Below are 72,089 nucleotides of genomic sequence, written 5' to 3'. Positions count from 1 at the left end.
AATCCACCACCATGACCCTTTCTTCAAACCTCTCTGTGTGCTTCACTGTTGTAAAAGGGGATGAAAGAATGTACAAAATGCTGAAAAGGTTTTCACAAGGTGAAACTGACAGCATTGCAAACATTTTGAAAGTTTGCGAAGGGGAAAACCTATGCATTTTGTCGAAAATCTGATTGCAGGTTATCACAACCAGCACTCATTTTCACGGACCAAGATTTATTTCTCAACATGAGATTTTGCATAGAGCAAGAGAGAGAAAGGCAAAACCGAGAAAGGAGGAAAAGGAGTGAGTTTTGATTTTTGTTTTTAATTTGATTTGATTTTAAAATGTATATAGCGCACAAATGCCAGAGGGCAGCTAGGCAGTGTGCGGAAAGGTTTGCGGGAAATAACAGAAACGAGTGACTTTAGTTGGAAAACAGCCAGGTTTTTAGTGATTTTCTAAAGGAGAGTAACGTAGGGCTGTTTTTGATGTGAGAAGGTAGGCATGAAAAAGAACCTGCAAGAGAAAGATAGGGAGTCAGGAAGTGTAGGGTGGTGAAAGAAGTGACATGGTGGTTGAATAAAGATGAGGCGGTCTTGACTTTTGGGGGCATATGTATGAAAAATCCTTTTTGCGAGTCCTTAATAGCGAATTTTAGCGATTCGCTATTAAGGACTCGCAAAAGGAAATGAATGTAGGAATCGCAATAATAATTACGATTCCTACATATTCCTTAATTGCGACTCGCAAATTGTGAATCACAATTGAGGAATACCTTCCCATTTATTCCTATGGGCCTAGAGGCCCATAGGAATGAATGGGAAGAGATTTGCAATTTGCGAGTATCCATTAGGTATTTGCAAATTGCGAACGCAATTTCAAGGATGCAAGGTTGTCAAAAGGACACCCTGTTGCACCCCTGAAATATGTATGTATGCACAAGGGCATGTATGTGCGTCACATGGCACTTTGAAAAATGCAACAAAGTGCATTTTTCAAAAAAATTGCAAATTACCACCAACTTGAAGTTGGTGGTAATTTGCGATTTCTTAGGGCAAATTCGCACAACTTGGGTACTTCCTGCATTGCATTTAAGGAATTGCAATTTGCGATTCCTTAAATGCATTCACAAAATAGGGAATGGCAAATTTTGCGATTCCCTATATTGCGAGGGCACTTTGAGATGATACATCCCAAAAGGCTTTTTCCCGTTCAAAAACGGGCCGATTCTGAGAATCGGCCCGTTTGCGAAAAGGAAATGGGCTTGATACATATGCCCCTAGGCAACTCTAGCATTCGGCTTTGCAATCAGCGGGCTTCGAGGAAAAACTTTGAGCCTCTTCATTTTTACAAATTAAGCTCTACTGAATACACCACTTGTTGCACCAGCGTAAAGCGCTGACTGCAATATGAGGCTACACTTTAGTTCACACATCGCCGCGATCACAATATAGTCATCTCATTTGCACTCAAAGGAAGGGGACTTTCTCCTTGTGGTCCCTGTGATTCAGGGATAACTTGAACACATTTGTTGAGCAAGCGGATTAAAAAACATTTTTTCCTTGGGATACGTCTGATAGATTGCATCTTTCAGTAACATTCTGGATCATTTATCCTCTTGCAGTAATAATATAATTTTTTATAGCTGTTCCCTGCTCTGCTCTTTCAGATGAACCTTTTGATCTCTGTGTGGTTTAATCTTTCTCTCTGTGACAGCTGGAAAATGTTTGCTTGGGAGGAGACTGCCCATGCATGCAAAGCAGCCAAAAACCAAAGATCGCCTTTCCACTGACGCAAATGTTGAACTGCACCAAGACCTACTGTAGGAGAGCGGTCACACAACAGAGAGACCCAGCTACGACACTACACTACCAAAGACCAGAGACTGGTCAAAGGCCCAGGGACGAAACACTCCTCTACTAAAAGAAACCAGTCACCCTCTGAGAGTCGTAGAAGAAACACTAGTCTATTACCACAGACCTGAGACCGCTTTAAGGCCAATGAAAGAAACGCTAGTCTACTAAAAGAAACCAGAGACCCTCTTAGAGTCATAGAAGAAACCCTAGTCTATTACCACAGACCTGAGACGGCTTTAAGGCTGTAGAAAGAAACGCTAGTCTGCTAAAAGGAACCAGAGGCCCTCTGAGAGTCACAGAAGAAACACTAGTCTATTACCACGAACCTGAGACCGCTCAAAGGCCCAGGGACAAAACGCTACTCTACTAAAAGAAACCAGAGAACCTCATAGAGTCGTAGAAGAAACCCTAGTCTATTACCACAGACCTGAGACGGCTTTAAGGCTGTAGAAAGAAACGCTAGTCTGCTAAAAGGAACCAGAGGCCCTCTGAGAGTCACAGAAGAAACACTAGTCTATTACCACAGACCTGAGACCGCTTTAAGGCCAATGAAAGAAACGCTAGTCTACTAAAAGAAACCAGAGGCCCTCTGAGAGTCACAGAAGTAACTCTAGTCTATTACCACAGACCTGAGACTGCTTTAAATCTAAAGAAAGAAACGCTAGTCTACTAAAAGAAACCAGAGGCCCTCTGAGAGTCACAGAAGTAACACTAGTCTATTACCACGGACCTGAGACCGCTCAAAGGCCCAGGGACAAAACGCTACTCTACTAAAAGAAACCAGAGAACCTCTTAGAGTCATAGAAGAAACCCTAGTCTATTACCACAGACCTGAGACGACTTTAAGGCTGTAGAAAGAAACGCTAGTCTGCTAAAAGGAACCAGAGGCCCTCTGAGAGTCACAGAAGAAACACTAGTCTATTACCACGAACCTGAGACCGCTCAAAGGCCCAGGGACAAAACGCTACTCTACTAAAAGAAACCAGAGACCCTCTTAGAGTCGTAGAAGAAACCCTAGGCTATTACCACAGACCTGAGACGGCTTTAAGGCTGTAGAAAGAAACGCTAGTCTGCTAAAAGGAACCAGAGGCCCTCTGAGAGTCACAGAAGAAACACTAGTCTATTACCACGAACCTGAGACCGCTCAAAGGCCCAGGGACAAAACGCTACTCTACTAAAAGAAACCGGAGACCCTCTTGGAGTCGTAGAAGAAACACTAGTCTATTACCACAGACCTGAGACCGCTTTAAGGCAGAAGAAAGAACTGCTAGTCTACATAAAGAAACTGCAGGCCCTCTGAGAGTCACAGAAGAAACACTAGTCTATTACCACAGACCTGAGACCACTTTAAGGCTGTAGAAAGAAAAGCTAGTCTACTAAAAGAAACCAGAGGCCCTCTGAGAGTCACAGAAGAAACACTAGTCTATTACCACAGACCTGAGACCGCTTTAAGGCCAAAGAAAGAACTGCTAGTCTACCAAAAGAAACCAGAGACCCTTTGAGAGTCACAGAAGAAACACTAGTCTATTACCACAGACCTGAGATCGCTTTACGGCTGTAGAAAGAAAAGCTAGTCTACTAAAAGAAACCAGAGACCCTCTGAGAGTCGTAGAAGAAACACTAGTCTAATACCACGGACCTGAGACCGCTTTGAGGCCCAAGGAAAGAAACGCTAGTCAACTAAAAGAAACCAGAGACTCATGGAAGAAACACTAGTCTATTACCACACACCTGAGACCGCTTTAAGGCAGAAGAAAGAAAGGCTAGTCTACTAAAAGAAACCAGAGATGCTCTGAGAGCCGTAGAAGAAATGCTATTATATTACCACAGACCTGTACCCGCTTTAAGGCCGAAGAAAGAACTGCTAGTCTACATAAAGAAACCGGAGACCCTCTGAAAGTCGTAGAAGTAACTCTAGTCTATTACCACAGACCTGAGACTGCTTTAAATCTAAAGAAAGAAACGCTAGTCTACTAAAAGATACCAGAGACCCTCTGAGAGTCACAGAAGTAACACTAGTCTATTACCACGGACCTGAGACCGCTCAAAGGCCCAGGGACAAAACGCTACTCTACTAAAAGAAACCAGAGAACCTCTTAGAGTCATAGAAGAAACCCTAGTCTATTACCACAGACCTGAGACGACTTTAAGGCTGTAGAAAGAAACGCTAGTCTGCTAAAAGGAACCAGAGGCCCTCTGAGAGTCACAGAAGAAACACTAGTCTATTACCACGAACCTGAGACCGCTCAAAGGCCCAGGGACAAAACGCTACTCTACTAAAAGAAACCAGAGACCCTCTTAGAGTCGTAGAAGAAACCCTAGGCTATTACCACAGACCTGAGACGGCTTTAAGGCTGTAGAAAGAAACGCTAGTCTGCTAAAAGGAACCAGAGGCCCTCTGAGAGTCACAGAAGAAACACTAGTCTATTACCACGAACCTGAGACCGCTCAAAGGCCCAGGGACAAAACGCTACTCTACTAAAAGAAACCGGAGACCCTCTTGGAGTCGTAGAAGAAACACTAGTCTATTACCACAGACCTGAGACCGCTTTAAGGCAGAAGAAAGAACTGCTAGTCTACATAAAGAAACTGCAGGCCCTCTGAGAGTCACAGAAGAAACACTAGTCTATTACCACAGACCTGAGACCACTTTAAGGCTGTAGAAAGAAAAGCTAGTCTACTAAAAGAAACCAGAGGCCCTCTGAGAGTCACAGAAGAAACACTAGTCTATTACCACAGACCTGAGACCGCTTTAAGGCCAAAGAAAGAACTGCTAGTCTACCAAAAGAAACCAGAGACCCTTTGAGAGTCACAGAAGAAACACTAGTCTATTACCACAGACCTGAGATCGCTTTACGGCTGTAGAAAGAAAAGCTAGTCTACTAAAAGAAACCAGAGACCCTCTGAGAGTCGTAGAAGAAACACTAGTCTAATACCACGGACCTGAGACCGCTTTGAGGCCCAAGGAAAGAAACGCTAGTCAACTAAAAGAAACCAGAGACTCATGGAAGAAACACTAGTCTATTACCACACACCTGAGACCGCTTTAAGGCAGAAGAAAGAAAGGCTAGTCTACTAAAAGAAACCAGAGATGCTCTGAGAGCCGTAGAAGAAATGCTATTATATTACCACAGACCTGTACCCGCTTTAAGGCCGAAGAAAGAACTGCTAGTCTACATAAAGAAACCGGAGACCCTCTGAAAGTCGTAGAAGTAACTCTAGTCTATTACCACAGACCTGAGACTGCTTTAAATCTAAAGAAAGAAACGCTAGTCTACTAAAAGATACCAGAGACCCTCTGAGAGTCGTAGAAGAAAAACTTGCATATTACCACAGACCTGAGACCACTTTATGGCCCAAAAAAGAAACACTAGTCTACTAAAAGAAACCAGAGACCCTCTGAGAGTCATAGAAGAAACACTAGTCTATTACCACAGACCTGAGACCACTCTAAGGTTCAAGTAAGATTCGCTAGTCTACTCCCACAGATCAGAAACCACTCTACGTAAGAAGCAGTACTCCACTGCTACAGGCCAGATACCCAGAAGAAGCCCAAGACCAAATGGGCCCAGTAACCCCTATGTGTCCTGTGGCTCTCTGAAATAGGTTCTAATAGCATTCAATGGTAACTCATGTACATGTGTGTGCCCTGTTGTATCTATGTTGGGGTAATGTAGTTGGACGCCTGATGGGTGTGAGGAGATGGGGATAGAGATAGCACACCTGGTATCACTAGCAGTTTTTTTTTAACGTGCTACGATTCCAATTGTACTTCATAATGTACAAACACATGCACTGAATGCAAAAAAGGCATGTATATCTATTATGTTGTAGGGAGTAATGAGTGAGTATGTTTGATAGTCCATACCACAAATGAACATACAGTCCCAGTGAGAGGTGTTGTGACTTACCAATGAGCCACATGTCACTGAAATCCTCACCTACCAAGAGACGTGCAAGAAGTGACTGATGGAAGATGTAGCTGGTTGTGCATGCTTCCATCAGCGAAGCAACCCTTAGCATATCAGACAGCTTGCATGTCGGTGGAGTACCAGCTGTCTCCTTTAAAGAAACGTGTTCTCTGTGATGAGGTGACCGCAGCACCACATGGGTGCAATCAATGACACGGGAAGTGGAAAAAGTCATAGAATTCCTTTGGCACCTGCTGTCTTTCCAACAGTGACTGTAGTATGGTGATAAACTGGTGCATTAATCTTTTTCTGCAAATAGGAACCGGATGCAAGCATCAAGATAGGCTTGCCGGTGATATGGCTACTTTCTCTCAACTGACCCTCTGGAAAGTCCTGTGGTCAAGAACTGGAGTGCAACCAGTACTTCAACAAGGGCAGGGATCGCCTGTAAGCAGTCGGTAGGTAAATCAAGCTCCTGCTCCCAGTCTGAAATCATGTCAAGGATCACTTCAGGCGAAAAGTGGTAGCCGGCAATTAATGCTTCCCTGGACATGCCAAACATGTTGAACGTTTGCTTATAAACTCTCTCCCCTCTTCAAATAATTGCTCTTCAAAGTAAGATTCAAAACTACAAAGATATCCACTGACATAGTGAAGGCAAAAATAAATATTTGGTGCGTGACTTCATTTCTTATGACGTCAGCCTGTAAGTGATTGGTTGGTGTTATAATGTGAGTCACCGGTAAGTGAGAGGTGCCCTCTCTCCATCGTTCATTACCAGAAGTTTTGTAACTCTTATAATCTCTTGTGATAATTTCTTTAAACTACATTTTAAAAACCTAAATAATTCTATAAATGAGAAAATTAAATGAAAATTTGTAAAATGTAAACTAAACATTTTCTAGTTTTTAACCTATTTTTGTTTTGTGCCTACATTGTTTTCTATGAGAGTGTGTTACAATACCTAGAAGCATTGTGTTCTATGGGAGTGTGTTACAATACCTAGAAGCATTGTTTTCTATGGGAGTGTGTTACAATACCTAGAAGCATTGTTTTCTATGGGAGTGTGTTACAATACCTAGAAATGGCCATGCGTGGTGTTTGCCAGTCTGAAGCTTGAACAAAGTGCATTTGAGCCTGTTTTGTTACTGTTCTGCCTGTAGCAACTTTAGAAGTATAAGTTGTAAACAGCACTGGTCTTACTCTTTTGTAGATGTGTAGTTGAATTAGCATGTCCCTCCATAAACCCATCGCATTCACTAGTAAGTATTCCCCACTTTCAAGCCACTCCCCCTGAGACCCCCAAATTTAGTTTAAATTTTTTTTATTTACGTGCATGACAAAGATCTTTGCACAGAAAAAATATGAGTGGAGGAGTCAGAGGTCTCCGCATGTAGGTTTGTGAATGGTATTTTGGTACAATTTTAGCAGAACTACTGGAGTACTACTTCAGGTACAACTAATTAACATTTTGTGATTAGGCCCCAAACTGTTCATTTTCATTTTTTGGCTAAATTATCTGTGCCAGCTTTAATAATTCAAAGGGAAAGGTGAAGACAGGGCTTAGGTACAATCAGGACTGATTTTGATGTGGTAATGCTGGCACACATTAAAAAATAATACAACAAGGTGTTTACCAGCTGTAGTATTACCTCTTCTTGCTGGTTTCTGCATCTTTAAATTGGAGGATAAGGGAGTATTGGTTCCCCCTTTCCGAACATGGAATGCACGTTGTTTCCACAGCACAAATTGTGCCATATTTTACCCTAGCAAACCCTTTGCAAGGAAAACAATGTGTTATGATTGCACACGCAATCTCATCAGGAAAGAAGGCTCTTGTAGCTGCAGGTTAGGATTGGTGGGTGAACTGGGAGGGCCAGGTGGATTTTTGGGTAATTTACTGGCAAATAAAATGTATATGGATTCCGCAGACAGATGAAGACATGGCTGTTTACAAAAATAGAATAATGAACAGCTCATCAGCCACGTAGGTGCAGCAGTATACTCATTTTATGTGTTCACAGCGCGGGGACACACCGTAGGTGTAACCAGGCGCTCTGTAAATGAATAAATAAATAAACAAACATTTTAGCAGCTGTAAGACTTCAGCTTCATCAAAATAATGTACAAACGTCTGATTCACTAAATGGATTGGTACATTGTTTGGGTGTCCACTGCCCAGTATGTATTTATAGGATCTGCCACATATTGAGTATGCAGGATACATATGCAAGCCACTCCTACGCATTCAGTGGCACAATTGCTTTATGTGATGAAGGGTTTGTGCTGACACACACTATGTACGTCTTGGTGGTCCGAGTGCACACGAAAAAAGAGAGACCTGAAAAAAGTGATAGGACAAGTCAAAGAGAGCGCTTTGCTGTTAGGACGAGAACGCTCACTCACCCGAAGGTGACATGCTTCATCAAAGGGTTCCCTTCTCACACTGGGACCATAAGGTACCCAGTGTGGGCTATAACCTCCCAAAGAGCAAAGGGGAGGAGGTGAGGTGTTATGTTGTTAAGATGAGCAATGTAGATGTATGAAAGTGAGGGGTAGAGTGCAAAGATATTGTGAAAAGTGTGACTCAAACTATCTTGTGGTGGGCAAAAATGCTGCGCGAAGTACTCACTTGTCTAGTCCAATCACTTTTTTCAGATCTTTTTTTTTTTACATACACTCGGACCACCAGAACGTGCATAGTGTCTGTTAGTATCGATATCGGAGCAGAACGTTATTAGGTCGGTTAATAATCCAGTAAGACCACATTGTGTGTTATATATGATGGGCTTGTGGCCTGTTGAAGCCAGATTCCCTTAGTCCATGTAGAACAGATAATGAAATCCAGAGCAGTGGACTTTACGAAATTTGCCTGAAAATGACTTGGAAAAACTATATTTTGTGCTATCTCTCGAAAAGGCCAAAACTAAGGGCTTAGTTAGATTTTGGCTCACTGGATCCTCCGTCACAAACGTGGAAGATGTCCAGCCGGGCGTCTTTGCAGTGCATTATAGCCTGCACAATACAGCACTTGTAATACAGCGGATGGAATATCCGTCACATTTTGGTGGCATACCTCGTCCGCCTACCTCTACATAATGACCTAAATATGGAAGAGATGTGATCATAGTCATCACATCAGCACAAGATTCACACAGTGTCTGTCGATTCACATGCAGCAGCCTAAATTTCCTTGAATTAATCTAGCTTGCAGGGGCATACACCATATACAAAATCCCTTTGTCAATAATATAAACACTGGGGGTGTATTTGGGATTTTTTCATGCAATACACATCTTTGTCACAAAATGACCTGGATTACATGAAATACATTCCACCAACATCTTGAGTAACTTTTCTCCTTGGGGTATACCTCATATAAAAAAATATTGCGTCAGGAGACTTGTTCAAACAGAAGATATCTTGCTCAATAATACAAGGGCCTGTATAACAAAGGTAACATACACTTTTGAGTAATTTACGCTTCTGAGTATGTTTACTGCTTTCGGCTAATCACAAAATCTGAGTGTAAATTACTATTAAAAAGAAAAATATCAAAGTAAGTTCAGAAACAACAATAGCTAACCACTGGTAGTGTAACACCCTACCATACAAAAGAATGGAGGTAGGAATTAAAATAAAACCCTATTGGAAATAATGTTAAATTAAATCAAATTATTTAAAACAGTTTCAAATATAAATAAATATAATGTAATGTTAAAAATATACAAAATAGAACGTCTTTATTATTTAAATATAACAAATCTTAATATTCTATTTTACATTTAAAAAGTAACTTAACAATCGTTGTATTAAAATATAACTAAAGTAGTTTTTATTAATTATATACATCAATTTTAATTAATTATTAATGCATAATATTTTTTCTTTAGATTAGAATTTCTTTTTAATTAAAACTTCAGAAAAATTATTTTAATTTAAGTCATTATATTTCCATTAATTAAATATTCATTTCAAAATTAAGTTAATCTTGCTTTATTATATAGAGACATGCAGAGCTGTTCAAACCTAACAGCATACTGAGAACTATAAAACTACCAGTCTGTCTCTTACACTGCATCATCGATCGCGCTGCATCCCATAACGCGATAACCGCACCTTGGGGGTCATTACGCATGACATGGAAACACTTCCCACATAGGATCAAAACGAACATCCTTCTAACCTCACACCGTACATGGTGGAGCACGCTACTCATGTAGGCAGGTGCTTCAGCAACGTACACAGGAGTAGTTAAATGGTGCAATACAATGCAATACATTTAAAATACATATATTAAACACAATTAAATAATATTTAACATAAAAATATTTTTAATATTTATTTTTGGGAGATGTTTTTATTTGTTTGCCATACAATTTACCATCAGGAGACTGTGCCGTAAGGGTGAAGGCAACCACACGGTAAATTAAAGGGGAAAAAAATAAAAAAAGGTTATTTAACTAATAATAATTTACTGTTTTCTGTATATAGATAAAAGTAATAAACTTACTTAGAAGAGTAAATTACTCCAAAGTGTAATAAGTTACCTTTGTGAATCAGGCCCAAAGTGAGACATTTTCTACCCAACCCCCTTTCTCATAGTCCAAAATCATGTAAAAACTTTGCACTTAGCAAAATGCAATCAAAGTTTCACATTGTGATGTAATATTTTGAAAAGATACAGAATTATACAATATTCACGCAGGCCAAACATATACACATGTTTACACACGCGTGTCTGCACTCCTGCTTTCAAGCTGTGTGCCAGCCTGGCATTTGATCGCGGGCCTGTAATTAAGGTGCACTTTGGCAATTGCATTTTGGACAGGTCCATTTGTGTTTTTTGTAGTTTTATACAGCGCAAACTCGACCCGAAGGTAGTGGAGCGCTTTATGTGTGCACCAGTTACGTTACACAAAGGCACAATCATTTTCGGTAGGCACAGGGAGATTCAGTGATTTGCCCAGAATCACAGGATGTTGGGCTGACGCCGAGATTCGAACCTGGTTTCCCAGCTTCAAAGGCTGCAGCTTCCGAATCAGTCCGGTTGCTTCCCCTTTCCTTAGTTTCCCTACCCATGCCTCTCTGCCGATCTAATTTGAACATAGACATGTCCACCCCCTCCCCCTCAGTATAAAGATACTTGGAAAACAAACTCCCTACTTGAAACAGCTGAAATAACAAGAGGCTAAAATTGCGCAGGTCGATTTAGAAAAACAATAGTCTCTGACTGCAATCAGAAATCGGCAGCACTGTAACTGAGACCCCTCCGGCACCGATACCGAGAAAAAGCAATAATCCGCCCCAATCAATCACGGGCCGTGACTCGGAGTGTCCTGCGGGACAGGCGGTGCTGCCGACGCCCCTGGGGGAAGGAGGACCCCGGGCGGGAAGAAACGACAGAGTGATGGAGGATAACCCCAGACTTCTCCACGCGTGTCAAGATTACATCACCGCGTGACGTTGAGTCAGATGGATGTCCTTTCAGCGCGAGGTCGACACGGATTGGAATATTTTCACACGGGACTTGGGTGTGGGCATTTACATGGGCGAGTCCAACTGTGTTGCAGACTCAGGGACCGAGAAACTTGAAATAGCTTTTGCGAGTTAGTAAAACGGAGCTAAACATTTACTTCCAAAAACCTGTACCCACAGCCAGCAAGCACCATGAACGGTTGGTCCTTTGGCTTGGCTCCAGCCAGGGCTTTAAGTGGGCCGGGTCTTGCCGGTGCTGAGCACCTGCAGTTCTAGAAAGCAGGTGCCGAAACGGGTCTCTATCGGGCTCTCCATTGTTGCCCTCACCCTCGGGGTGAAAAAAAATTCTTAACTGTGTAGCAGTGCCACCCTTCACTGCCTTTGAGGTAACTTCAAAGAGACTCGTTTTAGTACTTTTAGTCTCGTCATTTCAGAACGGAAGTATTTTCAATATTATATGCAACAAAGCCACTTTCTGGGACTGGGAGTCCATAAACAAAACCCATGTGGGCTGCTGGCAGTCTATTGTACCAAATATTTAAAAATCACGGGTGTGTCATCAAAGCCTTCCCCCAATACTGCCTCGTGCCAAAAGGTCCCGCACGCTGAAACACAGTCCAGCACAGGAACCGCTTTAGTCTGCGGCGGTGCGCCCCTCGACCGAGCCGGCCGAATGTATTTAGTTCCACAAGTTGCCCAAGGCAACTTGTGGAACTGAATATATATATATGTGAACAAGGCTCATCTGAGCCGAAACGTCAAGACGACATCACGAATGAATTAAATTAAGCACTTAACTGAAGGTCCGTGTCCGCCTTTTATTTTGAAACTGTGACGCTCATCGTCGTCTTCACTGTACTTAGCGGCAATTGTATATATATATAGATTGGGGCGGTACCACCTTCAATTCGGGGGGGCAACAGAGAGAAACAATTACGCCAGTTAGAATCCTCCTTCATCCTACTATTAGATACCAAGATGCCGAATGGGATGAATACGAGTGAGGATTTGCATAACTTTCTGTAAGTTATGTTTCTTTTGGGGTTGTTTACTTTTATTCTGAACGTGGTTATCCCAACAGCATTTATAACTCCAAACCAGCGGTTTCTCTGTGACTAGCGGTCTTTTACAGTATGAGTATTCACTCTAATGCTTCCTGCTCGAGTTTCTTTGTGTTATTCCCTTTTTTGTATTTATTAATTTGTTTTCATCCCTATTTATGCTTTTTGTTGTTTATTTTTTTCCTCCAACCTTCATTATTGAGAGTGTGTTATTTGTGGATTTAAAAAATGAATTACTGTTGTCGCTTCTTTCTGAAACATGCAAGCCGTGGTTAGGATTTGAGAATTAGCATTCTAGCATTTAGGGGCACTAGCCGTATATTTCATTTGCTATGAATTGTTTTCTTGCACTTTATGTATCAACTTGTTTCATTAACCCGGTTACTTTTGTTTCCGAATGATTTTTGGCATCTCTTTAAGTAAACACACTCTGAGTTGTAGTATTTCAGTTATGTCTATTAACACTGAGCATTGTGATTGGGTGAATCTTATTTTAAATTGGATGGTCCGGCACCAGCGCGTCAGGTGATCAAGATCGCGGAGGCGATCGAAACGCGTCTGAGGCGGACACTTGTCTGACAATGAAATAAAACGTCAGAATTGAAAATTTGGAATCGTTTGCTGTCTTTACTTTTGGACGTCAGCATTGTGCATGGTGAAGAGGTCCTTACCTGCTCTCAGCTCCCTTTGTCTTATTGGGGAGTTCAGGACTTTGTCTCTATATATATATATATATATATATATATATGCAACCAATCCTGCTGTCAAGGTTCAAAAACAGGCGTAGACTCCGTGAGAAATAAGCATGAAGGAATTTTATTTCGTACAAAGACCAAGACGCGTTTCGATGGCAAGCCGCCTTTGTCAATATCTCAGGTAATACCAATGGCTCCCATTAAGTACTGTGTGTATATATATATATATATTGCAACCAATCCCGACTTCAATAAAAATCGGACACCGACACAGGAGACTGCTTTCGCTATCCAGCTTGGGTTTATTCTTCTAACGCTTGACGCGTTTCGGCACACCTGCCTTGTTCAGATATATATATGTATATATATATATTTTTTTCCTCTTCTTTTTTAAAAAACAACCCTTTGAGTTGTTCCTGCATCACGCAAGGTGACGCATGGATAAAGCAAAGGCTTCAGTTTTTGGCTTTGTTAAGAAATGTAACTCTGCTTGCGCTGTATTACATCACATTTCAACTTGAGAGGCATTCCATGGGTGGAGTATCGACATTCCCCTGCATATCTATACATAGCATATTGCCGTCGTTTATAAAAAATGTTAGCAATCAACCAAAAACTATTTGTAATTTTGTGGCCTATGTCAGTGACACTATTATAAGGAAATATTGATATGTATCTGACGCACAGAGTTTTCCCTAGGTGTTCCCCGGAAATAAGCCGAGACAGGTAGAGGTTCACCCATGGCACGCAGGCGTGCCAGTATCTGCAAACGGTGCCAATGATGTTGCAAACATGTGGCAGCCGTGCTGGGAAACTTCGACCGAGAAGTTTGAGAGAAAGATGTGGGAGTTAATTAAATGGTAGAAGTGGGCAAGGCACTGAAGGCTCAAGCCAGGTGGATGACTCCGGCTTAGCTCAAGATCTTCTAGGACTCTTGAGCCCAAAACGAGCAGGTCTTTCATGTGACTCCTGCCATCCACGCTCTAACCTCAGGTGCCCCGTATGAAAGATAAATCCTTAATGTTTGATTTAAAACAGGAGAGGGAAAGAGATATCCAGCTAGAATCTGAATTACACAATGTGAAAGCAGAAGTCATGGGATCGGTCCCGGCTATCCCACCTGAGCAAATTGTGTGATTCTAAGCAAAGATTTTCTTTCACTGTGTCTCCTATTTCTGCAGTATTACATGTGAGAGGATTTTGAAATACATTTGTGAGTACAGTGTGTAGGTTGCATGAAAAACACTCTTGTGTTTGATTTACTAGACTATAATGCTGTTCCATGTATAGTAAGAATATAGAACACATAATATGAACGAGAACTGGCTTTCCTCTTTTTCCTGAATTGCAATGTCTTCATGGGGTGGGCATAAATGTTTCTAAATTCATGCTTTAAAAAAATCATTCTTTATAAATGCCTCTCAATGCAGTGATATAATCTGAGGTACTAAGGTAAAATGTTTCGGCATATTAAGTAAATAAACATAAACATCCGCACCCTATTGGACAAAGGAAAAACAACAGCCCTCATCCTCGTCGACCTCTCAGCGGCGTTCGACACAGTCTCTCACCGCAGCCTAATACGCAGACTCCACGACGCAGGTATCCAATTCAAGGCCCTTGACTGGATCCACTCCTTCCTCTCCGGCAGAACGCAGTGGGTCAGACTCCCCCCTTTTCTCTTAGACCCTACACCAACCACCTGCAGAGTCCCCCAGGGTTCCTCCCTCAGCCCTACGCTCTTTAATGTCTACATGGCTCCGCTCGCCCCCATCATCAGCACCTACGGACTCAACATTGTGTCATACCCAGATGACACCCAACTCATCCTCTCCCTATCCAACGAACCCAATACCGCCATACACAACTTTCGAGAAGGCATGAAAGCCGTCGCCAAATGGATGAAAAACAGCTGCCTGCAGCTAAACACCAAAAAACAGAAGTACTTATCATGGGCCCAAACCCCAACGCCTGAAAGACACCTGGTGGCCCCCGGCCCTCGGAAGACCGCTCTCCCCCACGGACCACTCATGCAACCTAGGAATCATCCTGTACTCCGAGCTCAAGATGGACCACCAGATCAACTCTGTCTCGTCCTCCTGCTGCCACACCCTCCGCCTCCTACGTAAGACCTTCAAATGGATCCCCCTCGAACACAGAAAGACCATCACTCATGCTCTGGTCACCAGCAGCCTCGACTACGGCAACACACTCTACACCGGAATAAACAAAAACCTCATCCGCAAGCTACAGAACATCCAGAACGCCTCTGCAAGACTGGTCCTCGACCTGCCAAAACAATGCCACATCTCCCAGCACCTGCGCACACTCCACTGGCTCTCCATCGAAGCTAAAGTCACCTTCAAGATGCTCACCCACGACCACAAAGCCATCCACGACACCGGACCAGCATACCTGAACAGCCGACTCAAATTCCCTAAATCAGCCCAGCTCTCCTACGCCGTGGTCCCCCGCACCAGAAAGACCAGATCGGGAGGCTGCTCCTTCTCCTTCCTCACGGCAAGGGCCTGGAACGCCCTTCCGCTCCACCTCAGACAGACAACATTGCTCCCCATCTTCACAGGAAACCTCAAAACCTGGCTCTTCGACAGACCCCCACCCCTTGATGGACTTGAACCTGCTCCCCCCCCCCCCCCAGCGCCTTGAGACCCCTACGGGTGAGTAGTCGCGCTTTAAAAACACCTGATTGATTGATTGATTGAACCCAGTGCTTAATTTGAGCCGGTGGTTTCCGGTGCTCGGCACCAGCACTTAATTGTGAACCTTGCCACTTATGACAGCTGCCACATGGTGGCTCGGTTTGCACAATTAAAATATGAGCAGAACAACAGTTATTTATGAATTCAATGTACATTAAAAACAACTAATACCAGCCGCCCAATCTATTCTTATAGCTTTGGGTGCCTCGACCAGTCTGAGTTTTCGCACTTATAGCAATGTGATGGCTAGTAGTTGTGTAGGTACTGTCATTAGCAGCGCTGGCAGTGGTAATGGGTGGGGCCAGCTTGGTGATCTCCTAACGAGGACCCTGGCATGTATGTTTTTCTTTTACAAATAAGCACTGAATACACCTTTTTGAATTTTGAAGAAAGTTTATCATATTTTTGTATCATGTTTGCTGCTCGATTTACATGACAAACATTTTCAAGGGCTCGGCTCGGTCACAGACTCTTAGAGCCAAGCCAAAGCCTTGGTTCAGCTGTAGCTCAGGTCTCCCTGTTAATTTGTTGGCTAGCCCACCACTATAACAAGCATTGGCATAGCCAATAGGTCTCGCTTTTGGGACCTTATAAGTGTTTAGCCATGGAACAGTTGCATAACTAAATACTTATAAGGTCCCAAAAGCAAGACCTATTGGCTATGCCAATGCTTGTTTATAGAGGCACTACAGTTGAAGATTCTAAGGGTGGAAGAGCACTGCTCTGTTAGCAAGCATAGGCACTACAGCGCTTCCAGCTTCAAAAGTAACTGCAGACACAAAAGAACATGGAAGGGGGGGGGGGGAGGGGTGAGTGCAAAAGGAACACAGGGAAGGCTGGTATATGGTGAGCACTTTCGCGGCCGCTTTGATGTTCTCAGTGGCCGCGCGGCTCACTGAGAACATCAAGGCGGCCGCGAAAGTGATCAGCAGGCTGCCAAATGGTGCGCGCGCCCGGCATACATGTACTGTAGTTGGCGGCCTGAAAAGCACTCGTTTGCACTTCCAAATCCTGCTTTCTATAGCTCTCGCCAGAGCATCACTAAAGCGCTGGCTCAGGCGAGACCTAAAAAGGGACTAAGAATTAACATTACAAAGTCAATGCCCACTGTCAGAGTAAATAAAGGCAGCCTAGCGAATGATGGGCAGTCTGTCCAGTGTGTTACTGGCTGTACATCCGCTAAGTTTTTTTTATAAAAAAAGAACGGTGCTTGTTGGGCTATGGTTTATAGAATAATGTTTGTAATCAACCACAGGCATTCATGATTTTGTGTCTACAGTCTGCAACAATTTTATGTGACTACGTCACCTGGCATGGCACACATTGATTTTCCTACATGCGCTCACATGTTTGAGTTAATACAGCAACTATATGAAAGCGGTGTGCTCAGGATCACACAGGGACCGGGGTGTGTCAGTTTACACAGGTGAAGCCAACAGTGTTGCACAATTCTGGCACTCTTGCTGGGATCCTAGAACTGAGAAATGAGAGTTCCTAAAATGGAACCAAGTATTTACTTTCTCGGTTGGCGCCCATTGCCAAGGTAAATAAAGTTTGCAAAGTGTATCGCTGGCACTCACTCCCGGCTCCAGTGCCTTCCCTTCTGAACGCTCACTGTGCTCTTGTAAAAATATTGGGTAGTTGCTGTGGTTTTTGAAATACTCTTTGCAACCAACCACAATAATGTACATATTAGTGGCCTCTCCCAGCTACTTTATGTCAAAGCATTTAAATGCATAATGCACATTCCATTCCCTTTAGGGGCTCCTAGATTTTAACAGATAAGAAAATAAGAAAAGGTAAATCGCACAAGATCACACATTTTAATGAACTTTCCGAGTTCAGAAATCTGCTATTAACCCCTTCAGTGCCCATGACGAGCTGGACTCGTCATGGGCTGCGGTGGCGCTGTGCCCATGACGAGTCCAGCTCGTCATGAACTCCGCCCGCTAATAAAAAGCGCGGCACTGGGTGGGGAAAGGGGCGGGCATGCAAGGGGTTAAGACACGAGACCACACATCGTTGCATGTGTTTTTCTGTGTTCAATATTACTGTTTATAACACCAGAATTGCTACTGTTTGTATTATTATTAGCAACACTAAATCAAATAAACAGTGCGGACCGCGAGTGCGGAGCCCTTTGTGAATCAGGCGCAGAAACTCTACCCCCTTCGCCGCGTGGCAAATTCCGCCGCAGTGCGAGGGGGGGCGGGGCTGGGCATGGCGCTCAGGTACCTAGGACGGCTCCCGACCGTCATAAATCACGGTGGGCGTGTGCTCATGATGGCCGGGAGCCATCCGAACTCCGCCCACCAAATAATTCGCCCGCACAGGCGGGGAATTAGCCGCCCATGGGCAGAGCGGCAACGGTCGGACGGTTCCCGGCCGTCATGAGCACACAACTACCGTGACTCATGACGGCCGGGAGCCGTCCTGAGCATCCATGAGGCTAAATATACCAGAGGATAAGAGCCGCGGATGTGCATTACCAGCCCTTTTCATGGCTATTTTTAACACACAGCCAAAAATCGGGGCTTATTTACAAGCCCCTTGCGCTGCCGGTACTTCAGTTTTTTCCCCATGTTAAAAGTGACGAACGCTGCCCTGTACCGTTCTCACACCTTTTGGAAATAGTTTAATGATTTTATTCTCACTACTTATCTGACTAAAGGGAGGACAAGATTAAATTACACCATCATAGTTAGAATTCCCCTACTTTGCCTGAGGTTGGCGTAGTTAAGCTTTTCTCACCCACCTCTGCACACAAGTTCCTAAACTATTTTGAATATACACTAATCTTTAAGACAACTGGCAGGGTCTGTACTCCCTTGTTGGTGTTTCAAAGCATGTGTTTAACTCAAAGACCACCTTCACTGTCCACTTTCTAGTCTGAAATACTTTCTAAAAACACATTGGGCCTCATTTATGCGTATTTTGCCATAGGGCAGCGCAGCCATAAAAGAAAAGTGCAGGATTGGTCCGTATCTATGAGATACGGCGCATTCCTGTCCTTTTTCCCTGCCCCAGCGCACAATGGCCTGCCGTGCCCCAACGCAGACACCTTTACACCATGGTGCAAGGGTGACTGCGTTGCTGGGATGATTATTTTTGTGCAGGAAGGAAAACCTTCCTACACAAAAACAATCACAAGAGGCTTTTTACTCTTTCTATGTGTCCTGCAGAATGAAAGAGGATAAACAAGGAGAAATAAAGACATTTCTCCTCGTTGTGCCTGTCTTACGCCTCCCCTGGGGAGGTGTAAATCTTTGGTGCTTACCACTTCTCGTAAATCTGTGTCAAAAAGCCATGGATGTTGCTGGGAATGCCCCCAGCAACACCCATGGAATGCCCCTTTCAAACAGTTTTCTGCCTGAAAGGGGCACATATTTGTAAGGCCATGAAAGGGCCACATAACGTGGCTTTACGTGGCCTTATAAATATGCCAGTAGCACATTGAGCCACCGAAACGTCAAAAAAGTGACGTTCCAGTGGTGCAATAGTGCCTGTAGGGCCTCATAAATTAGGCCCATATTGTTTTGAAATATTCCCATTGCTACTTCTTAGTGTAATGAAGTAAAATGCAGCGCTGTAGTGGACACACATTATTTCAGAGTTAGTGGAGTATTTTTTATGATTAAAACAATGGTGTATAGCGTATGTTTTTATATAATATATTATATGTGTAAAGAGTGAGTGACTTTGAATTTGACTTATTCTAATAAACAAAGGACCATGGGGAAATGCAATATTAGCTTGTATTTAGGCCTGGGCGAAATTCAAATCACGTCAGCGTAATGTGCATAATTTCAGGAATTTCGCATTACGCTTGTTACATGAAACTCCTGAAATTACGCCATTACACGCCACTTTGAGTAATAATAATAATAATAATATCTTCTTTATTCGGTTTGTTTGCAATTTTAAAAACCATAAAAAACAATTGTTTCGACAATACAATACAAAATAAAAGAAAAAGAAAGAGAGAAAAAAAAAAACACACTAATCTTAAAAAGTGTTGCTTAAAACTAATCAAATATCATATCATATAGCTTTAAACCATGGAATTACATAGTTTCGTTTCGTCAACATAGACCCAAATCAAACTCCAATTTACAGGTTATTCCTATGTTTCACAATACATCTTAGAAAGTTGAGGACATGATAACAGATCAGTTCAGAGTCTAACATTTGAAGACGTAGCATCGCCGGGCGACATTGTCTTAATCCCCATCGCTTTAAAACAGGTAGTAACCAAACCTTCCTATGTGGATGATGAAATTTACAAAACAGAATAGTATGTAAATTTGACTGTGTTGATACTTCATCGCAAGGACAAAGAGTGGGAATCGAATCCCAACTATTTCTATTGGGGAAACTTTGAGTAACTATTGTACTGTATTGTATTTATATAGCGCTTTCTACCCCTAACGAGGCGTCAAAGCGCTTTTTCAGCGAGGAGCATGCTACTCCTGAACTCATAAAGGATTAGTGGTGAATTAGTATAGTGAAATATGAAAGTAATTTGAGTGGTGGATATGTTAGCCAATTATTTGGAACTATGTACCATTTACTGTAAAAATGTACTTCAAATGGTACAATTCACTGTAAATCACAGTAGAAATATACCGCAAACACATGAACAACAACAGAACGTGAGCGGTGGCTCTTGTTTAAATGCATTCTTGCGGAAAAAATTGATGCAAGGACACATTTGGTGCTAAAATATAGCACAAAATTAACAGATTAGCATTTCGCAGAGTAACTCGTACTTTTGTGTAATTACGCAAGAACAAATTATAGAGAATTTGCACATCACTTCTATTACAGCCATTCAGTCTGTGCGGTGTCTGCACAGCAACATGGCCATTTTTTGCGCTGTGCTGGAGGTATTATTCTGCAAAAACAACAGGTGATGGACAGAATGCAGAACAATGTCATACATTCACCCCAGTACAGAGATCTGGGCCTAAATCCATCGTTTTTTTGCTCACCATGCCATTCCAGTTTGAACCCAGCCATATGCAAATCAGTCTTGACCCTGTGCCTCATGGGAACAGTCCAGCCCGAACTGCCAAGCCAGGTCCCTCCCTGGACTGGAAACAAGCATCCTAGGACCGGTTTCCGGGTTTCACACCTCTTCAGTCAGGATAGTTTAATTCCAGTGCCATGCAGAGCACGGACCCACGTCTGTGCATATCCGTCCCACTCGGGGTTCTTTTTGTGGAGGTATTATTCTGGCAAAGGCAGATCATAAAGCTTCTCAGAAATTCTACCTCAACAATGTTACGAAGGCATAATTCCATCTGTGAACCCTTGCACCAAGCTGTGCAAGTGGAAACAGAGGTCTGTAAGCGACAACGGGCCGCCGTCACTGCCTCTGCAACCTCTGTCCATTATAGGGGCAGGGGATGCAATGTCTCAGTGTCACTTTGCTAAGAGAACATTGGGGATGCATGCAGCATTGTCTGCTCCCCCTGATACCCACAGTTGTCATTTGCACGGTGGAAGCTGTCCTTTACAGGGCTTTGTGGAACATTCTGAAGAAACTTAATGTCTGGTATAATGCAACAAAACTAGAAAAAAGACCAGTGGCCGCTGGCATGTCCCGAGGGTGGTGGGGGGGAGGGGGGGGCGCACATAAAAAAAATAAAAGGCACTTACCTTTTCTACGAGTGCAATGTCCTCCTCAGTCATTCTCTCCTCGAGGCAGGCAGGCGGGCTCCCGACTCCCAAGCCAATCCTGGCGCTGCTCTCATGCAGCATGAGAGCAGCACCAGGATTGGTGGGAGCGGCCTCGATCAGTGCTCACTCGACCACTGGAGTCATTTGCATTCTGTAACCCAGCTCTCGTAAGACAGCTGGGTTAGAGAGATTTAAAATATGCATGCATGGGCGGCCAGAGAGACATGCGCCTTTTTAACGTGAGCACACAAAGCTCCCTGCTGCCACTCAGCAGCAATGGCCGCACCCCCATCATGATGCTCAGTTTGGGATGGGTGGGTTGCTGAAAAAAAAAATGGAAATAAATAAACTTAATTACCATTTTATTTTTCAGCTCTCGCTTGTGGCTTTCGTTTGTGGGGCAACTCTACCCCGCTCAGAGGACCTGCCCCTGAAAAAGACAAAAGTACTAGAGCTAAAGGACGATTACTGATGAGACAACCAAGTTTCAATATTTTCCTGAAATTGAAGAGATCCGTTTCAGCGCATATGAAGAATCGGACAGAGTGCCGGTACTTTGCGGCATCTACAGAAAAAGCTTTGCCTCCCCGTCAGACTCTGTGGAAGTTGGGAACACATAGCAGTGCTAGAAGCCCTGAGTGCAGGGCCATCAAGGGACATACTATAAGAAAAAAGACACCTAAATATCAGGAGTAAAGTCATCAGGCATGACGTTATGTGTGATGGTTATGGCCTTAAAGAAGACTCAACTACAGATTGGTTGAACTGGAAACGCATCACATCATCATACCCAGGCCCAACAAAATGTTTGTAATGTGTGACTCCCGATTATTAAGTTGTGCGCCTTTCGCTTAATTTTTCTTTACTATGCTTAAAATTGTCTCGAATGAGACTGTTCCTGTCAGAAAATATTTTGCAGGAGAATATGACACTTTACCCTACACGCTTTTACAACGTGTGCCATTACCCCGCATCTTTTACTCTGCAAAATATTTTACAACGCAGGGCTCTACAACAAATCCATTACAACGCTTTGTTCATTACAACACAATTTACTATTTCTAACTTAACCGGGGCGTTGTAATGGGGATTGTGTTGTAATGGTTTGCGGTGTAGAGTCCTGCGTTGTAAAAGCTTTTGCGGAGTAAAAAATGTGGGGTAACGGCATGCGTTGTAACGCATGCGTTGTAAAGGATGTTTCGCCTTGCAGTAACTATAAAGCTGGAAGTGTGTAATGATAATAAAAGCCGCAACAGCCTACGACGGCCGACCAAACATACATGCGCACTTCTAAGTACCCACCACTCCTCCCGGCCCTGCCCCACCCTATAATCATGCCTAAACCAGTCACAGGAAAATTAAATGATGTTGTTTTATTATCATTTTATATTTCTGTCACCGACTGACGGGTGAGGCGACGCTCCTCCGCCATTATGGAGGAGCTGCCCCTGCCAATAGCCTTAAGTGAGAGATAAAAACTTCACCAGGCTGAGCTGAGACATGGTTGACAATGTTTCAAGCCAATGACCAAGAGAAACTGGTTGAAGATGGGCAATTGTTGAAATGGATGGACCCCAAAGCCAAGTTTAAGTATATTGTAAGCAATAGGTTTGTTTGCAGCACCCTGAAACATTGTACTGCAATGTCTTTCTAAAATTGCTTGACGAATGCACACCAGTGTTAGGAAAATCAATTCGTCAGGATATTGGTGGCCATGAAATTGTGTGTGGTCCGGTAGCTTTTGTGCTCCAGCTGTGCAAAGATTCAATCTGAACCTTTATAGATCATGTGTTCCACTCAATCTCCCCTCTCAATTAATATTCTCCATGCCTGTCTTTCACGAGGGTGTTCTGGGGCTAGGGCCCTTCCTGCAAATGTTCTCAAAGGTGGATTTGTATCTGGAAAAAGCTAACATTAACCGAAAGTGTGAATTTTACACAGAAAGTGTGTTCTAACCTTCTAAATGAAACCCCAAGCCAGCAATGCAATAACATGTAAGACGTGTAGGTGGGACTGGAGTTTTCCCCATAAATGGTTTAATTTCCACATATTGTAATATCAACTGCTGAGACATGGGAACATTTTCAATAGTTAACCGCTCAAAGGCCAGCATGTGTTTCCTCATCACCACCTATAAACTATTCCTTGAGAGGAGATTGTGCCACAAAATATTGCTTATTCATTCTCTCGAATTGTTTCTTTTACAGCTGCCAGGCTCCCTGCATTTATGAAGAGGGAACATGCTAATATCTTTCAGTTTCATTAATATAGAGAACTCAACTGCATTAATTATTTGTGTTCTAAATCTGGAATCCCTCAATTTTGGGCCTGTATTTGTTGATTATGTTGACACGCAGGGGTGTGCAAAGTCACAACATTTTTATCTCACAAGCTTCCCACAATTCTGTTGAATACTCAGAATAATGCATTTTTATCACATGTTTTTGTTTATGTGAGCTTTCAGACTAAAATCGAGACTTTCCTGCCCACTTTAAACTGTTGTTAAAAAAAAATAATCCTAAATTCGGTTCAGCATCAAAGTTGCAGGGAAATCGCTGTTTAAGTTAAGTGGCGTTAAAACGGCAGACCCGCTTGTCGCGTCATGTAGCGCTCACGAGGAAATATTGACAAGAAAGCACTATACGGCTACGTAAATGTATGAAAGGTGAGAAACTATATACTACAGATGCGCTGATTACGGCGGTAATGGCCTTGATAATATGCTCTATGGAATTCCAATTGAAGCCCATGTTATATGTCCTTCACATCTAACATGGGCTTCAATTGGAATTCCATAGAGCATATTATCAAGCCTATTATGGCCGTTTTAGCGGCAGTGTTCTGCCGCTAAAGCGGCGATAATTTTGTCGCCTGGCTTGATAATATGCCCCTATACTCCTGTAATAAAAACGTTTGCTCTCCACTGGAACACAATATTCTTAACACGGTCTTTTTCATCTGCACCTGCTATAAATTATTTTTAACCACCTAGAATTGTATTTGCTTTTCATGCAATTAAATCACCATGGCAGCTCACGCGCAGCACTTTTGGGAACCCTTGTCACTGCACATTAATGATGCCCACTTTGCTTGTGGGTAGGTCTCCGGCTTGCAAAACCTGTGTAAAATGTAAAATATCTCAGCAGTGAGATACTATTTAATTATACAACTGTCTTTAGGCACTTTATTTATTATTTATTTATTTATTTAAAGTGTTTCTGTAGCGCAGACCTAGCCCCAGGGGCGGCAGGGTGCTTTACAGATAACAGAGAGCCAGAGGCTAATGCAAACAGAGATGTAAAAGGGAGAAGTTATGAAGAACAGTGTTATCCAGGGAGGTAAAGTCTGGAAAAAATGTGTTTTTTTAAAATTCTTTCTGAATGTTAGGAAGTCAGGATTTAGACTGATGTTGTCGGGGTGGAGTTCCACTGTTTTGTGGCTTGGCAAAAGAAAGACTGTGTTTTGGCTTTGACAAAAAAAATAATGTCACTTTGAAATTTTATTCAAAGTGCTTTAGGAAGACCACTTTTGTGTCCCATTATTATTACTTAGTTAGAATTGTTACTCGTTTTATCAACACAAAAATAATGAGAGACAGAGCTGACCCTCTCAGGATTCAAACATTGACCTGCCAATAACAGCAGATGTCGACAGCGAGCGTTTAATTCACTGAGCTATCATCCAAGTAGAAACAAACTGCTTTCTCATGTCTTGTTGAATGCACACTGGGATGGGGATAAGTCAAATGTCCTCAGTGCTAAGATACCAAGGGGTATCCATGCATTGAGGCGCTATTGAAACTTCTGCTGTACCAGCTTCATCAGGGTACCCATGGGTAAGAGTCAATTATTCTATATGGCCCTTATTAATTGTGCCTTTGAGGTCACAAGAGAGAAGCAAGCATTGCTGGAAAAAAGATAACTTGACATAGCTATGGGGATTTGGATCCAAGAAAAATGGAGAAAGAAAAATGATGAAAATGGATAATCAAAACTAACCAAGAGGGAAAGGGAGCAAAGCAGTGCGAAAGGAGGCCAAAAAAGAAGAAAGCAAAGACGGAAAGAAAGGAAGGAGGATGGAAATAAAGAAGATTGGAAATAAGGAACAGAAGATGGGAAGCAAGAATAAAAAGGAAAGAAAGAGTAAAGAAGGAAGGCATAAGCAAGGAAAGATAGAAAGATAAGAAAGCAAAAAAAAAATGAAATAAAGGAAAGAAGAAACTAAATATGGAAAGGAAAAATCAGAGACAGGAGGGAAGGACAGTGAAGGGAAGGAAAGAAGAAGCAAAAGATAGAGAGGATGAAAGAAATAAGAAAAGCCAAGAATGGAAAGAAGGGGAGAATGAAAAACAGCAAGATGATTACAGGAAAAAGGATAAAAACAAGAAGAATTAGAATATAGAAGAAAATTTGTAAAGAACAAAAGAAGATGGAATGAAGGAAAATCACTAGAAATACAAGGGAGATGAAAAGAATGAAAGAAAAAAATAATAAAACATACGGAAGATGGAAAGGTGAAACGAATGAATGAAGGTGGGAGAGAAAGGAGAAGGGAATTAAAGAATAAAGGGAATGAAATAAATAAAGTAGAAGGAGAAAGTAAAGAATAAATGTAAGAAGGAAGTAAGACTAAGGGAAAGCCTAGTTAATATGACTTTTGTGCAAAATCAATCAATCAATCACTGAATCAATCAATTAATCAATCAGGGAATTGTAAAGAAATCTACTCACCCGTGAGGGTCTCAAGGCACCGGGGGGGGGGGGGGGGGGGGTAAGCAGCTCTGTTCAGTCGAAGAGCCAGGTCTTGAGTGTCTTCCTGAAGATGTTCAGAGAGGGGGCACGACTGATGTCTACCGGGAGCTCGTTCCAGGTCTAGGCTGCGATGTAGGAGAAGGCCCTTCTGCCAGTTCTGGCTCTGCGGATGTGTGGCGTTTCGGCGAGGTCGGCGGATCTGAGGTTTCTCTTGGGTATGTGGAAGGAGATTCTCTCATTGAGGTATTGGGGTCCAGTGTTGTGGAGTCATTTGAATGTGTGGGTGAGTTTCTTGAAGGTTATTCTCTTCTCGACGGGGAGCCAGTGGAGGTTTCGCAGGTGTTGAGTGATGTGTTCTTGTCGAGGGATGCTGAGGACGAGTCTGGCTGCGGTGTTCTGTATGGTCTGGAGTTTGCAGAGAAGAGACTTGTTGATTCCAGTGTAGAGGGCATTTTCTGTAGTCCAGTCTGCTGTTTATGAGTGTGTGGGTGATGTTTTTTCTTGATTCGCGGGGGATCCATTTGAAGGTCTTGGAAAGGATGCGGAGGGTGTTGAAGCAGGTCTAGGCGATGGCGTTGACCTTCCGGGTCATGGAGAGGGAGGAGTCGAGTACGATGCCGAGGTTCCGGGCGTGGTCGGTGGGGGTGGACGGGCTGCCGAGGGTGGTGGGCCACCAGGTGACGTCCCAGGCGGTGCAGGAGGGTCCGAGGACGATGACCTCTGTCTTCTCCGAGTTGAGCTTCAGGCAGCTGCTGCTCATCCAGGAAGCGATGTCCTTCATTCCTTCCTGAAAGCTGAGTCTGTGGTGCAGGGTCCTTGGTGAGGAAGAGGAAGTGCTGGGTGTCGTCGGCATAGGAGACTGTTGAGTCTGTGCAGTCTGACGATGGCGGTGAGAGGGGTCATATAGATGCTGAAGGGCGTAGGGCTGAGTGACGATCCTTGAGGCACTCCGCAGTTGATCTCTGTGGGTTCGGAGAGGAAGGGTGGCAGTCTGATTCTTTGGGTCCTACCGGTGAAGAAGGAGCGGAGCAATTAGAGGGCGGTTTCTCATATGCCGGCATCTTGGAATCCGGCGGCGAGTGTACAGTGGGAGACGGTGTCGAAGGCTGCAGAGAGGTCGAGTAGGATCAAGGCCGCGGTGTGGCCTTGCTCGAGGAGGGTGCGGATGTCATCTGTGGCGTCGAGTACGGTGGTCTTGGTGCTGTGGTTGCTGCAGAATCTGGATTGGGAGGGGTCGAGGATGGAGTTCTCTTCAATGAATTTCGTTTGTTGGGCGTTGACGGTCTTCTCAGTGACTTTGGCTGTGAAGGGAAGGAGAGAGAAGTAGTTCTTGAGGTCCGAAGGGTCTGCCAAGGACTTCTTGAGCAGGGGCTTGTCTTCTGTGTATTTCCAGTCATTGGGGAAGGTGCCGGTTTCGAAGATGGTGCTAATGGTGCGTCATAGTTCGAGTGCGATGGTGGCTCTGTGGAAGATGTGCAGAGGGCAGTGGTCTGTGGGTGCTCCTGAGTGGATGTTTTTCATGGTCGATTAAGTGTCTTTGGTGGTGGATGGGCTCCAGGCGGTGATAGTGGGTTGGCTGGCGTTGATGGAGGGCGGTGGTTTTGGAGTGCGGAGTACGTTCATTGAAGTTGTCGTAGAGGGACTTGATTTTCAGATGGAAGTAACAGCTGAGCTTGTTGCAGAGGTCCTGGGAGAGGGTGATGTCCGTGGCCTCGCTGGGGGTTTGGTGAATTCTTGGATGATGCTGAAGAGTTCCTTCGAGTTGCCGGCGTTGGCGGAGATCTTGTTCTGAATGAAGGTTCACTTGGTTGATCTGATGAGATGGTGGTATTCTGTCATGGCGCTCTTGTATGTGATGCTCTCTTCCGAGGTTTTGCTGTTTCGCCAATTCTACTCTAGATGTCTGCAGGTGTGCCTGGATTTTTGGAGATCGGCGGTGAACCAGGTAGCCTTCCTGGGGCGTTGTCTGTCGGGGTTGCGCAGGGGTGCGAGTTCATCTGCGTAGTTGGAGATCCATGTATGTAGTTCTCTGGCTGCGAGGTTGGCATCAGTTGAAGTGGAGGGGGTGTCACGGTTGAGGGTGAAGTTGAGGTGCTCCTTGGTAACCTTGCTCCAGTTCCTTCGTGGTGGGTGGGGTGCAGGTTTGGGGGCAGTGGGTTTGTCGACGTGGAAGTGTGTGAGGTGGTGGTTAGTCCAGACGGGTTGCGTGGTGTGGCTGAAAAGGATGTTGTTGCCTCCTGTGAAGATTGGGTCAAGAGTGTGTCCTGGCTTGTGGGTGGGGGTGGTGATGAGCTGTTTCAGTCCGAGGTTTGCGAGTTTGTCCAGGAGGGTGGAGGAGTTGGGGTCATTGAGGTTGTTGAGGCAGAAGTTGAGGTCTCCGATGAGTATGTAGTCCATAGAGGCGATGGCGTGGGGTGCGACGAGGTCTGCGATGCTAGTGGTGAACGTGGTTCAGGGTCCGGGGGGCTTGTAGGCGAGCATGCCACGTAGTGTGGATCTGGGGCTGGTCTGTATCTGGAAATGGAGGTGCTCTGTCGTGGACGGGGAGTCGCTCGTAACAGAGGTGGTGAGTCGAAGGGAGCTCTCGTGTGCGATGGTGAGTCCTCCTCCTGGGCGGATGGGGCGGTCCCTCCTCTGGATCTTGTATCCGTCAGGGATGGCGGTGGCAATGTCAGCAGCAGAGGAGGTGGTGATCCAGGTTTCTGTGAAGAAGGCAACAGCTGGTGAGAGGGTGTCGACGAGGTCCCAGATCTCTACGGTGTGTCTATGCAGGGAGCGCATGTTGAGGAGGATGTACTTCAGGGCTTCGGTGGTGTTGTCGTCTGACGTGGGGGTGGTGCCCGTGGGGTTACGGAGGCTGGTGATGGTCTGACGGCAGTGACGGCAGGAGAACTGGCCATGGGTGGTGATCGGCGAGGACAGCTGACAGTTGCTGTTCCTTCCGGGTTTGAGTGAGCGGAGGGCAGCTGAGTCATAGCAGTGGATGGTCGGAAGTCCAGGGTCCCTGGCGCTGGTCGCGGTCGGGTTGTGGACGGGTGCAGACAAGCTTGCCTTTGGTGCGCCCGCTTCGCGTGGCCGCCATTAAATAGGGAAGGGGGGAGGGATTCGCAGCTGGGAGGTGGGAATCGGTGGGGGAGGGGCCGCGGGGGCAGCAGCAGCGGATAAGGGAATGGGCAGAAAATAACAATGAGGCAGAGAATGGCACAATAACTAAACAACAGAGAATGGCACAATGACTAAAATACAGAGAATGGCACAGTGACTAAAATACAGAGAATGGCCCAATGACTAAGTTCAGGGCACAAATACAGTGGGACAGAAAACGGGCACAACCCAATCCAACAGTGGTGGAAAAACCTACCTGCGCCGAGCTCTGCACAGGGCAGCGGCTGCGACACAGCAGCAGAGCTGCAGAGGGAGAGAGCAGGAGGTCAGAGGTCTTGCAGGCGCTCCCTTGCAGCAGTTGCCATTAAATAGGGAAGGGAGGAGGGAATCACAGCTAGGAGGTGAGAGTGGGAATCGGCGGGGGATGGGCTGCGGTGGCAGCAGCGGTGAGAAAGGGAACGGGAACAGGCAGAAAAGAACAATGAGGTAGAGAATGGCACAATAACTAAACAAACAAAGAATGGCACAGTTACTAAAATACAGAGAATGGCACAATAACTAAGTACAGGGCACAATTACAGCGGAACAGAAAACGGGCAAAACCCAATCCAACAGTGGCTCGAACACCTACCTGCGCCGAGCACTGCACAGGGCAGCGGCAGCGACACAGCCGCAGAGCTGCAGAGGGAAAGAGCAGGTCCCTGGCCAGGAGGTCAGAGGTCAAAATACTTCCAAAATAATGCTGTAAAGTGCTTCTGTTTGCATATTTTGTTCAAATTTCGTTTTAGGGAACAGTTCCAACAGACATCTACAGCATGGATTGGGATCACTCACTTTGCTCCCTCACTCAGCGCCATATGGTTCGAAGAAGAGAGAATTTTATTTTTCTTTATGTCCTGAGCACTCATTCTTCAAACCTTAAACAGACTGTGCCGGCACCTTTCTCTCTTTAGGTTTGTGTTATGGAATAGATTTGTATGGGCGGCATTCACCAAAATGCCATGAGTAGTGAAAGTAACATCACACATCCTTAGACCTTATTGACATCAAAGGAAGTGACATCATATGACCTTTTACCCTGAATCTTCACAGGAAATGATGTGACTTGACCTTAACCCGGATGACATTGCAATAATTGACATCAGTGAAGTTACATTATAAATGTGTTATTAATATTAAAATACAGGACAAATTACTCTTTTGTGTCCACCTATGTGAGGTTGTTGACATAACACTTGAAAGTGGTGGGGTGTATGTAAGACAACACTTGCCCTAAACTGTATGAGCTAAGCAAATGAACTAGAGCTCTTTTGAATGGGTTTGGGGGTTTGGGGTTCTCCGCACAGGGAAAGTTTGGAAAAAATGTGTCAAACTGTGCATTTTAAAGCAAACATTTAATATAAATCAGCTAAAATGCCATGATCTTTGAAAGGGCAGTTGTTAAATATATAAGTCTGGTGTGCCAAGCCAATGAAACCTGATGTACCACAGAGGTTGATCCCTTTTTCTCAAAATTTGCTATGGGTTCCCCCATATGCCAAAAATAACCTTCATTGTTCCAAGATCAGCGTTTTGCCGTGGGTGACCCCAAAAAGCCACGGGTGACTCCTTATGCCAACAATTACATATATTACGTTGGTCCAGGAATTAATTTTATTAATGTTATGCATGTACCATGGTTGATCCTTATGTTGAAATCTACCTCTAGTTTCACATGGCCAGTATTTTGTTATGTTTGTCTGCCTCCTATATGCCACAGCTGTCATCCTTTATGCCAAGAATCACAAACAGTGTGCTAGTGAAAGCATTTTGCATGAGTGTCCGTACTAAGACTTACCTCCTGTGTGCATGCCCCAGCCTTTTGCAATGGATGTCCTATATATATCAAGTATTATCTCCAGTATGCCAGGTCCTTGTCTGTTAATATTTGCCCCCAATATGTCAACGCCAGTACTTTGCCTGGGGCAAAAGGAGACTCACAAGCATAACACCACGGGCTATATTATCAAGGAACGGCGATAACATCATCGCCGCTTTGGCGGCAGGAAATTGCCGCTAAAGCGGTGATAATGGGCTTGATAATATGTCCTTGAGAATTCCCATAGAAGCCCAGGTTCACACCAGAACCTGGGCTTCTATGGAAATTCACAAGGGCATATTATCTTCTCTTTCCTTTTTTAATCCTCATTCGCCACCAATCTCGCTTCAAATACACACTCAAGTTGTCCGTACCCACACTCAGCAAGCTGAGAGGCGTAAGCGTCTAAGGATGGAAGGACCCGCCTACCGGTACAAGGACTTGCTTGTGTGCTAATGAAGACACCAACTGAGATAACTCTATTCACGAGCTCCAGGAGCTAAATGACCTTCGTCTAAAAACTTCCAGTCCTAGACTGAAAGTATCCGACATGGCACATAGAGTATTGAGGCAGCATAATCAGAGGACCCCCCCCCAAAAAAAGGGGGCATATTATCAAGTCCATTATCGCCGCTTTAGCGGCAGTTTCCTGCCGCTAAAGCGGCGATAATGTTATCGCCGTTCCTTGATAATATGGCCCCACATTCTCTCTCATGCTAACTTACATTCACTCACACACTCATTCTCACCCACTCACTCCTCAGCCATTCTCATTCAATTGCATACATTTATTCTCACTCCCTTGCATTCAGTATGACACTCACTCAAACATTGTCATTCATTCTTATGAACTCAAAGTTACTCACTCGCACTGACTTGCACTCACCCTGACTCACTCATACACACTTATTGAAATGTAATCTCATTTATCACTGCTCCTATCTCTCACACACACGTGCTCGCATACACACACGCTTGCAAATAAAACCTCCCTCTGTCGTACTTTAGAATTTGGGACCGCGTAGGAGGCAGGGCCCTACCCCTGTCTATCCCGGTATTAGTGAACCGCGAATGGTTAATGCGGTATGTACAAGTGCTTTGTGTAACGTTTTAGCTATGAATGCACTGTGTATACGCTATTATACATCACTACGTGGGTTCCATTTTAGAGCGGTGGCCATCTTATGGTAGCCCTCACATAGGCTACATAGCATTAAGCAAATACGGGCCTTTTAGAGCACATGTGCCTTTCATTGACTTTTCTGTGACCTGGGCAGCATGGCTCCGCTGCCCCAGGTCAAACTGGTCTCACGAGTTCCCCGTCCTCTGGCCACCTGTGATTAGCATCAGGGCTTGACACACCATAAAGCCTTTACATTAAACACGAGCCTCCAGCTAATCTCTTTCTCACCTGACAGTTCCTGCTTTATGGCTTGTTTTCCAAACAGGAGATGCTCATGTTTATTGGGGCCTATCGATATCTGAGGTGGGATCTGAGCCTTGCTGGGTAAATAATTGCGGGCTGGCTTAACTGGAATGTGGGATGGTCATCATGACTCTGCCTTTTCGTTTGAAATGTATACATCTAAATGACCATGCCATAAAACTAGGAATGTATGCCTGAAGCAGGATATTCTGTATTTAAGAAGAAGCCCGTTTCTGTGATTTTCAGCAGTCTCCTGAGAACATACACGCTGTTGTACTTCTAGGATGCCTGTAATTGGTCTGCAGCCAATAAACTGATCTTTGACTTCACCCAGAAGACTCTGTGTTTCTGTAGGTCTGAAACAGGAAGAACCCGAAGTCATAGGGTGTGTTCCCCTGCACCGCTGGGCTTAAAATTCCCAGTACTTCAGTTGGCGCCCAATGTGGGGCGATTTCAGCGGTACCGGTCCAAGCCAGAGGTTTGTGAGGAGCTTCGTGTGGAAATTCTGGAGGAAGGCCGCCACTTCATCGACCCCTGCATGTCGACGTGGTCCGAAAGTCTTTTCTGCGAGGTTCTCCGCGTCCCGACGGCTACGAAGGACTGCTGCCCTGATTAATCGCCCTGTTTTGGACCCTTGACGATTTTGGTAGAGCGAAACAATCGAGAGAGTCTTCTGGTGACGCCATTGATCATCGATATTCAGTTAAGTATAAGTGGAGCGTCTCCCAATTTGTTTGGTATCCTTCGGGATAATTTTGGTTTATTTGGAGTTTGCAAACCCCAAAGCCAGAGGACTCGTGTATTCACAAGACTATCATAATCGATAATCCTTTGAAGTTTGGAACTAGACTAGTGAGCAAAGATGCCTGGTGCTAGTGTATTTGGAAGATTATTTTGTTTGGGTTGTGGAAGGGATTTCCAGTTGGAGGATTCATGTCCGGTTCCTCCAATTGGTACTCCAACTTATGAGCTTTATGTAAAACATGGCGTGGGCCCCATTGCATATAATGAAATATGGATCCGATACACCAGAAAGGACGGTGTTTTAAAATGGCCCCAAAATGGTAGTTTTGATACAGATATCTTAGATAATTTGGAAGTTAAATTGTTTAAAAAGAAAGCCCGGCCGGCGATGTTTGATTCTTTCCGCCTATGGCGAAAGGAAGCCAAACAGAGGGAAATTAAGCTAGCAAGGAGGAATAAGAAAGAAAGAGGTATGTCAGTGATGCAAGCAGCTGTGCAATTTAAAGATAATGAGGAGGAACAAATGAAGGAACAGTTACGCAGACAGCGCAAACTAGGGATTGATAAATGTTACCCTGTTTTGTCACCCCTTGTGCAAGATGAGACAAAAGAGAAAGAGAAAGATTCCCTAATGTCCTATTTGTTAAGTTCGCCACCCCCATATGCGCAAAATGCCACCGCACCTCCACAGCTTGTAAATGTGCAGCCTCCAGTAAATATGCCGCAAGCCTTCCCACAGGCGCCAGCTCCTCCTCAGCCGGCTCCTATCCCTGCAGTGCAGCCCTCTCCAGGGCCGCCAGTTTTGCTACCTGTTACCCCCGCGCTTCCTGCGACTTTGCCTAGCACGCCAGCGGCTTCCCCTGGCGCTCCTTCTTACACTACCCAGGTACCTGTATCTGAATCCGTTTTTCTTCCCTCTGTCTATCCCCCGTTTTCGCCTCAACTTCTCCTTCAGCACGACAACGACTAGCTAATGTAGTTACTAGTTTAATGTCGCCTCTTTTTGGGTCATCGAGTGCGACTCCTGCCTTACAGCGTAAGCAATTGCGCAGTCAGCTGCCTGGTCCCGACGAGAAAGAGGTGTTAGATCATCTGGCGCGTAGGTGGATTGGTTCCCCTTCACTCTATGATTTTGAATCAGTTGTTAACGTTTTTCACCAATGGGATGCCCCAAAACAGAGGTATATCTTTGATAAAATGTGTGAATTCCTCTGTGAGGAATTGGAGGATAATGGTGCAAACCCAAACCCACAGGAATTGTGTCGAGTGCGATTTGATTTTGAAAAAGGTACAATTGTGGGTCCCAATGTAGATAAAGCAGTTGCGACTTTACTGTCCCTCAGAAATGATGATTGCCAGCAATCATTGTTCGAACAGGAACTCAATGTGGGGAAAAAGGTAAAAGCGCGCCAATATCCGATGCGTGAGGTTCCCCCAGTTTGGAGACCTGCTGATCCAAATGCTAATCCACCTGTCTTAGCACATTTTCAACGTGTTTGGGTGCATGTCCCTTGGAAGCGATCTGAGGTCTTAGCGCTTAAACAGACATTGCCTGACCCCCGTAAGAACCCTACAGGATATTATAAGGAGTTATCCCAAACTGCAGAATCGTGTGTCATGAATTTGGCTGACATAGATATGTTGTTCGGGAATATTGTTCCACAGCCTTTATGGGGATCCATCCGTAATACGGATCATGCTGCAGAGCTAGGGGGTACATGGGCTAATATCGTTGCTGCAGACGCTAGACAAGTTGGTGGCGCGAAGCCTGACCCTTTGGTAGCAGAACTCCCTGGTAGAATTATTACCTACATGAAAACTATAATGCCTGCGATGCGCGTAAATTGGGATAAACTATCCGCATGTAAGCAGAAGAAAGATGAGACAGTGTCTGATTTCTTCACCAGGTTTGAAGAAACGTTTATCGACCACAGTGGTCAAGACATGAGCACTGAAGGTGGCCAACGGTTATTTGTTGATAAATTTGTGCAGAATCTACTTCCCGAGTTGTGTAAAAAATTAAAAGACTCAGAAAGTTCTTGGGCTGTTTCCTCTTCAGCGCAAATACTGGCTACTGCACAGTATTATGAGAATAGAGACAAAGATGAGAAGGATAGAACAGATAAGAAAACGAAAGAACTAAAGACAAAGGTCCTCTTGCAGCAGGCCTATCCACCACGTGGAGGACAGAATAATTATAGGCAAACAAAAGGTATCTATCAGCAGCCCCAACAGTTTCAGAGTAATCAGCAAATGAATGGGTATTATCAACCACGCATCCCTGTAGGTCCCAACCAATGTTCATATTGCAAAGAGGAAGGTCATTTTAAATATAGTTGCCCTAAATTAATGCAGCGTAACAGTAATGCGTATGGCGCAAGAGGTAGAGGTGGTCAGCAAGCTCCTAGAGGCAGAGGGCGTGGAAATGTTCCCCAGAACGCACGTCCTCTTCCACCTCAAAATACCATAAATAGCTTTGATCAGCAAGCCAACACGACTGGTAATACAGTTCAGTACTACAATAATGATTATTATGCAGAAGATGACAATGTAGAAGATGATGATTACTAGGACCGCCGTAGACAGAGAGAGGGAGTTGTTTCAGTGCCAGTGGATCAGAGCGGACCTTATGTTAAAGTAACTACAGCAAATGTAACGGAGCCCTTTCTGCTGGATACCGGTGCTGCAAAGAGTTCAATTATGCATTCAAAACTCCCTGGCGCGCCTTTGTCTGGCGAAATGAATGTCTCAGTAGGTTTTTCTGGCGCCCCAGTTAGGAACCCGATTTCTAGTCCTATGTCACTTTCTGTTGGACCTTGTGAGCTAAAAGCACCCCTCATCCTAACAACAGGTTGTGGTGAAAATTTACTAGGATTAGATTTGCTAAAAAGATTGCATGCGACGCTATATTGTTCCCCCTCAGGAGTACAACTTACATTAGGCAAGAAAGTGATTTCCCCAATGTATTTGTCTAAAAATGCAATGCCACCTGAATTGTCATCCCTTCCGGATGTCCTTTGGGCTACTGGTCCCAATGATGTGGGTCTTTTGGAAATACCGCCATATGTGGTCACTTTAAAAGCCAATGTCAGATTGCCACGTATTCCCCAGTACAAGATCTCCAATGAAGGTCAGAAAGCATTGTTAGCAATTGTCAGTGATTTGATTAAAAAGGGTGTAATTGAAGAGACAAGAGGCAACGTTTGCAATAGTCCTGTTTTACCTGTCTTAAAACGAACGGACCCTTCACAGCCACCTGTTTACAGATTTGTGATTGATCTTAGAGAGGTTAATAAGATTGTTGTACCACAGTTTCCAGTTGTCCCTGATATAACTGCCTTGTTAACTATGATTCCAGCCTCCGCTGCATGGTTCTCAGTGATCGATCTAAAGAATGCTTTCTTTAGCATCCCAATTGCAGAGGAGAGCAGAGACATTTTTGGCTTCAGTTTAGGAGGTCGCAGCTTCCGCTTTAAACGCGCTCCCCAGGGCTACTATGAAAGTCCATCAATATACAGTCAGGCTTTAAAAGCGCAGCTTGATGCACTGGTTTTACCCAGTGGCGCTATCCTCATTCAGTACGTCGACGATTTACTAATCGCCGCGTATACTGAGAAGATTTGCAAAAACGCTACCTTGTCATTGTTGCGTCATTTGTCTGCCTTTCATCACAAAGTGTCTCTCTCAAAGCTGCAATATTGTCGACAAGAAGTGACCTACTTAGGTCATCTCTTATCGAAGGAGGGAAGGAAACTGACCCCAGAAAGAATTCAAGCCATTGCACAGTTGAGTGTGCCAAGAACACAGAGAGAGGTGCGTGCTTTCTTGGGCATTACTTCATACTGTAGGCATTGGATTCCCAATTTTTCCTTGTTGGCAAAACCTTTGTTAGCATTAACATGCAAAGACACACCGAATCCTATCCCATGGTCTGAAGAGTGTCAGAAAAGTTTTTTGGAATTGCGTAATGCATTGTGTTCAGCTCCTGTGTTGGGTACCCCTGACTACAACAAGCCTTTTACATTGTATGTTCATGAGAAAGATGGTTGCGCATTATCAGTGTTAACACAGCCTTTTGGCGATAGACCGCGTCCATGCGCATATTTTTCGTCAACCTTGGACCCAGTAGCGAGGGCATTGCCAAGTTGTTTGAGAGCTACAGCCGCAGCAGCTATGTCTATTCGACAGTCTGCTGGCCTAGTAATGGATAACACATTGATTGTTATGGTTCCACATGCCGTGGACACATTGTTAAACAGGACCAAGACACAACACTTAACTAGTGCGCGATTATCTGGTTATGAGCTGACACTGTTAGCAAACCATATACACATAAAGAGATGCAACACGTTGAATCCAGCTACACTATTACCAATTCCAGCAGACCTAGATGAGATAGAGCAACATGATTGTCTGTTCAGAACAGAAGAAGAGACGAAAGGAAGAGTAGATCTTAAAGATACTCCCCTGACTGAGTGTGATGGTACTTTATGGGTGGATGGTTCGTGTTTCAAGCTTCCAAATGGTGATACGACTGCTGCATATGCTATCACGACTTTGCACACGATTGTGGAAACTGCGCGTGTGCCACAAAATTTGGCTCAAGCAGCAGAATTGATTGCCCTTACGAGAGCATGCGTGTTGTCTGAAGGAATGAAAGTGAACATATATACGGACAGCCAGTATGCCTTTGGCGTGGCTCATAGTTTTGGGCGATTGTGGAAGGAACGTGGGTTCCTGACTTCGCATGGAGCTAAGATTCAGAATGGCAAGTTGGTGAATGATCTCCTTGAGTCGCTGACCCTACCATCACAAGTTGCGATTATGAAATGCAGTGCGCACAAGAAAATCACTGATGATGTTGGTCGTGGTAATGCGTTTGCTGATGAAATCGCGAAAGAAACAGCAAAAGATGTGAAGACTCGAATGTATGTTGCAGGCCCTGCTAGATGGGTTGGTGATGTTGGAATGTGTGAAAACACAATAGAGAGTGTAAAGTCCCTTCAAGCTGAAGCCACAGAGAAAGAGTTGAGCAAGTGGAGAGAAAGTATGGGTAAGTTGGATGAGAATGGTTGTTGGATTGATCTGTCAGAACATAGGCGATGGTTGTTACCTGATGCATATGTGCTTCCAGTGGTTACTATGGCACATGGAATGGCACATATCAGTACGAAAGGAATCTGTAAGTTGTTGGCTCCAGTATGGCAGAATGCTGGAATTCCTAAGTGTGCAGAGAATGTGGTCAAGAATTGTATGGTATGCTTGAAGTACAACCCTGGTAGGGGAACCCCAACTCCAGCTGGTCATTTTGCGCCTCCATCATATCCATTTGAAGTTTTGCAGTTGGATTTTATCCACATGGAAAGATGCAACAACCTGAAATATGTATTGGTGGTTGTTTGCGCTTTCTCAAAATGGATAGAGGCCTATCCCCTAAAGGATAACACTGCTCTGTCCACAGCCAAAGCCCTTGTGAAGGAATTTTTCCCTAGGTTTGGAATGCCAAGAATGGTGTGGAGTGATAATGGGAGTGAGTTTGTGGGCCAAGTGATGAAGAATGTGTGTGAGGGACTAGGTATAAAGCAGAAATTTCACGCTGCAAATCACCCCCAATCAGCTGGATTAGTAGAGCGCTACAATGGTGCTCTAAAACTCAAACTGGCCAAAATCCAAGCGAGCTCAGGTCTTAAATGGCCTGACGCTCTGCCTTTAGCACTCCTGTCCACCAGAATGACCGTGCATTCACGAGTGGGACTTAGTCCCTACGAGGTCGTTTTTGGCCGTCCGGCCAATGTATGGGGTGTGCCAAGACCGACGAAATTCAGTGAAATCGAACACCCAGTACTGCTTGATTACTTGTAGGATTTGACGGTTAAACTGCATGTTTTACACCAACAGGTGCATGATACTCTCCCCCCGGCCTCTGAAGCTCCTGGACACCCTATCGAACCTGGCACGTGGGTCCTCGTGAAAAACTTCCAGCGGAAAAGCAACGATGAGCCCCGCTGGATTGGCCCTCATCTCGTGCTACTGTCTACAAGATCAGCTGTTCGAGTAAAGGGGAAAAAGAACTGGATCCACGGCGCCCACGTGAAGAGGATACCTTTGCCTCTGCCGTATGACCAGTGGGTCCAGGAGGGTATCGCAGACTCTGAAACAGACACTGTACCTCGTTTTGTGCCGTTCAGTGATGCACGCATAAAAGGCACAACTTCAGCACAGGAAAGTGACGATATTTTGCAAGAAGCTGTGCCACCGTCAATTCGATTGGACACTACAGAGCCTGAACTCTTGTTTCAAGATCAAACAGTACCTGGCCATCTCCATTATAATCTAAGACCAAGGCCTATGGACAAATAAATATTCTTTTTCTTTTACCTTTTTATTTTTTTGATAACCAGAGCTCTCCCATCTGAAGGACTTTCTTGATTTTTGTTTTTCGAACCACCATCCGGGTTCAGCCGCAGGGTCGCGGTGCCAAGACTTTGGGGTACAGGCCGAAGACGTTAGGTCAACGGTTCTGGTTGGTCTAGGGCGTTCCCTGGACTGACAGGCGTACTCCTTAGCAGAAGATACTCACCCGCCGCGAGCGGCACGATTAGAGGATGGAGTTTTTTAAGATGGAGAGACTCACTGAGGAAATGAACTTTAAAGCAAGAATATGTAAAATAATGAAGAGCAAACGTTTTGTATTTTTATGCCTGTTTGTATTATGTAGTATGATAGTGTTTACTGTAGGATTTGTATTCTTCTCCTCTCAAGAGCCCATTGCACCCACTGCACAGCCTATACCTCCTCCTACTGTCTCCTCACACTCTTTTCACCCTCTGCCTGAACATGAACAAGCAAGACGGTCTGAATTTGTAAACAACTCGTTTATTCAGCTCCTGCACCAGCACCAACTAGTCATGAATACAACCAATTGTTGGGTGTGTGGTTTAATGCCACATACCATTAATAAGGGTATTCCCTATCTAGTGCTGCCATATAGTTACAATGGATCGTCATGGGCATTCCAGACCATGTTTATCTATGCACTAGATGCCTACTCCCCGCGACAACCGCGTTCCATCAGACCTAGCACCAATAACAAGGCTTTAATGAAAGGAGTTGCCGATATGAGTAGAGATATCGATGCATACTCATCCATTCCCAAAGAAGAGTTGAGAGCTTATGTAGGGTGGAACGCGACGGGGTATAGTATTAGTCTGGGTGAAAGACAGCGAAAAATCTCATCCCCAATCTGGGTCGTACCCCACATAGGTCGGTTCTGTTTGCAAGGTAATGGTCAGAATCCTAGAGCTCAACTGGGGAGAAGTGACTGTACTGAAACGTACACTTTTCCGTCACAACTTTCCCCAGCGTTTTTGGCTGCCAAGGGTACATATTTTATCTGCAATGACCGAGCATATACATGGTTGCCCCCTGACTTCTCGGGCACATGTTATATTGCAAATCTGCTACCGCCAACATTTACTGCCGCCTCCGACTATCACAAGACCAGAGTTGTGAGAGGCGTGATTAGTAAGGAGGATACTGCCGGTCAGGAAGCGGGAGACTTCTTTTTGGGTTTCCTGCCGTTTTGGGGACCTATGGTTAATAGTAGGAACCTGAGACAACTGACTCGTGTGGTTGAATCCACTGTTAATGTTACGGCTGGTGCCCTTGGTAATTTGACAGCTGAGCTCCAAGCGGATCGCCTCATGACTTTGCAGAACCGCATGGTTCTAGACGTCATACTTGCAGACCGCGGTGGGGTATGTAAGGTTATCCAATCCAGTTGTTGCATTTTCATACCAGATAACGCTCCAACAGTTTATCAAGCCATCTCCAAACTACATAAAATATCTGAGTCCATACACGTGGATAAAGGAGATTGGTCACTGGTGGGGTGGTTCTGGGAACTGATATCTGCCTGGGGTTGGAAAGTTCTGATGGTTATTGGAATGATCTTAGCCATCCTTTTCCTGTTCTGTCTGTGCATACAGTGTGCTCCTGCGATATGTGGCCTCTGTGCTACATTATGTGTAAGGAAACCTGTATCGAGGGACGAGCTAAGTAATAGGATGATGCTACAGCAACATCTCCATGACTTTGTGAATATTGACCTAGACTCGGATTGAAATGAGTATAGTTATTGCCTAATAATGAAGAGCAAACGTTTTGTATTTTTATGCCTGTTTGTATTATGTAGTATGATAGTGTTTACTGTAGGATTTGTATTCTTCTCCTCTCAAGAGCCCATTGCACCCACTGCACAGCCTATACCTCCTCCTACTGTCTCCTCACACTCTTTTCACCCTCTGCCTGAACATGAACAAGCTAGACGGTCTGAATTTGTAAACAACTCGTTTATTCAGCTCCTGCACCAGCACCAACTAGTCTTGAATACAACCAATTGTTGGGTGTGTGGTTTAATGCCACATACCATTAATAAGGGTATTCCCTATCTAGTGCTGCCGTATAGTTACAATGGATCGTCATGGGCATTCCAGACCATGGTTCTCTATGCACTAGATGCCTACTCCCCGCGACAACTGCGTTCCATCAGACCTAGCACCAATAACAAGGCTTTAATGAAAGGAGTTGCCGATATGAGTAGAGATATTGATGCATACTCATCCATTCCCAAAGAAGAGTTGAGAGCTTATGTAGGGTGGAACGCGACGGGGTATAGTATTAGTCTGGGTGAAAGACAGCGAAAAATCTCATCCCCAATCTGGGTCGTACCCCACATAGGTCGGTTCTGTTTGCAAGGTAATGGTCAGAATCCTAGAGCTCAACTGGGGAGAAGTGACTGTACTGAAACGTACACTTTTCCGTCACAACTTTCCCCAGCGTTTTTGGCTGCCAAGGGTACATATTTTATCTGCAATGACCGAGCATATACATGGTTGCCCCCTGACTTCTCGGGCACATGTTATATTGCAAATCTGCTACCGCCAACATTTACTGCCGCCTCCGACTATCACAAGACCAGAGTTGTGAGAGGCGTGATTAGTAAGGAGGATACTGCCGGTCAGGAAGCGGGAGACTTCTTTTTGGGTTTCCTGCCGTTTTGGGGACCTATGGTTAATAGTAGGAACCTGAGACAACTGACTCGTGTGGTTGAATCCACTGTTAATGTTACGGCTGGTGCCCTTGGTAATTTGACAGCTGAGCTCCAAGCGGATCGCCTCATGACTTTGCAGAACCACATGGTTCTAGACGCCATACTTGCAGACCGCGGTGGGGTATGTAAGGTTATCCAATCCAGTTGTTGCATTTTCATACCAGATAACGCTCCAACAGTTTATCAAGCCATCTCCAAACTACATAAAATATCTGAGTCCATACACGTGGATAAAGGAGATTGGTCACTGGTGGGGTGGTTCTGGGAACTGATATCTGCCTGGGGTTGGAAAGTTCTGATGGTTATTGGAATGATCTTAGCCATCCTTTTCCTGTTCTGTCTGTGCATACAGTGTGCTCCTGCGATATGTGGCCTCTGTGCTACATTATGTGTAAGGAAACCTGTATCGAGGGACGAGCTAAGTAATAGGATGATGCTACAGCAACATCTCCATGACTTTGTGAATATTGACCTAGACTCGGATTGAAATGAGTATAGTTATTGCCTAATAATGAAGAGCAAACGTTTTGTATTTTTATGCCTGTTTGTATTATGTAGTATGATAGTGTTTACTGTAGGATTTGTATTCTTCTCCTCTCAAGAGCCCATTGCACCCACTGCACAGCCTATACCTCCTCCTACTGTCTCCTCACACTCTTTTCACCCTCTGCCTGAACATGAACAAGCTAGACGGTCTGAATTTGTAAACAACTCGTTTATTCAGCTCCTGCACCAGCACCAACTAGTCTTGAATACAACCAATTGTTGGGTGTGTGGTTTAATGCCACATACCATTAATAAGGGTATTCCCTATCTAGTGCTGCCGTATAGTTACAATGGATCGTCATGGGCATTCCAGACCATGGTTCTCTATGCACTAGATGCCTACTCCCCGCGACAACTGCGTTCCATCAGACCTAGCACCAATAACAAGGCTTTAATGAAAGGAGTTGCCGATATGAGTAGAGATATCGATGCATACTCATCCATTCCCAGAGAAGAGTTGAGAGCTTATGTAGGGTGGAACGCGACGGGGTATAGTATTAGTCTGGGTGAAAGACAGCGAAAAATCTCATCCCCAATCTTGGTCGTACCCCACATAGGTCGGTTCTGTTTGCAAGGTAATGGTCAGAATCCTAGAGCTCAACTGGGGAGAAGTGACTGTACTGAAACGTACACTTTTCCGTCACAACTTTCCCCAGCGTTTTTGGCTGCCAAGGGTACATATTTTATCTGCAATGACCGAGCATATACATGGTTGCCCCCTGACTTCTCGGGCACATGTTATATTGCAAATCTGCTACCGCCAACATTTACTGCCGCCTCCGACTATCACAAGACCAGAGTTGTGAGAGGCGTGATTAGTAAGGAGGATACTGCCGGTCAGGAAGCGGGAGACTTCTTTTTGGGTTTCCTGCCGTTTTGGGGACCTATGGTTAATAGTAGGAACCTGAGACAACTGACTCGTGTGGTTGAATCCACTGTTAATGTTACGGCTGGTGCCCTTGGTAATTTGACAGCTGAGCTCCAAGCGGATCGCCTCATGACTTTGCAGAACCACATGGTTCTAGACGTCATACTTGCAGACCGCGGTGGGGTATGTAAGGTTATCCAATCCAGTTGTTGCATTTTCATACCAGATAACGCTCCAACAGTTTATCAAGCCATCTCCAAACTACATAAAATATCTGAGTCCATACACGTGGATAAAGGAGATTGGTCACTGGTGGGGTGGTTCTGGGAACTGATATCTGCCTGGGGTTGGAAAGTTCTGATGGTCATTGGAATGATCTTAGCCATCCTTTTCCTGTTCTGTCTGTGCATACAGTGTGCTCCTGCGATATGTGGCCTCTGTGCTACATTATGTGTAAGGAAACCTGTATCGAGGGACGAGCTAAGTAATAGGATGATGCTACAGCAACATCTCCATGACTTCGTGAATATTGACCTAGACTCGGATTGAAATGAGTATAGTTATTGCCTATGTAAGGGCAAAAGGAGGGTCTGTCGTACTTTAGAATTTGGGACCGGGTAGGAGGCAGGGACCTACCCCTGTCTATCCCGGTATTAGTGAACCGCGAATGGTTAATGCGGTATGTACAAGTGCTTTGTGTAACGTTTTAGCTATGAATGCACTGTGTATACGCTATTATACATCACTACGTGGGTTCCATTTTAGAGCGGTGGCCATCTTATGGTTGCCCTCACATAGGCTACATAGCATGAAGCAAATACAGGCCTTTTAGAGCACATGTGCCTTTCATTGACTTTTCTGTGACCTGGGCAGCTTGGCTCCGCTGCCCCAGGTCAAACTGGTCTCACGAGTTCCCCGTCCTCTGGCCACCTGTGATTAGCATCAGGGCTTGACACACCATAAAGCCTTTACATTAAACACGAGCCTCCAGCTAATCTCTTTCTCACCTGACAGTTCCTGCTTTATGGCTTGTTTTCCAAACAGGAGATGCTCATGTTTATTGGGGCCTATCGATATCTGATGTGGGATCTGAGCCTTGCTGGGTAAATAATTGCGGGCTGGCTTAGCTGGAATGTGGGATGGTCATCATGACTCTGCCTTTTCGTTTGAAATGTATACATCTAAATGACCATGCCATAAAACTAGGAATGTATGCCTGAAGCAGGATATTCTGTATTTAAGAAGAAGCCCGTTTCTGTGATTTTCAGCAGTCTCCTGAGAACATACACGCTGTTGTACTTCTAGGATGCCTGTAATTGGTCTGCAGCCAATAAACTGATCTTTGACTTCACCCAGAAGACTCTGTGTTTCTGTAGGTCTGAAACAGGAAGAACCCGAAGTCATAGGGTGTGTTCCCCTGCACCGCTGGGCTTAAAATTCCCAGTACTTCAACTCTCTCATACAAGAACACTCTCACCCGCAAACTTGGGCAAAATATACATTTAAATTTGTTTTTACTGACCTGATGCTCCAGTTTTATTGCAATAACAGTGAATAATAATATAGAATTATTCACTGTTAGCGTAATTAAAAATGACCTGTAATAAGGTGGGCTAAGCCTTACCTCCTGTCTTTTTGGCACTGATTTTGCGACCTCTGAGGCTAGGGGGATCACAAAGGTAGTGCCAGGGGTCGGAGTGAGCAAGATAGGGGTCGCAGCTGCGACATCTGGCAACCCCTAAATGACCTCCGTGTAGATATGGTTAAGAATTTAGGGGCATATCATCAAGGGCTGGTGACATAATTATCGCCGCTTTTGCGGCCGTTTTCGGCTGAAAAGCGGCGATAATTATATCGCATTATTTGCAAGGACACGCTAGTGCGTGTTTCCTTGTTTCAGCTCCCGTTTTGTTCAGGCCTCGCTTTGCATCTCTAATGAAATGCAAAGGAGGCGTGCCTGAAAACACACCATGGGAAAATATCGCTACCCCAGCTTCGTGATTTCATCAACGAGGGGTAGCGATATTTTAAATCCCGTTAACTATGCCTTAACGCAGGAATTTAACTTCTGTTAAATTCCTGACTAAGGCATAGCTAACATGGGAGGTGGGTTATGGTGACAGGGTCGTATCACCAAGGCTATCTCTGTCTTGGGTGCAACATCGCTGGTTTTCCAGCGATGTTGGCCCATTTCCCTGGAATATTAACGCCCTGGAGTAAGGCGTTGTTAATAATGCGTTACCAGGGCGATTCGCCCCAATTGTGAAAGCAAAAAAAGCTTTTAAGATGCAGCAAACCCCAATTTGCGATTCGGTAACCTGTTCCCGAATCGCAAAATGGGCTTGCGATACGGTATTTGGAAGGGGCGTGTTTAGGGCTTCCCTTACAAATAGCGAATCCTAACGGTATGCATGAATTTTTGTGACCGTGAATGCGGTCGCAAAACATTTGTATATTACCACTTACTTCAAATAGGTGGTAGCCCATTCGCAAATGGGAAGTTGTCCCCAAGGGACCCTGTCCCCTTTGTGAATGGTTGTAAAAGCATTTTTAAGAGCAGGCAGTGGTCCACGGACCACTGCCTGGTCTTAAACAAGCATTTGCAATGCAATAGGTCTCGCATTTATAAGAGTTTGAGCTATTGGCATTGTAAAATTACAATGCCTTTTATTTATGTTTTGGTTTTAAAACAAATAAAAGGCATTGTCATTTACAATGTCAGTAGCATAAACTCGCATAAAAGCAGTGTGCTGCGTGCAGCAGTGTCGTGCAGCATGCAGCAGTGAGTAATGCAGTAGTGTGCAGCAGTGTGTGGGGTGCAGCAGTGTGCGGCGTGCAGCAGTGTGTGCTGTGCAGCAGTGTGTGGCGTGCAGCAGTGATTCGTGTAGCATTGTGTGGCGTGCAGCAGTGTGTTGCGTGCAGCAGTGTTTTGTGTAGCAGTGTGCGGCGTGCAGCAGTGTGAGGCATGCAACAGTGTTTCGTGTAGCAGTGTGAGGCATGCAGCAGTGTGTGGCGTGCAGCAGTGTTTCGTGTAGCATTGTGCAGTGTGCAGCAGTGTGTGGCGTGCAGCAGTGTGAGGCGTGCAGCAGTGTGTGGCGTGCAGCAGTGTGTGGCGTGCAGCAGTGTGTGGCATGCAGCAGTGTGTGGCATGCAGCAGTGTGAGGCGTGTAGCAGTGTGAGGCATGCAGCACTGTGTGGCGTGCAGCGGCGTGCAGCAGTGTGCGGCGTGCAGCAGTGGCGGCATGCAGCAGTGTGCTGCGTGCCGCCCCATTTCCCTCCTCCCCTACCTCTCAAAGCTATTGGAGGCCCACGTTACTCAACTTCTGTCACACTTTATTGAGTCCTCTGGCTTCCTTGAGCCCAATCAAGCCGGATTCAGACCCGCCCATTCGACCGAGGCGGTCATTCTCGCAGTCTTGAATACTTTAAGAAGTAATGCGGACGCTGGTTCCCCTCAAGCTTTGGTGCTCCTGGACTTGTCCGCCGCGTTTGACACGGTGGACCATAACATCCTCCTCCGCCGTGTTGCTCAGGCGGGCATCCAGGGCACCGCCCTTAACTGGATCACGTCTTTTTTAACCGGCAGAACTCAGGCCGTGCGCTTAGGCCCTTACACAGCCGGGAGAACTGCAACTACTTGTGGAGTCCCCCAAGGCTCCTCCATTTCGCCGTTGTTGTTCAACCTTTACCTTCGTCCACTCATTCAGTCACTCAGGAACTGGGATATCACGGTGTACAATTACGCCGACGACCTGCAAATCATCTTCCCACTGAACTCCCCTAATGCTGCTACTACCTTCCAGTCTGTCATGATCCACATTTTGGAATGGATGAATATTAATCAATTAAAGCTGAACCCGGGGAAGACTGAACTGCTTCTCCCTGGTTCCAGTTCTGCTCACTGGGGCCCTCAGTTCTGGCCCACTGAATTGGGCCCTCTTCCGGTCCCGCTGAAATCAGTGAAAAATCTCGGCGTGATAATCGATGCTGAACTTTCTCTAAAAACCCAAGTGGGGGCTGTCATTTCCTCCTCTATGTACCAGCTCAGGAAGATCCGTAAGATCAGCCACCTACTTTCATCACCTGCATTAATCCAGGTCGTCATCTCCTTGGTCCTGTCCCGCCTGGATTTCTCCAACTCCATTTATCACGGTCTTCCTCAGTGTCTTCTGCATCGCCTTCAGGTTGTCCAGAACCAGGCGGCCCGTCTTATCTATAAAATCCCTAGGTGGCAGTCGGCTAAACCACTACTACAGCGACTCCACTGGCTGCCAATCGGCCAAAGGGCAGCCTTCAAGATGGCGTGCATCACCTACAAAGCACTTCACTGCACTAGCCCTGCCTTCTTGCAATCCTCAATCACGGCATACCAGCCATCACGTAATCTACGTTCTGCCCACCTCCACTTATTGACTGTTCCCAAAGTCAAAACTAAAAAGTTCGGTGCCCGCTCTTTCGCCCTTCTGGCCCCCTCCCTCTGGAATTCTTTATCTCTCCCCATCAAATCTAGTCCCTCCCTCCTTGACTTCAGGAAACTGTTAAAGACTTCCTTCTTCCCCCCTCCTTGCTAACCTGCCTTTTGCTATCGTTCCCTCTGCCGCTGCTCTCACTCTTCTGTCATTAGCGCCAGGAAACCATTGGTGTCAGTGCGCTTTACAAGCTTCATTTAACATAACATAACAGCAGTGTCGTGCAGCATGCAGCAGTGAGTAATTCAGCAGTGTGCAGCAGTGTGTGGCATGCAGCAGTGTGCGACGTGCATGAGTGTGTGGCGTGCAGCAGTGTGTGGCGTGCAGCAGTGTTTCATGTAGCAGTGTGTGGTGTGCAGCAGTGTGTGGCGTGCAGCAGTGTGTGGCGTGCAGCAGTGTGCGGCGTGCAGCAGTGTGAGGCGTGCAGCAGTGTGAGGTGTGCAGCAGTGTGTGGCGTGCAGCAGTGTGCGGCGTGAAGCAGTGTGTAATGCAGCAGTGTGTAATGCAGCAGCACGTGTGGCTGAGTGTGAGAGGATGGCATTAAAGTGCTGCGGGAGAAGACGGTTCACCTGGCAGTGCGTAGACAGTGCCTTTACGCTTTGCGCCCTCTCTGCAGGCTCCGTTCACGGTCACGAGCTCCGGGTTTAGAGCGAGTGCGTGATCTTCTGGGAGCCCCATGACCGCGCAGTGAGAGAGACTCACTGTTCACACAAGTTATTCACAAGCGCAGTTAGCACACTCGAGGTGTCGGCGGTCGATGTGAGATGGACTGAAGCCCAGCCATCGCCTGGTTACACCATCTACTATGGGGCAACAAGATGTATGTAGTCTTTTAAGTGATGAAATGCCGACTGGAATTTGCGCCGGACTCTCTGGGGTACAAGTTTCGGGGGAAGGGGGGCTCAGAGCGCTGCCGCTGCCATGGAAAGAGTTAATGTGCGCACAAAAGTGGTATCCGAATTTAGATGGGAGGCTCTTATCACCGGCAAACGGAGCTTCAAGTCTGTAACTTAAAAATAATAGAAGAAAAAAAAACGCCTAGGCGTTCAAAGCCCTGCCCCTCGCAGAGCACCGCGTCCAGCAACAACCACTTCGGCGCAGAGGCTGGTTTCACTAATTATGGTGCACAGAATGGATTTGATGTATCCTTTTTAGGTGCTGCCCTCCCCCACAGATACGAAATGTGCCTTTAAGTACGAGTTCGCAATTAAGCACGGGCAGGGATCTTAAAAAATAATAACGAAAGAAAATATATGCAGACAAAGTAAACTGTAGTGTTTTATCAGGTTTTTAAGAGAGGGAGGAGAGAGAGGAAGAGTGAATAGGGCGGGTGGGGAGCCAGTGAAGGGGAGATAGACGGGAAAAAGAGATAAGAAACAATGCCAAAAAACAAACGGGAAAGAGACATAAGAAACAGTGCTAAGCAAGACTGCAGCAAAATTACATTTGCTCCATACATGAAATGTAGCTCTTATGCAAGAGTGTGCTTTGGGGCAGGGCTGATTTCCAGGGGCTGTTTAGAAGAGGCGCTGAGGCATGTTAGACAGAGAGGGAGAAGTTAAAACATTACAGGTTGTTTATAGGCAATGGCATGTGAGTTATCAGAGGGGGCGTTTACAAGAGGTGCCGAGTGAGAAACATTAGATGCAGCTATCAAACTGTGACTTTGTGAGATGTCACTTATTAGAGCTATTCTGTAAACAAGGTGCTTTATCGCTGCTGCAAGTGTGCCCTGTCGTAGGTGCCTGTTTACAAGAACTCTGTTAAGTCTGGAACATCCTGTGCAATTGAAGTAGATGTGGCGGAGCCACAGAAAGCTCCAAACAGAGACTGAGCTTTCAAGTGGCTTCTGCCAGCAAACCTACGCTCTAACCTCAAGCACCAACAATTGAAGAAGACCTTGATCTACCGGTCTGTCGAAAAGCCCTCCAACATTGATTGTTAAGCCAATTCAGCACACACACAACGATACCCGGCCCTACCAAAAAATGAATGTTACCGTGCTAGGCACAAGAAACTAGCAACCCCAGACCACTGCTCACAGCTGAGCAGCTCGGGCGTTGGAAACGTCAAGTCCTGGCTGATACAGGGGAATATCAAGAAACATAGGCTTCGCTGGGAGGAAACCGCCATCTTGTGGTAAAAGCAATTTTAAAATGCTATATGGCGAACCGTCCAAACAGAGGTGGGCTTTATAAATGTTGTGGCACTTCGTCAAGTATCGAATGCTTCCATTCAATGCAAGAAGACTAGTTTTACATGTGGCGCGACTGTTTCTGTAAGCATAAGCACTGGTACGTATCTGCCAGTTAATGGAACCTAAACACGTTTACAACAAGACAAGCCCAGCGGAGCGTGGCGCGCGCGCTTGGCGGGGGCGGGGGAGCGCATTCCAGGCGGGGGAGCGGACCCTTTGAAGTGCGCTGCCAAACGGATTGCATGGCGGCACGATGCGCGTGATTGTGCGCGTGCTAGCCATGCAATCCGCTTTTTGGGAGCACTTTTAAAACCCCCTTACAATAGTCTCGCTTCACGATCGCTTACGCGATAGCAAGGCGTGACCTAAAAATGAAAAGAAAACTTTACATTTTACTTTTTGTAAAGCATCGCGTTTTCCTTTAAGGAAAATGGGCGGCTTTACAAAAAAAAAGATTGCTTTATTTAAAAGCAATCACGGACATGGTGGTCTGCTGACCCGAGCAGGCCACCATCCCCGTGATTTTTGCGATTCCAAGGGGGTCGCAAATTGCGATCTACCTCATTAATATTAATGATGTAGAGCTATTTGCGACCCCCTAGGAATTGCAATCTGAAACTCTTTGGTTTCATGCATTGTAAATTGCGCTTACCTAATTGCGACTCTCAGGAATTCGCAATTAGGTATTTGCAATTTACAATTTGGATGCATGTGCCCCAGTGACTCTTGAATGTCTAACCAGCCTTCTGGACTCGGCCCTGCCATTCCTCTTTCATAAACTCCTGAAAGCATGCTCGCCTAAGGATAAGTGAGGGAAAAGTATAATTTCAGCCTGGTCGCCATCCAACAACCCTTGAAACATCCCAGGGACAGTCAGTTCAGATGTGTGGGAAATTTTGACCTGCAGCTAAATTAGAAACTTCAGAACCAGGGGCCATATTTATCAAAATGTTCTTTTGCGATTCTCAAATAGCGATTTTTTGCGAATCGCAAAATGCTATGTATGTAGGATTTGCAAATAATTTTGCGAATCCTACATATTCCTTAATTGCGAATTGCAAATTGCGATTCGCAATTAAGGAATACCTCCCCATTCATTCCTATGGGCCTAGAGGCCCATAGGAATGAATGTAGAAATGAATGGGAAGACATTCTCAATTTGTGATTCTCAATTAAAGAAACGCAAATTGAGAATGCAATTTCAAAGGTGCCAGGGTTTCAAAAGGACACCCTGTTGCACCCCTAAAATGTGCATGTGTGCACATGTGGCACACACACATGCCTTAAGGGCATGTATGTGCGCCACATGGCACTTTGAAAAATGCAAAAAAGTGCATTTTTCAAAGAAATCGCAAATTACCACCAACTTGAAGTTGGTGGTAATTTGCGATTCCTTAAGGACAAATTGCACTTTTTCTGTGCTTCTTACATTGCATTTAAGGAATCGCAATTTGCGATTCCTTAAATGCAATCGCAAAATTGGGAATCGCAAATTTTGCGATTCCTTATTTTGCGAGGCAGTTTTCCATTAATACATACCACTAAGCCCAATTGAGATCGCAAATGCCGAAATTCTGTGAATTTCGGCATTTGCGATCGCCATTTGGAATGATACATATGGCCCCAGGTGAACTCTACTCGAATGAAGAGTGTCTAGCTTGAAAAAGCTGTGTGATCCTGAACAAATGATACTCTCTCACAGCGCCTCGCATCATTTACTAGAATGAGTGCATACAAGCTGCTCAATCTTCAGTGCACGCCATACTCTAAAGTAAGTCCATTTATTAAAGACCTGAAAACATTTTTAGCAACCAAAAAGAACAAGTGCAATTAAACAATACATGTGCATGGCGTCTTAAAGCACCATTTCAGCAGCACATGACTGAGAGCCAGATGCACAACCGTTCTTAGTGGTCGCCAATGGAAAATCGGTCCGATTGTGACAGTTTAAAAGGGTTGTAGTATGTACAAACCCTATTTTGCGAGTCGGGAACCTATTACCAACTCGCAAAATAGTGTTTGCGAGGAGCTATTAGGAAGGGGCGTGCCAAGGGCGTCTCTTCCGAATAGCGAGTCGCACTGGTATGTACGATTGTTTTGCGACCACAAATGTGCTTGCAAAACAATCGCAGTTACCATTTACTTCAAGTAGGTGGTTAGCCAGTCGGAAACTAAAAGAGGTCACCAGGGGACCCCTTCCTCTTTGTGAAAGTATGCGAAAATATTTTTTACGAGCAGGCAGTGGTCCCACAGACCACTGCCTGCTCTTAAAAAATGTAAAGAAAAATGTTCGTTTTTTACTCTTAAACACATCCCATTTTCCTTTTATGGAAAACGGGCTGCATTTGAATTTTTTTGTTGCTTTATTTAAAAAGCAAACTCAGACATGGTGGTCTGCTGTCCCCAGCAGGCCACCATCCCTGTGTTCTTTCCCATCCCAATGGGTCGCAAAGCGCAATCTGCCTCATGAATATTGATGAGGCAGGACATTTGCGACCCCATTGGGAATCGCTAAATGTGTCTGAGGCACAATAGTACATTCCGTTTTGCGAGTCACAAAAAATTGCATTTTGCGACCTGTAAAACGGAATGGTCGTACATCTGGCCCTGAGTTCCGGTGGTGTGCAGTGGTACTGTGGGGATAAAAACAGACTTATTACCAAACTAGTGGTATAAGAGGTAGAGGAAATTACTTGACCTCTAGGAAAATGCATGGTAATTGCCCTCATATTTCATAGAAGACATGGTAACTTGAAGGTCCTAGATCCTAAGGCTCAAAAGCCCTTGTGCGCGCAATGGGCATCTCAAATCATCATCGAGCTGTGTGGCGGATACTGGGCCTATTGTAGACCAGTTGTGAGTGTGACCTCTTTAAAGGCTCAACTAATTTTGAGACGTTGAGTGCTCTTCATCTTAGAGATGGTCACCAGAAGAACAAGCATTTGCAATGCAATAGGTCTCGCTTTCAAGCGAGTTTAAGCTGTTAGCATTGTAAAGGACAATGCCTTTTATTTATGTTTTGGGTTTTAAAACCTAAATAAAAGGCATTGTCAATTACAATAATAATAGCTCAAATTTGCGTGAATGCGAGACCTATTGCATTGCAAATGCTTGCTCAGCAAAGTGCCCACGAAATCTGGCTTCTGCTCCTTGCAACTGGACAGGACAGATATTTTGCTCAATCACTCGCTGCTTCTTGGTTGGGGGCTTTAACAGAACCCATTTTGAAAGCAGAAAGGCAAGGTCAATTTCAGTGGCTAAGGCTGCTTCGAATGAAGCACAGTTTCATTATGGTTGTCGTTTTAAAGTGATTTTTTTTTTTGTCGTCATGAAAATACACAAAAGCGAGCTCCTTATGGTTTGTACAATATTGCATTGCTTAATTTACAGACCCAAACATACGAAAGCTTCGCTGTCTATATATTCCAATTACAAAATGTATATAAGACGTAAACATTAATATGTAAAGGACCCACTCAAAGGTGGCAGAAACTGGAAATATGCGGTAGCGTAGTATTGTCGTCCCCTGACATATCACTCGCAGGGTATGCGTTGAAGGTCAAAAAGAGGGTGGCCATCTCGGAATAGCGAGATGTGAATTAGAGTGGATAGTGTGTATTAATCGTTCATTTCAGAACTATTTAATTTGGAGTCAGTTGGATTGATTACTAATAGTTTTAAAATGCATAGAATTAGCCTATCTGTCTCGTGCCATTCGCTTTCCTTTATCCTTAGTGAGTTCGTCACCTAATAACCATCTTGGAGGGAGGAGCCGTTACCGTGTTAGGAGACTGTCTGAAGGTCCTGTGTTGCGCTGATGCCGTGCGCGAGCAGAATATCCAGGCAGGGTGGGTTGGGCCTAAAGGCGACAGGGTGGACACAAACCCCTCTTCCGAAAAACACAGACAGAAAACAAACGACTATAGGTCTCGCCGAGGCGTGCAGCGCATGTGCTGCAACGCAGGCAAGACCTAAAAAGGGTGTGTTGTCCACTATGATTCAAGAGACATCATGTCTCAGGATCCAGTACAGGGAACTGAGACATGATGTCCTCCTGAACAGACTCCACCCAAAGGCTCTTCAAAATGATTGTCTCTCCTTATTGTGGGGTTGTATTTTTCAGGCGTTCCTGTTCATTGCCTTAGTTGTTTTAATTGTTTTAGTAGTTTTCCACTCCCTCTGCATGCTATCTGACAAAATGTTTCTGTTAAAGTTTTTGAAATAATGTGAGATGTCAATGATCCAAATAAAACCTAGAATAGCACATTTCAATTCTGCAAACCCCCAGCTAGGTTGTGTGGGCCCTCATTACCGGTTGTGTTATTTCACCTAGAGCAGTGACTCCAGGGAGATGCCTCAGTTTACAATTCAAATTGTCTCTGAGCCTGGAAATATCAATCTGCAAACTCCAGATCTGATCATTCTGGGCCTGGAAACAGCAGTCTTTCCGGTACGGGGTGACAGGGACTGTGGGCAGTAGCATTACAGAGTACCTGCCCACCTCCTGCAGTAGTCCAGGGGGCAGACAATGCTCCCGGAGACATTGCTCCCTCTTGACCAGCAAAATCCTGCCTGCACCCCATGCATCCCTCCACCCACAGGCCCTCCTCCTGGCCCTTTCTGACTGCTTAGTCCAGGCAAAAAATGTTAGTAGTTAGAAAAACCAAACGGTAAAGTATTCAGAATCTCTGGGTCTGTTTGGTTATTCCTCATTTCATGGGAATAAAAGCTGCCATTTTATTTTTTTAGGTGTTTATATAGCTTGAACTCGGCCCGGAAGTATGGAAGCACAGTTTCAACGAGCACCGGTTGTGTTACAGATGGACACATTCATTTTGGTAAGCATGGGGACATTAAGGGGCATATTATCAAGCCAGGCGATAAAATTATCGCCGCTTTAGCGGCAGAAAACTGCCGCTAAAACGACGATAATGGGCTTGATAGTAGGCTCTATGGAATTCCAATTGAAGCCCAGGTTAGGTGTCCTTCACATCTAACATGGGCTTAGCTAAATAATTTTATTGCCTGGCTTGATAATATGCCCCTATGTGATTTGCCCAGAATCACAGGATGTTGAGCATCCCTGCCGAGATTCGAACTCAGTTCCCGAACTTCAAGGCTGACCGCTCCAGCCGTTAGGCCACATCCTCTCCCAACTGTGGTATCCTTGTACCAAATTCTGGTGAGCTCGTAATGAGGCCCATAATGTGTCAAAACTCTAAACCCATGCCTAGATTCACAGGCATGCATCAACCTCGAAACCCACAGTAATACAGTATGTAATGCTTTACAACTTTTCTACAGCAAGCATTAGCAAATTACTAGGATCCTTAGTGCTTTCTTTAGAAATGTATGTGTCAGCTGCTGTGGGTTTGCCCATGGAGGGTGGCCTGTGGGGCTGTCCATGAAGAGACCATGAACAAAATAGTAACATTGGTGGTCTGTTGGGTGTTTCACGCAGATGCGTTCTGAATGAGATTGGACTATTGCAACCCACCACGGCCCGTGCAGGTAAGAGCGGTGGGTGGTGGGGTCGGGTTCAGGGGGACTCGACAGATGACCACGAGAGGAAAATTAAATAAATAATTAATTTTTCCTTGTCGTTGTTTGTCGAAGTCGTACCCCCCCCCCCCCCCCCCAACTCGGCTCCACTGCCCCACCATTCTTACTGCACAGGCTGCAGTGACTGCAACCTGCCAGCCATACACGTTTAAGGCTAAGGTGTTTTTAGGGTTGTCTCTGTGCGTTGTATTGCAGTGGGACTGCAGGCAATGTGACTCTCCACTCCGCCTAAACCATGTCATCTGTGTCAGACTATATGCTCAAGTCTAGGTAGGCAAGTACTGGGTGGGGTACAACTATAACTTGTTAAGTTTTACTGGCATGCTTGTGTGGGAATGGTGATGTATGGCGATATATGGGGCATAGTACAACTTACGTTTGTTCTGATGTTAGGCTGATGGTTTGTGGACTTGTATAATCCCAGAGTAAGGGCTATAATTTGTTGTCAAGATATAGTTGGTCAGGGCTATAGGTTTCATACGTGCAGCAGGTGCAGTCGCACCGGGGCTCAGAAGTCTGAGAGATCCACTGAACCCTGATTATTGCTGTATTCTATAATTCAGACAGCAGCCAGGGGCCCATTTCCTTCCTTGCACCAGGGCCCATGAAACACTGGTTATGCTACTGTAGTAGGCAGCTCTTTCTGTAATTCAGATCTGCTCAGAGCAGGCCATAACTGGAACCTGCCTCACTTCGTGCACCCAGTTCCCTTGAGTACCTGTATCTTGTCTCTATCTATTTGTTTTCTTTAAAATTTATCTGTGGAGCGGTATTTTAAAGTTTTGCTTTCTGTGGTGTTGCTAGTTGAGACAGATCTTGGCACAAGACATCATCCTGCAACAAACTAAAAAAAACAGGGAGTGTCCTGGCTCCATGCCTACTCAACCCATAACTATCAGACCTGCCATGAGTACGTGGTAATAATAATTATTTTCCATCAATAGCTCAGGGTGTTGTCTAACCTGTTCCTCTGTGGGCAGATGGTGTAACGGCACATTCATGAACCACAATCACACTGCAAAGACTGTAAAACTCTTTGGGGCATATTTACAAGCCTCTAACACCATCGGAGTGCAACTTTTTGTGAAGCTCGTGGCGTTGCACCATTCCCCATAATTACAAGGTGGCGCTACGCAACGTAACGTGGCTTAACGCCACCTTGTAAATAGGCCCCTTTCTGCTGCAGTCCTCTGCGGCAAAGGGCCGGGCAATGGGTGTTGCAGTGGACGTTTCACCGCAACATTCATTGTTATTTGACTCTGCCCCAGATAACAAGGCTGGGGCAGCACCAAAAAATAAGGTCAGGGAAAACTTGGTCTTAGAATGGCGATACGAGTAATAATGAATAATTCTCCTAATTTTTGTATCTATCTATGTGTGCTGCGTTCTGCGGCACACATAGAAAGAGCAAATGGTCATTCTTGTCTGTTTATGTGCAGGAAGGTGTCCCTTCCTGAACATTAACAATCGCCCCGGCAGCGCTGGCACCGTTGCAACATGGCGGCAGGGTGCCTGCGCTGGCGATAGGCAGCTTTTTTAGCATCAGCGCAAGGGGAAACACAGGGGTGCACCGTATTTTTGAAAATATGGGGCATCCCTACATTTGAAAAATGTCAGAGCACGGCGTTGACAAATGTGGCGTAACGCCGCGCTCCAGCATTTTTTTGTAAATATGACCCTTTGCCTGAATGTGATGTAGGAATAGTTCCATGACCCAGTTTGGGTAGTAAAATAAGCCTTAATTAGGGTGCAGTGGGCCTGTAAAAACTGTGGCCCCAGGTGCCACTGCACCTGCTGCACTATTGATAGCATCGCCCCTTCACCTACAACTAATAGCTCAAACTATAACGAATATGGGAAAAACGATTGAATATTTGACTAGCAGCCTCTGGTTTGTATCTCGGGGAGTGCAAAATTGAAATTCTGTTGGCAAATTGTGTGCAAATCTAATCAAGCCAATTTCATTTATTCACAAAAGGTGTGTTCTTTCCCTGTGAGTGAAGGTTTCCTTAAAAAATGGCGGCAATGTTTTCTTGCTAACCAGTAAGCTCTGTTTAAAATATGTAATAAAAAAATGCTTTAACATTGTTTTTCACCTGCGTTGTTAAGTATTTGGAGAGGTTGATGACGTTCACAAAGTTAGTAAAGTTTTAAACATTCTTCAATAACTTCACCACTCGTGCCAAGAAGAGGTTTTTGCTTTTTTTGCACCTCGTAGGGTCTCTTTACCATACTGTGGGACCAGGGCGTCTGCATTTCTGTCCAGTGTAAAAGTCTGCTTGCTCTGGCATGATATATAAGGATTGTAAATATTTCTGTAATGCAAAATGGTAATGAAAATCGTTTTTATGAAAAATCAATAGTTTGCTTTTTATCTTTTATGATTAAACTGATGTTGAATTAATTTTTATTTATACGTTTTGTATTTTTTTTTAAATAAAACTGTTGATGAACAAGAATTTAATTAAAACATAAAAAAGGTTAGTGCTTGTTGAGTGCTGTAGAAAATGATAACAGCAAAACGTTTCAGAAAGATTAATTTTTTTTATCCATAGTGTGAGGAATGAGTATTCCCACAATGTGAAACAGAGTAAAGGTGTCTGTTTGGGGGAGAGTCCTCTCCATGAGGTAGAGGAGACTCATGCTATGATTAGCTACTGCTTTCACCAATTGACCCTCATTTTCTGCTTCTCATTATGTCATGCCTACTCTTATCTAGTCATGTCATGTCTAATTACGTCATGTCTGGTCATGTCTACTCATGTCTAGTCTGGTCTAGTCATATCTAGTCATGTCATGTCTAGTCATCTCATGTCATGTCTAGTCATGTTCAGTCATGTCTGGTCTAGTCATGTCTAGTCGTGTCTAGTCATGTCATATCTAGTCATGTCATGTCTAGTCATCTGATGTCATGTCTAGTCATGGTCAGTCATGTCATGTCTAGTCATGCCATGCCATGCCATGCCATGCCATTTTATGTTATGTGATGTGATGTGACGTTATGTGATGTTATGTTATGTTACACTATGTTATGGTATGTTATGTTAGTTTGGTTTGTAAAGCATACTATCACCTGGGTGAGTATCCCGGAGCTGAAAGTAAGTGCAGTCCAGCCTGGAAAAAGGGCTAAGTAGTAGGACCTATTCGACGAGCCACATTTCAGTTCTTGATTTGAGGATGGCATTGTCATTCCCAGTTTGTGGGACCAAATGGCAGCTGGAGCAACAAGGGTACAGCAGTCATGGCTAGGGTTGTTTGCCTCCACCTTTTGATGGTCCATCCTACAATAGGTCTGCAAAACTAGGCCAAGTACAACCCATTCAGCACTTATCTCTCAGTGGAATCGATAATGAACAGTCATTACAGGCTTCTGAGTAAGGTTAGCATGGAAGTACAACAGGCTCAAACCCACCAAACGCCCAGTAGCACAATAATGTGATTGTCCAGCCCAGTGCTTCTCTTTAATAACGCAAAGTACTTAATTACGCTACAAAACACAATACTACACAGAGCAAAAGAGTAGTAGATTCCCTCTGGGTGTGTGAGGCTAATACAGCTAGTAAGGCTGCCTCCTCTCACTACCACCCTCCTCTTCTACCTCAGCTATACTCCCTGAAAATAGTCCCAGCTATTTTATATGGTGCTGAGATCTGGGGTTGCAGCAATTTGTCTGCTTTAGTTCTGGCCCAAAATAAATTTCTAAGATCAATTGTGGGCTTCCCACGTTCATCTCCACAAATTCCCCTTTTGTTTGATCTTGGTTGCAATCCGATTGAGGATATTGCACGGTTTAGAATGTTGTCCTTCTGGAGAAGGCTATGGTCTACTCCCGAACTGCACCAATTTGCAAAGGCTCTGTCTGAAGTAAGGGGGTTGGACCATTCAAACAAGATCACATGGCTAAAAACTATCAAAACCCTACTTATTGATGTGGGGATGAGGGATTTGTGGGAATCTCCGGAGGCGGCTGTCTCTCCATCAAAAGCGGAATTTAGAGTAGCATACTGGAGCTTAATAAAGTTCAGGAGATACACTACTCTGGTATGCTCTCCATTGACTAGAGATTTCTGGGATTTAAAAGATGAACCATCCTTAGAATCTTATTGGGACCTAATTACAAAACCTAGAGACCGTAGGTTGTACCATCAGTTTCGGGTAGGAACACTCCCACTTAGGGAATTTACCAGCAAATGGAAAACTGGTAAGGGAGACAGGTGTTCATTTTGCCCTAACAGCATAGAAAGTGTTAACCACCTTCTCTATGTTTGCCCTGCTTATCATTCAGCTAGGAGCGCGTGGCTTAAACCCCTGAGTAGAACTATTGGCACGACCTCTGCCCTGATTGCCAAAAGGTTATTGAAAAATGGCGATAATGAAATAACTATTATAGGGGTAGCCAAATTCCTTAGCTGGTCTTGGGCTATTCGTGAAAGAAATGGTGGACTATAGTAGCTTTCTGTTTTTATGTTTTTTAGAGGTAATTTTAATGGCCATTTTAAAAAAAATTTAAAGTGTTGTATTAGCTGTGTAAGACTTTTAAACTTTATGATAATTAATTATGGTCATGGAAAATTCACATTCTTTTAGCTGTACATATATGTCTTTTAAGATGAATAATCGTAATAAAGACTTTTTTTATTGATTGATGATAATGAACAGTCATTACAGGCTTCTGAGTAAGGTTAGCATGGACGTACAACAGGCTCAAACCCACCAAACGCCCAGTAGCACAATAATGTGATTGTCCAGCCCAGTGCTTCTCTTTAATAACGCAAAGTACTTAATTACGCTACAAAACACAATACTACACAGAGCAATAGAGTAGTAGATTCCCTCTGGGTGTGTGAGGCTAATACAGCTAGTAAGGCTGCCTCCTCTCACTACCACCCTCATCTTCAACCTCATCCTGTAGTCCCCTCATCCTAGGCTCTAGTGGCATAGTAACCAGTGCAGATTCAGTGCTTCTTGTAAAAATAAGCCTCTGGTTATGATATATTATCAGTTTATTTCAGTCTCTCACTCGGCTCTCTGCAGTGGCAGCTTCCGTCTCACAGTCTGTGCTCACTGCTGGAATGCTGGCCATTGCTTTATGGTTGCTGTGCTTGGATCGTCCGGATACGTTGCGCAATGATGTCTTAGAAGCAGTTACAGCTCCCTTCAGATGGTGGCCCTCTTCCGGGCTTGATTGCGTTGACAACTGTTAGACATTTTGGTTGCAGGTGGCCAAATCCTCCGAGCTGGTGAGTCTTGATTTCCAGTCAATGTCATCTCCATGGTATTTGGCAAGAGGCAGTCTGTTGTAAATAAAACATTCCATTCACCCACATTCTCTCTCCCAGGCACTCATGCTGAGCAGCAGCAGTTTGACACAGTCCTTCCTCCAGACACAGGTCCCGGGGTACGGATTCGGCAGCTTTGACACGTTTTTGGCAATTGCGGCTGAGGCCAGTTAGTTACCCCAGTTTAAGGAATTCTTCTTTAGTGGATGAGACCAATTGGGTAAGGATCAACCAGTGCCACAGTCATGCCAACAACAGTCACTTTTGGCACACAAAGCAGTGCCACAAGGCGACTCAATGTCTTTTTCATCTAGGCAGGCTGATCGAGCGAACTCGGATAAGTGCCTCAGCGTCTACCATGGGAATCACAGCATGATCCACACTGGGGTGCTTGTGTGTGGAGTGTCCCTGTTCATCCTTGGAGTTTGATTGCAGGCTCCAAGCAGGTAGGACATCAGTCACACTCTTTTACAAGTCTCTGGTGGACATACCCCAGCACCTCATGCAGGGTTGGCATATTCCTTACCCTCTTCTTCAGGAAAGACTCTCCAGGCATTTGAAGACTTGACAGGCATTTATTCCGACAGCTCGGACTCCAGGTGATGTATCTCCCCTCTAGGAGGCTGGCTGTCAGGCAGACACCATCTTTGGTGGCAGGCATTTCTCGGAGTACTCTGTGGAGCACCACCTTCTTGGTCAGTGGAAACGTGGAACTGGAACCACAAGTGGATCAACAGCTCCTATTCCTAAGCAGATACAGCAGACAGGAAATGGTGCTTGCAGCCTTCACTTTTAGAACAGGTTTGGGCCAGTTTTCCTATTGTGTGTTATTCTCAGACTGTCTTCCACACTTAGCCTTTGTCTTGAGTGATGTTCTTCACAGCACAACCGTCTCCCTTTTGGTGAAACAGTCTGCACTGGACTATCACATGACAGTGAGTAGGAAGAGACACAACATACTGACCCTACTCAAAAGACCCTTCACGCCATGATAACAGTAATGGCGGTCCCATTCTTAACTGCTACTGTTAGGCCTGACATTCTTGCTGTGGTTTTCCCCTAACGTTTTGCCTTTCAGACATCCTGTTTTTGCTGACTTCATTTTTGCTGGCCTTAGGACTCTGCACACTTTACCACTGCTAACCAGTGATAAAGTGCTTGTGCTCTTTTCTTAAAACATGCTAGATTGGCTTATAGCAGAATGGCATATTTATTTTATCTGTAAGTCCCTAGTAAAGTGGCACTCACTGTGCCCACTGCCTTCAAAGTAAATGCTACTAGTGGGCCTGCAGCACTGATTGTGTCATCAACTTATGTAACATGTTAAACATGTTGCATTGCCATTGCAGCCTGCGTGTCTACAGTTTTAAACTGACATTTCGACCCAGCAAAGTAAGCCTTTTGCCAGGCCCAAACCTTCCATTTTAATACATATGTCACCAGTAGGCCTGGACAGCCCAGGGGGCAGGGGGAAATGTATTTAATATGTGGGACATTCAAAGTGGTAACCAGAATTCCTTTTTGTAAAACTTTAATCAAGCCCCTTTTGGCTATCAACAGAGGGCTTAACCTCTTTTTGCTATTCACTTTTAGAAAATTGGCATTTTTTTGTCTTAGCCATTTGGTCCCTCCAGCCTGACTGTGGGTCACATTAGTGGGTGGGAGTGACAGTTGGGCTTTCTGTATTCCTCCTACTACCTAAGCACAAAGGGGTGCTTAGGTGTGACTGGATGAGCCATCACTGGCAGGATGGGATGGAGGAGCTGGGCACAGCCTCACTTACACTTGACAAGGATGTGTCCTGTCTCCACACAAAGGGCTGCATATCCCCTGTAGTTAGTCTAGTCAGTCTGGGCCAGGAAGGCAGGGCAACTGTGCACTTAAAAAGTATGCATCTGAAAGCTTCTCCCCATTTCAAAGGGATAACTGTGTTTTGACAGACAGCCTATTGGGTTTCATGAGGAGCATGTACTTGTGGGTTCTTTCCCCTCATGGTGAATACTGCAGTGGTGGACAGCATTCATACATTGCCTGTTGTCACTCTCCACAGAACACATAAAGATTCTATTAGTTTTAGAGGTCACTAGGGGTAAGTTTTCCTACGGTGAAATTTTTGGCGACAAGCCACACACCATTTGTAATCTTGTAGATAGTTTGTAACTATTGGGGTCAAGAGAGTACGTTATATGACTACAGGTACCTACAATTACCGTGATGTATAGCGGCTGTCCTGATGAAGGTGTAGACCTGCCGAAATGCATGTAGATGACACAGGAAGATTGAGAATTGGAGCCACTGCTGTTACATCCATATAGTGCATGACGTGATGCAAATGTAGTGTAATTATAAAGAAAAATAATACTGTAATCACATTTGAAAGAGTATATTGTAATTAAATGTATTGATGCCAGTATTGTGCAAAACAAATGTTAATAATTCTCTTGTTAGGTAAATTGCATTAATTGTTGTACGGTTCATATACTCATTGTTGATATTCTTAGGGTGAGAGGTATGATAGATGGTGTGAATGTTCTGCCCAAGTCAGGATGAAAATACACCTCTAACTACATTGTGGATTTCATAAAAACCAGAGCATTATGTTAATAATTGAAAAAGAAACTGTAGATTTTTAAGGAAATTTTATGAATATGAATTGTTAATAAAAAGTCTTTAAATTCAACCTATAGCTTTCCATCCTTTGAGCCAGTTAGGGAACTAGTTTGTTTTCTGTTCGTTGCCGGGGTTGTAGTGCACTCTTGTTATTTTCCCTGCCCCTGTAACCTCCACCTTCAGCAGGGGGTCTCCTTGATTACACTATGCAACTGTCTATAAATATTAGACCTCAAACACCAACTCTTCAATACCCTTTGGCACCTGTGGATGCTCTACCAGAAGAAGGACTCCTGTGCTCTTGCAAGGACTGCCACTCTGCTTGACTGCTACTCTGAAGGGACTGCTGCCCTGCTGACCAGCTGCCTTCTGCCTTCTTGCCTGGGGAGGAAGAACTGGACCTGCAACTTTTGATCCCAGGCTCCCAGAGTGCCTGCTGGCCTCCTGATCTGAGCCTTAGGGACATAAAGGCTTCCCAACATCCTCCACTAGCCTTTGGGCCCAGTTGCAGTGAGGTGAGTTCTTGACCCCAAAGTAGGGCCCCTCCGGTCCTGGATACTTGGTGTGGCTTAGTCAGCTGAAAACACACTTTTGGGTTCTTCATGACTGCAAAAGGGCCCATTCACACAGAAGCCTTGCAGCTCGCACTGCAACTCATCACAAAGCTTTGTCTACCCAACTCTTTGTGCTCCAGCATCAACTGCTCACTGGGACCGCCAATGCAAAGCCCCAGCAATGCCCACCCGTGACACCGGTTGGCTCTTCGTGCTATGCTGATAGTCTCCTGCAAAGCTCTCCCTGCTCCTCAAGGCCCTATCCAATGCAAACGGTACTCTTGCCATGAATTCCAGCAGGTACATTTTAGCGGGCCTAACCTGGTTACTGTATCCACCCTGCACTCCATCACGGTCGGCCTGAAAGTGTCACTTTGTCCAGCACGACCAGATATCCTGAGTTGGCTCTTTGTGCTTCTTGGCACCAGGTTTGCTAAAATCTTTTTTAAATTAATAACTCCTGGTTCTACTGATTGTCATTTAAGTCTTGTTTTATTTATTACATTCTGCTCTATTTTCCTAAATTGGTGTAGGGTCCTTTTTGTGTGGTGTTGCACAAATACTTTGCACCTTGCATCTAAGTTAAGCCTGACTGCTCTGTGCCAAGCAACCAGGGGGTTGAGTACAGGTTAATTTGGTGTGGGCTTGTGCCTCACCCTGACAAGGATTGTAGTTGCTGCTTGACCAGGGCTCACACCTCAGTCAACCAACTACCCAAATTCTCACAATTGACATCCACCAAATGACAGTCTCCAGGAAGACTGATTAGCAGCCCTATTCCTCCGAAAATTTAATTGGATTGCTAAGGAAAAGTCTGTCTCTTCTTCCCCCGCCTCAGTGTTTGGGTATGGGTGGCTCCTCCGTAATGGCGGAGGAGCATCACCCCACTGCCAGCAGATGATAAATAAAACAATAATAAAACATCCTCATTATCAGTATATTTATCTCTGAGCTGCTTACGTCTGACAGGAGGGGCGGGCCGGGCCATAGCAGAGAGGAGTACTGGCCACTTATAAGTGCGCATGTCAGTTTGGCCGGCTGTCTTAGGCCAGCCAAACCGACATGGGCACTTATGTTTCTCCAACCCAGCTGTGTTCCACAGCTGGTTTGGGGAAACCCAACAGGCTCCTAGGTACTATCTGAGTAGCAAACCAGGCTGCTCAGACCAATCCAGACGCTACTCTCATGCTATGGGAGCAGCGTCTGGATTGGGTGGGGCGTCTGTTTCTCCAGGCCCATCAATCAATCCATCAGGGAATTGTAAGCGCGCTACACACCCGTGAGGGTCTCAAGGTACTAGGGAGGGGGGTCTGCATGTCTTTTTAGCCGAAGAGCCAGGTCTTGAGGGTCTTCCTGAAGGTGTTCAGGGAGGGGGCGCGTCTGATGTCTGCTGGTAGCCCGTTCCAGGTCTTGGCATTCACTTCTGGAGGAGGAGCAGGAGAAACGAAGCAGCAGGCAGGGGGAGCGAAATGGAGCAGCAGGTAATTGATTAAATTTTTTTTTAATTTATTTCCCAACCCCTCCTCTCCCCTCGAAGAATGCCAGAAATAAATGTCCACCGTCTGAGAACGTATCCTCACCTCAATCTTGTGTACTTCGACATGCCAGGGCATACAAAATGGAACCCGTAGGCTTGTGCCACTCTGTTTCAACATACAGGGTGTAGCATGCTTATCAGTGCCACACGAATACATCCATGTGCTCTGGATCATGAGCTTGGATCCTGGGCTCATCATAATGAATGGGAAATTTCATAAGGTGGTAAGTAGATTCCCACTTCATTGACAAAAGTAGAAAGGCCTGGTCATGTTAATATCTCTACAAAACACTGTCTGATTCAACCACTGCACCACAATCATGAACCCATGCCAGAGTAGAAGCCCTCTGCCTTTATCAAGGGCATATTTTGATTGCTCCTCCATGTAAAAGACAAGTCCAGGACCGTACTGGTGAAGGCCCCTGCCTTTAAGCACATGAGGTATTATCATGGGGCTAGGCTCAAAATTCCAAAACCCGGGATACCAGATACTCACACCTGGACACGAGGACAGTGGGCACAACTGACACCATGCAGGGGCGTTCTTACCCCAACAGGCATCCTCTGTTCAGGATCTACACTTCTCCATGGGGTCATCTGTCCCCAAAGCCTCTGTCCTGTTTCTGGCCTTCATCCCGCCACTCGGTGCAATTATTAACTATGGCGAACCTGCAGTGTTCTTCTACCTGTCCCATTCAAAGGAGCTAAAAGCCAAAATTGAGCCTTTTGGTTATAGTGCCACAATCCACTCGTGCTTTATTGTCTGGGTGCTTATGTGTTTCTGCCATAGCTGTCACAGTGATCAGTGCTACTAAATCTAGGGTCACCTGGTAAACACATGCTTGGACACTGGAAGTTCAACCCAGCAGGACATACCTGAGCTCAGCTTCTCTCTACACAGGAGTAGTAAGGATTTAGGCCCTTATGTATGAAGGGCTTGCACCACCGTTGCATCACTTTTTCGTGATGTTGCAGTGGCGTAAACAATGTTCCACACTGCCCCTTATTACAAAGTGACACATCTAGGCAGATGCGTCACTGTGTAATGGCCTGCGCTACATTATACCTGCGTCAGGATTAATGTATGTAGGGTGGGCGTTCCCTCGTGAAAAAGCCTTGTAGAAGTGGCGCCATGAAATCTATGAGATTCTACTGTGCCATTTCTACGACTTGACTGCATTACAATCCTTCAAGCAGGCTTAAGTGATGCAGGGCTTTTCACATGGGACTCGCCCATGTGTAATGACACATTACTGAAGTTGCGTCAGTTATCTAACACACTCCAGCAATGTGTTATTTTTGCGCATCAGATACGTCAGGATTCCTGACGTATCTGTAAATCCTTGCGCCATGGAGCGCCGTACAGTAAATACGGCTCATCCATCGTGTCATTAGGATGGTGCTATGAAAAGTGGCGCATCACAGTTTTTGTTCAGCGTTGCTCCATTTTCCATAAATGAGGCCCTTGACTTTGAGTGGAGATGTTCAGGAAGAGCCTTCAAAGGCGATTAAGAGTTTTCTGGGACCCTTTTAAATGAGAGTTAAGAAGCTGAGGGAGAAACGGAGGACCTGGAAAGCAGGCCTATCTCTCGAGATAGGAGTTGAACAAGTTTAGGGGCATATTTACAAGGCGGCAATAGAAAATTATCGCCGCTTTTGCGGCCATTTGCGGCCGAAAAGCGGCGATAATTTTATCACCTAATTAGCAAGGTCACGCTAACGCGTGAAACCTTGCTTTAGCGTGGGGATTTCTAACGCCCAGCTTTGCATCTCTAATGAGATGCAAAGTGGGCGTTCCTGACCTGACATGATAGGAGAAATGTCGCTAAGCGACATTTCTCCTATCATCAAGCCCCACGCTATGAAGCATAGCGACAGGAAAAGTAGCGATAACCCGTGTTATCGCTACTTTCCTTACGCCTGCTTCAGGACTGACTTAGCCATGATATCCTATGGAAGGTGGATATCATGGCTAAGTTTGTGAGTCCCTATCAACAAGCTAACGCCACATTTCGTGAGATTATCGCTGGGTTTCCAGCGATAATCTCACTTTAGGCAGTTAGCGCTAGGATTTTTATCGCTTTAGAGATAAGCGTTGCTAATAGCACGCTATCTCAGCGATAAAAATCCACGCTAGCCGGCGATAATTATCCTAGCGCTAAGTGCGCTTAGCGATAATTATCGCCGGTTGTTGCTGATATGCCCCTTAATTCTTTACTCCAGTAAATGCTGAAACTAGAAAGCTGCTTAACTAAAATGTTGCTTTTTAACTTCAACACGGAGAGCCTTGATCTAAACAATGAATATAGCACCACCTCTCGTACCCTCTCCCATCCCTCGCAGTGGTCCTTCCAGACTGTTCCAACACTGGAAAACTCGATCTCCCATCCTCATCACTAAACTCAACACCAGTGAAAGAAACATCAAACACACCCTCACAGCCTGTTTTCTCATGCGCTGTTTTAAAAGTCATCAAACAAGTAACATCTTTCTTTGAGTTTTATCTTTCATTGGATAAATATATTTTGTGACAGACACCGCGATTGATGCCAGCTTTAAATGCATTTGTGGTTTTGTTGGAGTTTATCAACGTCAATCATTTGGTTTATCTCATCTTTTGAATATGGCAACTTGGCACACATCCACCCCCCATGTTACTGGTAGGGCACAGGGCCAAGTGGACCCACCCCGGGCCGAGGCTGCCTCCTGGGTGGCAATGCGGGCATGCCGTCACTTGGCAGGAGGGTGCTAGGGGCCTGCCTGGACGCTTTCCACCTGCTTCCTTTGGCTTTCGGGAATCTCTGACGAGAACACTTGTGGGTGTTCAAGTTAAACTGTTTATTTACACAGGATGCTTTTTCAACACGTCGGGGCTGGCGGGTGGTTCCTCACCTGTCTATCACACACAGTTAGCACCTTCACCCCCTTTGAAGATGCGCTGTCTCTTCACAGACTGGCATATGGGCCTCAGCATGAGCGAGAGGGAGGGAGCGCATGAGAGAGAGAGGGGGCGCGCGCGTGAGAGAGAGACAGAGAGGGAGCAAGGGAAGGAGGGAGAGAGGGAAGGAGGGAGCCCTCGTCGTAGACCAGGACATATTAACCATGCCATTTGCGAAAAGTCTCTGGGGCAGATTTACAAGCCCCGTGCGTCACTTTTGCACCGTCGTTGCGTCACTTTTGTGATGCAGCTGCAGCGTAAAAGTTGCGGCCCATTTACAACGTGACGCATCTAGGGAGATGTGTCACGTTGTGAAGCCCTGCGCCACATTTAACCTGCGTCAGGTTTAATGTATGCAGGGTGGGCGTTCTGTCGCAGGAAGCCCCGTAAAAGTGACACAGTGTCACTGAGTCACTTTTACATCCATGCTGTGTCAAAACCCTGCGCCTGCTTGAAGCAGGCGTAAGGAGTGTCGCAGCATGTGAGGCATAGGGTGCCCCTGAGCATTGCTGGAGTTGCGTCGTGCTTGCGACATGACTCCAGCAATGCGTGATTTTTCCGTCAACAGATGTGTCAGAATTTCTGACGCATCTGTCAATCCTTGCGCCATGGTGCGCCGTATTGTAAATACGGCGCATCCATGGTGAGGCAAGGATTTGGCATGTTGGCGCAGGGAAAGTGACGCATCTCTACAGATGCGTCACTTTCTTGTAAATCTGCCCCTCTGTCTTTTCGCACGTGCAAGGAAAATGTTTAACCCCTGGCCTTTATGACCCCTTCCTGTGTGGGTCGGATTGAACGGAGGCTTGTTTTCCGCCATCTTGACGGATTTTCCTGTCTGTCCACAAAGATGCTCTGTTCCCAGTGGCGCCAGCAGCAGGTGCCCCTGGACACCACAGGAGCTATGGGTCAAGAGACAAAGGGGCAGATTTATGTTTGACTTGCGCCTCATTTACGCCGCCGTTGCATCACTTTTGTTACGCAGCAGCGGCGCAAATCCTGCGCCATGGTGCGGGGTATTTACAACGTGACGCATCTGGGAGATGCGTCACGTTGTAAAGCCCTGCGCCACATGTAGGCGTTCCAGGGCAGGTGGGGACGTTCCGGCGCAGGAACGCCGCCTAAAAGTGGCTGAGTGAAATCTACAAGATTTCACTCAGTCACTTTTGAGCCCATGCTGCGTCAAAACCCTGCGCCTGCTTGAAGCAGGCGTAAGGATTGACGCAGCATTGTGAAGATAGGGCCCCCCCAGAGCAATGCTGGAGCTGCGTCGCGCTTGCGACGCAACTCCAGCATTGCGCCACTTTTACGGCACAGATGCGTGACGCATCTGTGCCGTTTTTGCCCCATGGTGCGCCGCATTATAAATGCGGCACATCCATGGTGGCGGAGCTGGGGCGCAAAATAACTGGCGCATCCCTGCTGATATGCAGGGATGCGTCAGTTATTATAAATATGCCCCAAAGCTTTCAGTGCTTGGTGTCCACCAAAAGCAACCCTCTCACTCCGGCGTTTACAATACCAAATATGTGTCTTGCTTTTATCAAATGAATGCATTTCTTCAAAATGCTTGGCTCGCTCCGAGGAAATCTGTCTTCTCAGCTTCCCGGATTGAATAACTAATGTGATCCTGGACAATTCAGTTTACTTGCCAATGCTGCTGTTTCCTTATCTGACACTTTAGTGCTTGGAAACTGGTGAAAGAAAATCAAGCGCTATATTTTAGATTGACAATGCAATCCTTATGACTTTTGTATTTTGAAAAGACACTGCCTAGCTTCACTAACATGTACACCATAGGTATATCAAAGGCAGTGGCTGTGCAAGCTTCTCTCACATATACAAGCAGGTGCACCTCACACATCAGCAGCAGTGTCTCCACCACACAACGAGGCACAGAGAACAAGTGTATAATATGCAGCTGCGGAACAAGTTAGATCACATCACAGGCCTGTTATTGCACAGGTAGTAGTAGTAGTGAGGTAAGCAGTGGCGGCCGTCACAGGTAAGAGCGGTGAGGCAGGCAGGGTGGCGTGTGGGGGAGTCAACAGACGATGGGGTAGGTAAAATTAAATAAAAAATATAAATAAAACCACTTACCTTGCGCTCGCCGCATCGCTGACTCAGCAATGCGGCGAGCACAAGTGGTTTTATTCATTATTTTATTTCATTTTACCTACCCTGTCCACTTCCCCTCCAGCCCACCTCACCACTCTTACCTGTGCCAGCCGACAATGGAGGTAAGATTACCTTTGTGCACTGAATAGTTACAGAGCATTATTGATCATCTCTGAGTTCTCATGTTGTTGACATCAAAGTGCAATAACTGCATGTAAAGCCACTGGGGGTCAAAACATATTTTTGGGGGATGATAAAAGCAGCAGCAAAGGAGATTGAGCTACAACTGTATGATGCACACCTTACTGACGAGGCCTCACCCGAAGAACTGTCCTGTTCTGAGACTCTTACCTGGAAGCCTGTATACAGTTCCAAAGTGGTGTGAATTTCCATCTGGTGTATTGTTTTTAGACGACATCTGCACCCTCCTCGACCAAGGACACACCGCATCCCTGATCCTGGTCGACCTCTCCACAGCGTTATACACCGTCTCCCACTGCACACTCACCACCAGACTCCACGACGCCGGCATACAGGGAAGGGCCCTCGACTGGATCCGCTCCTTCCTCACAGGTAGAACCCAAAGAATCAGATTGCCACCTTTCCTCTCCGCACCCACAGAAATCAACTGCGGAGTACCCCAAGGATCATCACTCAGCCCCACGCTCTTCAACATCTACATGGCCCGCTCGCCGCCATCGTCAGACACCACGGACTCTGCATAGTATCCTATGTAGATGACACCCAGCTCATCCTCTCCCTCACCAAGGAACCCATCACCACCAGACTTCCAGGAAGTAATGAAGGATGTCGCATCCTGGATGATCAGCAGCTGCCTGAAGCTCAACTCAGAGAAGACAGAGGTCCTCGTCCTTGGGCCCTCCCCCTCCGCTTGGGGCAACACCTGGTGGTCCACAGCCCACGGCAGTCCCCCCGCCCCCACGGAAAACACCCGAAAACTCAGCATCGTACTCGACTCCTCCCTCTACATGACCCAACAGGTCAACGCCAATGCCACCAGCTGTTTCA

This window comes from Triturus cristatus, chromosome 11, assembly GCF_964204655.1.
Source record: "Triturus cristatus chromosome 11, aTriCri1.1, whole genome shotgun sequence".
Taxonomy (NCBI): Eukaryota; Metazoa; Chordata; class Amphibia; order Caudata; family Salamandridae; genus Triturus; species Triturus cristatus.
Note: the sequence above shows the minus strand (reverse complement) of the source record.